Below are 72,089 nucleotides of genomic sequence, written 5' to 3' on the forward strand. Positions count from 1 at the left end.
ATCTGCTTCAGGGAATCGGCCTTCTTCTTGCTGGTCAGGAAAAAGATTGCCTTTCGCACAGCTCCGTAATCGTATCGATCACTCGTATCCCAGCAGCCAGGTCTTCAGCGAGGTTGATTTGCTGTAGATGGTTTCCTCGTCTACGCCGATCGTAGTCAGAATGCAATCCACCTTCTGCAGCGAATCATCATGGGAAAACTCTGGTTCCTTCCAGCTGGCGTAGAGGCGTTTTATTCGTCGGTAGAAGGAATCCTTATCGAGCACGATATTCGACATTTTCGGGGCCGTTGCGATTGCAAACCTAAACATTAAAGCTGTCAGAAATACTGGGTTGCCAAATAAACCATATTTTTTTTATCGCAGCTTGCTCTATGCCCGGCACTGCCGGCACAATCGGCACACCAGTGGTACACTGATAAAAATGTTGACCCAAGATTGGTGTGCGGAGTGACCTACCCCTTGTAAATACTACATAATTTAAATGAAAAACAGAAATTTCACATTTTCTTACCACTGCTCTGCATCTTATTGGCCACCTCACTTTGTCTTTTTTTTTCGGAGTTCCGGAACTCTTTCGACGATTTGGCATAAATCGCAGAATGCTTTTTTATGCAGTTAATCAATTTCGAATTAAAATCTTCGACAAATACCGAATCACTCTCACAACCATTTGGATTATTTTTTTCACTATGAACTTCGTTTTCGTTCTTGCCACTGCCGCTTGTTTTGATTATTATGGATCTGTTGAGTATACTGTGATGGGCAGCACACTGAACAGATGGCGGTAGTGTGTAAACGTCAAACACAAGGGAATTGACTATGTGCGCCACAGGTGGCAATACTACCAACTAAAACCATTTAAAATTATTGTTAAATGCGTGTTCGATGAGCAACTTTCGAGTGTTATGTCTGTTTGTCTGTGACTGAACCGAAATTCTGCATTTAGATTAGTCAAGAAATGGTAAATATTTGTTCCCATTGACGGTCAAATTTGACAGCATTTGAACGATTTACCGAGATCTTTGCCGAAGGCTCGACTGTTGGATTCTCGGCATTTTATTTTGCCGGGCTTGCCGAAAAAACATTAGTGTGTACGTTTTGTTAAGTATGTTTGCGATGCAACTTTGCTTATATGAGCGCACAGTAATGCCCAAAATATCCCTTATGTATTATGGCGCACAGGTTTTATAAAAGAAACGAATGTAGATTGATATTTCTAGGCCCAGTTAGTATTGATTGAAAAACCATGTAACCATGAGTAGCCACCATGACAGGCCTGCTCCCAACCCAACTATCGAAAGGCAATCGATAAAAGGGATGTAAATGAGGGCTGCGTAAATTTCCCGGATAATTTTCCACCATATCGCCAATGCTTCCACAAATCCTCTGTGTCGCAACAAGACGAATGCCCATGAATATTAATGTAACGAGCTTTAACATCCTGTTGCCGTCACTTATTTACCGACCTTTAGCGCCAAATTGCCATTCAAACTGCGTCAATAAATCTTACCAGTGTAATACAATCACATCATCTTGGCCGGGTTTAGAGCTTGGAGCTTGGATGGGATTGTGAACCTGGAGCACCGGAAACCTGCCAATAGGGAAATTAGAATAGATGAAATAATACAGAATCCATTACAACCTACTGCATATGTCTCTGAAATGCACTTTGTACTCACAAACCAAGCGAACGGAAATGACTCGAAGCAACGCCATCACCGAGGCGTCCGAAGCGGACGTCAGTAGGAGGCGGACGATCTCAGCAATAATATGTATGTATGTATGTATGTATGTATGGATATGAACGAGCAGTGATGTTGAGAAAATATGACAGCACTCGCATTATGGCTTGCTTGGATCCAAGCATGGCACTGTTTTACCTCTTTAGATTGGTGCTTCCTTATAAGAACAATTTCTTCTCGCTCACGGTGAGTGCATCCTGTTTCCTCTTTTCGGGCAAATTTAAATTCCTACCTCGAGGAACGCGATGGAACGAGTGCATTAGGATGATGTTGCCTGAATGAACATAACGACAAATTTCAGAGGAGTGGCGCGCGTTCTTCCATTTTGCAGTTGCAAATAACAATTCAAGTGCACTGAAAATAGCCCGATTGCTTCGGTGGAGAGGTTTGTTTCACGGAAGGAGCGGACCGGAAATAATTGTTGGTAATAAAAACAAATCAAGAAGTCTTATTTAGCTGGCAGTGCCTTCCGGGAAGGGTCTTGATTTGCTATGTTCCATTTTAATACGGAGGGGTATATTAATTAAGCCTGGAATCCGTTCATCTCAGTAGGTGTTTGATGGATCTGGGATGATGTTTTTTTCAATCTCATGCAATCGAAGCTAACTTCAAAAAAACTTTTATTCATTTTAATCCAGCCAGTACGAGCATCCGGGAATTGATTAGGTTAGATAACGCCTAATCATTTTTCTTGTCAACATTGCTGTTTGCAGCATATCTGAGATATCAGGCCAACTGCGTTACAACTGTGAAATGATTTGAGCTCCAATCTAATCTAATCTAACACCAACACAGCTAGTTCATGAAAGCGTCCTGGAAAGTGATAGATTACCCCCATCCTTTTTCTTGTCTATTTGGTATATTTTATACATCAGAGATGCGCAAATTATATCAAAACGACCAGGCCTACTGTGCAGCATTTAAGGGGCAAGATGATTCAAAAACATCGGGCCTGTTTAAATAAAAATTTAAAAACGATGCTTCAGAATCCAATGAATGGATGAAACGTGCACAGCAAAAAAATAATTTTGATATCACGTCAAAGTGGATGCACTACAATCATGTCGAAAATATGGTGTAATATTACTTGCTAAAAAGGACAAAATTATCATTAATACAATGCATGAACTGACATTACGCTGCTTTTACTGCATTTGTTTATTTATGTGTTCATAAAAATTACATGAAATTTTCGACATGATTGTAGTGCATCCACTTTGATGTGATATCAAAATTATTTTTTTGCTGTGTGGACATCTCGTACCGTACGTTCCGTTGTATTGTTATCTATAAATGATTGGTCGTTGGAAGCATCTAATCTAAAAAAGTTAAATCATGCTCCATTTTCCTCGAGTGGTTGGGACATGAGCACTAACTCTTGTCTTAGCCCTATATGTCTTATGGTTATAGCAACAATCAATACGAAACTATCGATTTTAAATTAGCTCTCTACTTGACTAGCCTATTGGTCCCAAGTAAATCGATTAACGTACCCCATTCTAGTAAACATTCTAGTACTACACAATGTTTTGATTTGCTATGAAAGTTTGACAGATAAATGAGGGGTTAGTGGATTTTCCTATGTTCCGAGGGGTGATTCGATTAGCTTGGGACCAAAAGTTGAACACGTTTCTTCGCGACCTTCTGGTCTTAGTGTTACCTCTATGGTTATAGCGCCATTACTCGCTTTCTGAAAAGAGGAAAAACAAAATAAAAAGCCGTAGGAGAAAGGAAAAGGAGGAAGGAACCCTAGTTCTATGTTCCCTTGTGTAAAAACTGAAAAAGTCTCTAATCAACCTACAGGAAAAGTTCGTTAAAACTTACAATGACTCGCGAACTTTTCCTTTTGTGTGCTTCATAAAACCTCGCAAAATTTTACAAAGCTGAACACGAACTGGTGAGAGCTAGATTTTAGTAGAGAGTAATAGAACGAAAATATATTATAAATTTAAGAGCATATCTCAGCCAGTTCCATTAACTTAGTACTGTTGAACCAAAGGAACTTCCAAGACTTTTCCGGGTTATTTCAAAACTAGTTCAAACAATCTTCAGGCAACTTTCAAGTACAAAACATCAAACGTCTAAAACCAGGCACTAGGACGACTCTCTTACCGGATGAACCAACTGGCAAATCTATCTCGGAACTTGGCCATACCCACTCGTTCCCAACCTTTGACAATAGCGCACTCGACATTTGATTTCTCATCAAAATACAGCACGAAAGCGGGATTTTAGAAATAATGTCTAAGACAAATTTGTAGAAACCGAAACAGGTGAATATACAAACAGGAACAACTCACCAAATGAACGATGGTTTGCCCGTGAAGCAAAAACTTGGAAGACTATTGCATCTCCTAGTTCTACACGAAACGAAAATCAATTATTTAATTCATGTGTTTCACTTATACATTTTTGCCAAAGCATCAGCCTTATACATTCCATAAGACAAACCACATAGGTTCTATTAGAATGCATAAATGGTATGTGTGATTGCTTATACATTTCATGTGACACATGATCTTTATTAACTTTTTGCAAGGCGTCTGCTTATTAGTTGACTTATACATTTTATGAATAATCAGCAATGGAAATTTGCCAAAAGGTATAAGGATATTTCTATCCGTGTAGCTCAACACTTCAAACCATTCCATCGGATCTTCAAAGAAACTCTTGTACAATCCGCCTCCAATCCCATCAGAATCATCGAGCCAACTTGCCAATCGCCTAATGACAGTTATGACGGAAAGAATCCTGATAAAAAAAACACTTTGAAATGCATTTTACCCGATCACTTGCACTTGCTTTGCACTAAAGTTCTTTTCTAGAACTAGGTATGTTATCGAGTGGCACATTGTTTCGGGCTAAAACGCGATGAAAATGTCAATGACAGAAAAAGTTAAGCCTTCAATTTGACACCCGTAAATTGTTCATGTCCTAACAGAAGCAGAGCACTTCGATCGGATGTGAAATGATTTGAGTTCAAATAAAAAATATTCAATCAACGATGCATTTCGTAACTCTACAGAGGTGAAAGGATACTTGGACACACCCACCGTACTAAACGCTCCGAGCCCCAAGGTAATGATTGGATTCACTCAGTCTATTGGTACTACTCCTAGACTGATTAAAATTATCATCAATTTCCTCATTTTCCGGCACATTTTTGAGGTTTTCCACAAGAAAACATGAGGTAAATATACTCATCGCTGAGTTCCTGCACTTTTGGCGATTATGAGTGAACTAAACTCAAATTTGGGTTGTTCTCATTCGCCGTGTATATTTGATTCTGTGCCGTGATTCTTTCCAAGCAGTCTTGCACGTTAATGCTCACTTCAATGTTGCAGCTAAATGCAAATACGCTGTCCTTTAATTAAAATGCATTCTTTATAATTATTTTTTTCAAGGAATGCATTTCTCCACTGCACTCACGATGATTCATTGGCCTGAGTAAATATATTAAAAAATAAAGGATGCTAATAGTATTTAGATGGCTTTATGCTCAATTTGATAAAGTGGCAGGAATGCTTTCCGGTGTGGCAGATTCTTTGATAGCGCGCTGCTGCACTTATTTTTAATTTTCTTTTCGATGCGGAAGCCATTTTACTGAAAGCACTTAAATTGAAACCACCGGATCGACACTGCAGCGACCTTGTTTTGCGTGGTTACCTACAACGATGCAGCGTGGAAATCGAGCTTGCTGTTAAATGCTACTTGAAAAATGCAAGGAAACAGAATTCTTCGGTGTAACCGACAGTGTCTGATTATATCATTTTGCCGTCACACGCTAGGAGTAGCGTTTCAACCCAGTGTAGATGAATTAATTCGTTGAATCGCATTCGATTTGAACATCCTCGCAGTGAAGTACGAACGAAACGATCAAATGATTTCATTATACATCTACTGCTATTTGATTATCCAATACAAAATTGTCAAAATCAGAAGCCATCGTCAAAAGCAAAATAATAAAATTCATTTTAGGCAAAATTATTATTTTGAATATTAATATAACGCATAAACAATAACCATAAGATGCGCCTCCCAACTAACAATTTTCGCAATGTAAACGCTTTACTCATTTCATTTATACAGCCTCAAGCTGTGTTCAAATGTTATACGATATGAGGAAACCTTTACTCAACCTCTATACAAGCAAATCTGGCGAACTTAGTCAGCTACTTCTAGCTGTTGTGACGGTTGGAACAAGCTCTTATTGCATATCTATTTACGGTTCTATACAGCTGTTATCCTGCTGTTTAGTTGTGTGTGAACTTGAAAGGCGCTTACTCAACCTTTACCCGATTATGCAATAATCACTACACAGCTTTCTCTTGAAGTCGAATTAAATATTATCTACGCTTTTTTTGTTGGAGGAATTGATTAAGTTTATTTTGCTGCGAGCATCAAATTATTCGAAATTAGTTATAAGCACACCACCAAATTATTTACCCTGCACCGGAAAACTGGAATCAAACTCGAGACGACCGTATTGGCAAACCTTGACACTACCATCTTCGCTACGCCAACACGTTGAACTGACGTAAACAAATCAACATGACTTTCTACAATAATACCGTTGAGTAGATGCATTATCATAGTGCCCATGAATCACTTTTCTCGACTAGTTACTTCAGCTTTGTAAAGAAGCAGAGTAAAAGCTGTAAAACTGCATACGTCTAAAAATAAACCAAGTTGACTGTAAAAATGCTTCCAAAGTAGCGCTAACACAGTTTATTAGCTGAGTACAGGTTGTTTAGATGTTGAAAAAGCACTTTTGATGTTTATGTTATTCAGCAAGAGTGGTTGGTTGTATAAAAGCCATCAAATGATTAATATAATCACTTTGCTAGCTTTGTTTTGCAGCTACCAGTTGAAAGTTTATTAGTGTGTGTGTAGAAGTGACATTAGCGTTTATTGGCTGATATTATTCAGTGCGACTGACAAATTGAATAATGGTTGTGAGAAAGTTGAGAAAACGCTATCCAAAACTACTTTGCTAGCTTCTGCTTGTAGCTGTATCTGCAGCAGTTGGCTTATAAAGCTGAAAATGTTAGTTGGGCTAACCACGAATTCGAGATATCATCCCAACTTTATGTGGTATGGTTGCACCATCTAAGATATCGTCAGTATATGGTACCCGTTTATAGGGGTTGTCGACGCCAGAGCCTAAAACCACCGACGAACCGACGGGACACCTTATACAAGCTACTTTCAAATTCGTGCCTTACAGGAACCCACGTATAATAATGCCTTGGTTTGCGTCTCACCTCGAATTGTGGACAATCGAAATGCTCCTGTGGCATGTCGGTTCGTCGGTGCTAAAACCTCGATATTATCATCAATTCAGCATGAGGCAATAATCTTCCATTAATCTGTGTATAAAAACCAAAACAACGCGTTCTACAGCGCTATATTTGTGTACTATGAAAATAATCATGCAAGATGAACGTGCACGGATACAAATCCCCTTATACCTTTTGGCAAATTTCTATTGCTGATTTATCATAAAATGTATAAGTCAACTAATAAGCAGACACCAGAAGATCATGTGTCAAATGGAATGTATAAATGGTCACACCAAAACACCATTTATGCATTCTATTCTTATAGGACCTATGAGGTTTGTCTTATGGAATGTATAAGCACCGACGAAGTATAAGCAACAATCAATACGAAACTAACGATTTTAAATTGGCTCACTACTTGACTAATCTATTGGTCCCAAGCAAACGATTAACGTATCCCATTCTAGTCGAAATTCTAGTACTACACAATGTTTGTTTTGATTCAAGGTTGCAAAGACTCATTTCAGCTAAAATAATGTTTTTCGGAATAATAAAACCAAAAGATGGTATGATGGCATGTTTTACTTGTAACTTACAAGAAGAGGTTACAAAGTATGCGTTGGAAACATAAAACCTGTAAATTTTGCTTTCTATGAGTCACAATCAGCGATTTGCTGATCGCTGAGTGAGTGAGTGAGTGAGTGAGTGAGTGAGTTTGTGAAAAATCGCTGACTGTGACTCTCATGAAGTGAAATAAACAGGTTTAATATGTCAAACACATTCTTTGCAACCTCTTCTTGTATCCTACCAATTCAAAATTTGATCATGGCATCTAATTATTTCATAATTTAGAAAAACATTGTTTTAGCTGAAATGAGTCTTTGCAACCTTGTTTTGATTCGCTATGAAAGTTTGACAGATAAAATGAGGGGTTAGTGGATTTTCCTATGTTTCGAGGGGTAAATCGATTAGCTTGGGACCGAAGATAGTACCAGAGCTGAGCTAAAAAAATGAGCTCGTTTCTTAGGGACCTTCTGGTCTTAGAGTTACCTCTATGGTATAAGTATAAAGGTAACTCTAAGACTAGAAGGTCCCGAAGAAACGTGCTCAACTTTTTGGCTCAGTTCTGGTACTCTCTTTGGTCCCAAGCTAATCGATTCACTCCTCGAAACATAGGAAAATCCACGAACCCCTCTGATCGCGCACGGACAGAACTTTTCCTACGTTGTGTTTACGGATGTATGTATGTATGTATGTAAGGTAGCCACCACCCCTTCGAAGATCTTGTCTTGTATGCAGCTCCACTTAATAGCAAGATCAATTTGAGCTACCGATCTGAATTCACAATATCGCTGTATGAAGGGCCAAAAACGGTGGGGTGGACCCGTAAGCAGAGACACTTACGTGAAATCCACGGGAATTTAAGAATCTCCTTCCAACGATACGATCCAACAAATCGAATAACGCAATTCGCAATACTTATTAAGCTTCCTACAGGATGGTTTGTTAAGAAGGGCGCGTCAATCTCACTGAAACTGTTGGAGTAGAATTCACACCATCACAATCGAATCGGTAGGATAAAGAAAATGATAGTGTTTATTCCCTCCTAGACTCCGGTTGTCATACCACTCCAATCGTCCAGTTTCAGGTCAAATGATACCCTGATGCTCCCTCCCAACCCAGTATTTATTTATATATATAGTAAACATATGTAATGGAGAAATGAAATATATCAGAACATTAAAATACGTAATAATGAAAATACATTTATATGGATAAAAAAACTGGTATTCCGCAATGAAAATAATAATTATTTTACATACAATATGATGCAGCTCTATGTCTCCTCAGCTCCCAATAAGGAAGATGTAACCCTGAAATTTCCAACAAAAGACACAGAAAAGGAGATTTTGTTAGTAAGTTGGGTTCGTTGGATCAGGATTCACCTTGATAAGTGATGCGACCATGGTTTTAAATGAATCAGTGTTATCATGCATTATACTTGGATTTGCCCGAAGCCAAAACCAAATGGTGTATCATTGGGCCTTATTACGGGTGTCACTACACGGTGATAAGAAAGTGATACTCAGAATAAGAGCCGTGATTACCGTACAAATCAAATGGGAATCACTTCACCGTGACGACAAGTGACAACTTTTCACCGTGATGTGACATCCGTAATAAGCCCCCTTATAATATAAATCTGAAGACGTTCCATCATCGAAATGCTGAAAATGAACTTAGAGCATGAGCATGAGCAAAATTGATCGCCCGCGACTGCCAACACCAAGGAGCTGAAAACCAATTCAAACAAATCAAATCAACAGACAAAACCAGGGTGAAAGCTGTAAGAGTGAATCATTACAGTATAAATCTAGTGATGTTCCGTCATCAAAGAGCTGGAAGAAAACTCAAATAATTTAAATCAATAGATCCAGTCTGAATGAAGGCTGCAAAAAGAGAATAATTATACAGCAATGACCCCATTTTGTCAGCTAGCAAAGTATGCGTATCTTAAACATTCATCTTGAAGGAGGAAGGTATGAAATTACAATTATGTGGAATTATTGAAAAATAACAGTCTGATGCGCGGAGAGATTGACAGGATCGGGTCATAACTGTAATGTGAATATTAGGAAGATTTATCATCATCAAACTATTCTTGAATTGACCTGGAAGAATGCTTGTGAATAATTGTTATACAGATAAATTAAATTGATAAACTAAATGGTTCAAACAACAACTCCAGCCTGTAAAAAAGCTGAAAATAGGGAATCTTTACAATGTGGATACCCGGCGGTCTTCTACTCAGTAAGCAAAAGCGGCAGCCACCAGGCTAGTCGATCTGCTCAATTTAAATATTGAAACCTTATTTTATGAAGTTCTTAAGAATACCAATTGAAACACAATGTAAACAAATAAAAGTTAAGAGTCTCATCCGAATCAAATGATTCCAAACGATACGCATTCATAGAAATTAAGTTTAAATAGACAAAAGTAGAAAAATGGAACAATCTCACCAAATCAGTCCAACTGAATCCCTTGCAAGCAGCTATGTCACGCTTGGTGTAGTAGCTCCGATCATAGACCCGCCCTACGGGGATCAATCCTCTGGTCGAATGTAGTCGATTGCTCCATGACGCGAACACGAAGCGACCGCTCACAAAATCATGCAACGCGTAAACAACTGAAATCAAAAACTATCACACGCGGCGCCACAAATTTCTGTACCGGGAGCACAAGCGAAGAAAAAAAAACAAACAACGCAGATAGCGACACTTCTTCTGATACCTGCAAACATGATGCATCACGTTTTCTTTTTCGATTCCAAAACTTCTCGGAAAGCGAGAAAACCACCAATCACACACGTATAACCGTCCGGGAGGCAGAGTGCCAGCGCTAATCTGGCAAAATCAGCGAACGCACGCACAAAACAGAAATAAACTTATACACAACCGTATCCGAACAGGTTCGAAGCTGAACTGTCCTACGTTGTGTTTACGGATGTATGAATAAAAGACACAGTTTGCTTGACCGTCCTGCCATGGTGGAGGTATTCGAGATACTACTCTATTTATTGATAGTGTATAGGGATACAATACAACACACAGCTGGTAGGGTAGGAACACAGGTAGTGGACGTTTGCACAAACACCCTCATTTTATCTGTCAAACTTTCATAGCGAATGAAAACAAACATTGCGTAGTACTAGAATTTCGACTAGAATGGGGTACGTTAATTGTTTGCATGGGACCAATAGGCTAGTCAATTTAAAATCGTTAGTTTCGTATTGATTGTTGGTATAAGGCTGTGGTATAAGGCATTTTTTGGCAAAAATGTATTAGTGAAACACATCAATAAAATAATTAAATTTCGTGTCGTGTGGATATTGATATTGACAACAACACGGGCGATAATAAACATCCAGCCATGAATGACACAACAAACGTTGACTTCGATACTCAGAGGGTGACCATTATATAGCCCCCTACGATTTGTGCAATCACATACACTCAAAAAAAATGACAAGTTCCATTCATGTGTTTTGGAATATAAAGACCGTTCATTGCTTGTCACCATAGAATCAACAATCAATACGAAACTAACGATTTTAAATTGGCTCACCACTTTAGTAGCCTATTGGTCCCAAGCAAACGATTAACGTACCCTATTTTAGTTGAAATTCTATTACTACACTATGTTTGTTTTGATTCGCTATGAAAGTTTGACCTAAGAGGAAGAGGTGACAATTGGCTTCTTCCTCTTTTATTTCTATCTCTATCCCTATCTTTATCTATCTCTATCTTTATCTTACGCACATGAAATCAGCCAATCTGGAGCTGGTTCACGTTTGACAGAAAAGTGGTTCATTTTCGCCCCTGTATTGTCACCTCTTCTCTTAAAGTTTGACAGATAACATCAGGGGTGTGTGGATTCATGCAGAACATGCAGGGGTGAGTGAAATAGCTTGGGACTGCTTGGGACCGTTGTTCTGGTACTGAGTGAGCCAAAATTAATAATGATTTTCTTCGGGACCCAGTGGTCTTAGAGTTACCTCTATGATAGAATCATGTGCTTTTCACACGGATGTCATGAGATTTACAAACAAAAATAATATGTTTTTGTTGCTTATGAAATCAATACTACCACACATTGATTGCTCGCCTAACTTTTCAAAAGGTCCTAAGTAACAAATGTAAACAAATCGAGTTTATAAATAAACATTGTAACATTTGTACCTAAGAACATTATGCACACACACACACATTCAGATTAATGTCAATTGAACTGAGAAAACTCTAAATTAACAAAACGTCTGAAGTCCAAATTTGCATGAACGATTTTTCACTGTTTCATAAGACGTTTGACTATTTTCATCAAGACGAACGTCTGAAGTATCAGAAAAACCAAAACAGTGCAGATCTGTACTTCGGTCTTTTGTGCTTATACGAATAAAGCGTCTAAAATGTTCAAACAAACCAAAACAATGTGATTGTGTACATCGGAATTTTCATGTCAAGCATTTTTCTACTATTTCCGCGTGGGGGGGGGGAGGGGTTGACAATTATCCGCGGCCCATACAAATTTAAAAATTTTATATGGACAATTGTTTACTCATGGGGAGAGGGGGGTCAAGAATACCTGAAAGCCTGTCTACGTAGTTAATGAACAGCCCTTAAAATAACACTGTTATCAAATAAAAAGCAGCTCACGCGACCACCAACGATCGACCAAAACAATCTGTGGACAGTGTTGCGATATACCGTTAAAAAAAAAGTTGATGCATTGTCCAATAATATGAGTATTCGTTTAACTCGTATAACTTAAATTATGCACTCATAATGCTTCAAAACAAACAAATAGTGTTGAAAACATAAATGACCTAGGTAACTGTGATTATAACAAAACGTCCTATATAACATGTCCAATGTACACCTGACAAGAGCAAAATGTCCTATGTAACATTTTTCACGTTTTGATAGAAAAAAATGTATGAAACGGGTAGATTATAATTTCAATTTCAATTTTACTATCGCATTTTACTATTAAAGGTCTTAAAAATTTCAAAAGTAGATTTGGTTTAAAATAGTATCAAAAAAGATTTTGTCAATCTTCAACCTCGTTTTTCTCGAAAAGAGTGAAATGTTAGATAGGACCTTTTGAAAAGTTAGGCGAGATTTCATGTGTTAACTTATCGAAATCAAAGAGATCCCCATATAATTCTGTGCTACTGTTTCCTACTAGTGTATGTAACGTGTATTACACATGACTTGCCCGGGATCTCACTATAAAGATGAGAAGAGTACCTAAGTGCCAGATTTACAGACATGTCTGTGAATGTACAGACTTTTATACACTCCCGATCATAAGTTTAAGGACACCCAAAAAAACATGACAAATTTGTTATGTTCATATCTCTGTCATGTTACGTCCAATTTTCGTTCTCTTTAGATCATTTGAAAGGTATTGAATGGAACTTTCCTCGTAGATAAATTGCTCAATATTATTTTCAAATTTTGTGTGCTAAAAGTTCACCCAATATTTTTCAAAATTTACTCTCTAGAATCGTGACTGATTTTCTCAGAATTGGGTTGGCCAAATTTTGAAATAAAAGTAGTAGTAGAAAACTTATACTATACCATTCATACCATTTAAATAACCTTTGGAGATCGAATATTGAACGTAAAATGAGAGATCATTGAACAAAACATATTTGCATGGCTTTTTTTTAGGGTGTCCTTAAACATATGATCGGTAGTGTATTTTTCACAGAAATTTTTTTTCGTTACAGACATTTACACACTTTTTAGTTTTTTCACATATATTTACAGACTTTTGTAATCAAGTGAAAATTTTAAAATTTATTTGGTTACACTGTTTTACATCTTTAATCAAATTACACGTGAGATGCCTTTTGAAACACGTATTAGAAATTTGTGCGTTTTCAAATCCACTACAAGAACTAGCTGTCACTGTTATAGACGGTCATATATGGCTAAGAAGAAGAGAGACAATACGGGTCGAAAACGAACCACTTTTATGTCAAACGCGAATCAGCTCGTCATTGGCCGATTTTAAGTGCGTAAGATAGAGATAGAGATAGAAATAGATAGAGATAGAGATTAAATAGTAAGAAGCCGGTTGTCTCCTCTTCCTCTTAGATATATGCCCAAGTAACCAAAAGTTCTGTAAGAGAACCAAACAAACAAATTAAAAGTGGTTTTACTCACATCGGTTTAGCTATCGTCGAGAAAAATGAGTGATAAATGTTGTATACATTTCAAAATTTCACTTTTTCGATCATGAATACGCAATTTTTCTCTAGACGAGGCTTGGCAGCACATTGGTTACCGTTTCTGCTTATTGAGTAGAAGGTCGGGAGTTCAATCCCAGGCCCGTCCCCTTCCTTGCAATTTTTCACTTTGCCTTATTATATCCTCACTAGATTTAAGTAAAAACGAATTCTGCTTTAATTAACCGATCGCATCACTTACCATAGTTGAATCCTGATCTAAAAATAAACCATTGAACTTACATACATACAAACATGCATACATACGTACATACACATATACAGAAACATTTTCCGATTCCGTTAGCCGGTATAGTATCCGTTAGCTGGTATAGCCGTCTCTCCGGGTCTCGGAACGAAATTGTGTTTTTCAAGTGATATCAAGCCTTGGTGTACGAGGAAGGCAAAAAGGTTGGTATCAGAAAATTGTGTTATATTTAGCCAAGTTTTTCTCCACCAGGTGTGTAATTATTTTGTAAAATGTAATGAATATGTTGCTTGATAGGGGAAATGGATGTAATGTCGGCCTAAATGCCCCTAATGTGGGCCCATACATAAATTCAGCAATCGACTAAATTTTCAATAGCGACCAAAAATATCCATTAGTACAATAAGGCGTTCATCTAGATAAAATTGATAAAATTTAATATTTAATATCATCTTTTTAGCGATGGGCCCAATCTTAGATCCATAGGCCAACATTAGAGCCATTTCCCCTATATCTTATTTTAAAAATGCATTTGTAAAATCGTTACAGTGTAAGTTTTTTTAATAATTACTTTAATTGTACAGGCTCAATCGAATAAACTTTACAGAGCCGAATTATCTTTTCCGTTATACATTATTACTGTCTTATATTTAAAGTTAAAGGAACTGGACCGAGTACTCGCGGTTGTCTCGAGGTTAGTTGAGATTTACAATTTTTTTGGATGGGAAAAGGGAATTACAGTGCTAGTGTTTAGCACCAATTCATCGTACTTGGCTTTGTTATATAGTACTATCCATTTTTCGATGATTTTTATTTCGATATTCCTTCCTATCAGAATCGTTTCAGCAACCCTCGTCCTGATTCATCAACACTTTTTGAGCAAGAAGTGTTTAGAATCGTATTAGGCTTATAAATTGCTCTTTTGATTGTCAATTTCTCCAAATATAGGTGGTGAAAAGTTGAATCTCTCACTAAAATGTGGAACAGGTAAAAGTAACTAACGGATTTCCACACTACATAGCATATAAGATCGACTCAAATTTAAGTTTAAATTATTCTAACTCTAGAAATCGTAGTTTACTAGTAGACTGTATAAAATTTTCCGAGCATTTCGAATATGAAAAAAAAAATCTACGATAAATTTTCTCAGTTTAGAATTGTATGTACATCGAGATGTTTTTCAGATTTGAAAACAAATTCCTGTAAAAGCTCGGAAAGTTTTACTCAGTCCATGAGTTAAATACGTTTTCAAGAATATGAGTGAACTAATTTCAACTTAGAGCGAGACTTAGAGGCGATCTCATTTGTCTTGTAATCGTAAATTATATTTTTATTAATTGGTTTTAACGATTCCCCACTTCAATTAGGTGCACGTCGTTAAAAGTAGTTTTGCTCGAACATGACATTTAAAATTTCGCATCAATTCCACATTCGGTTCATATATATCTCAAAATTCACCAGTTTACTCTACTTTAGAAAATAATAGCTTATTTTGTTGAAAATTTTCTCAGCTACAACTTTGCCAAGAACTATTTTTCGATCAAATGTAAGGAACAAAAATTATTAATGATTCAAGTCACTGGTGTCTTATGATTATGCTCAATCAACTGTCAGCAGGCAACATTGGTGTATATGGCGCGTAGAATAGAGGACAAAATCATGGCTACTATGTCAAACTGCAGAATACAGTTTTGCCCACAATACAGTTGCTTAACCTTGCCATAAGATTATCAATCTCTTAAACAATTAATAACTATTTAATTTGACGTTTGGCTGAAAAACGATTTTGCGCAAAGTTGTAGCTGATAAAAATTCCCATAAGAATAGCAATAGAATTTGTTAACAGCACAATATGTAAAAAGGCTAGAAGGCAGTGAAAAAATAGTTTTGTTTTCCTATAGTAATTTCCATATAAACTTAAAATGGTTTGTGCCAAGTAAGTCTCTTATCAAATGAGTTTAAACTTTCGGAGGCTAATCAGGACCCGATTTGAAACCGTTTGAACACTGTGGAGCGAAAATTTCAAATTTTGCATTAGTCTAATGCGTAAGGTATGGCTGATTTCATAAGTTATACATTTTAAATTAATGTGTTTGCCACATTATTTTCTTTTAGCCTTTAAAAGTTCCGAAACATGGAGAGAGCAGAGAAAAAAGCGCAGTTCTGATAGTCGCAACGTACGTGGTTCGAGTGCAGTTGGCATCCTTTTTTATCATCATATGTAATTAATTTCCCTCACTTATAGAGATTATAGTGACGTTTAACGAACGCACACTAACGGGTGAATCGGCGTGTATGTATGTATGAAATTAGACCTGTCAAAATGAGTTTGACAGTCATTTGTTATGTATTTTCCTCGGATTTTCACTACTGTGTTACCTGACTTATAACGAATATACGTTGTATACGAGTACCCCGACTCGTCTAATTTTGCATAGCATTTGCAATGTAAAATTAGAAGAACTATACGTTGTATTCGGGGTACTCGTAAACAAAGTATATTCGTTATAGGTCAGGTAACACAGTAACATGCTCTCACATATCGCACAAATACAACCGGATGTTAAAATCTCTATACACTCCACATTTTTCGCATTGAACACACACAGCTTAGTATATATCATCCTTCGTTTATGCGGTCTCCACTAACAAACTGCGATGATGCATCCCACATAATTGTAAGCAAATCTTACATCCCCCGGTTGAGTGTTCACATTTTTTGAATTCGTCGAGTTGAGTTGATTGGTATATGATATGACAATTGTCCTTCCGGCAGGTAGGCAAAACGGTGCAATTCAATTTCATCTTTCCCCCGCGCTAATAATGATTGCACTTTCTCGGTCTTCCCCACGGATGCATGGCCACTGGGAATAACTCAGTTGTATGAGAAATTTCTAAAACCTGCACTAACTCAGCGCTGAGTTCCTGCAGTTTTTAGAAATTTCTCTGTATACCTCTAACTACCAGTGACTCTCTCTGAGTTATTCTCAGTAGCCGTGTGTTGATTCACAGTTCATAATCACACCATGAATGGCGGTACTTACAACAACGGGCCTGATTGTTTGAGTCCTTCGTCCCAGCCCGTCGTCGGGGTCGGGTGGTTCTTAGTTGGCTAGTACGGATGAGGAAAACAGTCATTCTGCGAAAATGTTTTTTTTTTTTCATTTCATAAACCACAAGCGTTACGGGAACGTGAATTATGTGGGAATTGTGTAAGTGATTGCTTCCTGTGGATAATTTTTTTTCTTATGAACTCGATAACGATACAAATGTGTTGCTTATACAATCAGCAATGACGTCGAATCAAATAAATTTTTGTTCTGATGTTATCGTATTATTTTTCCTGGAAAACGGCTTCTTTATTCGAAGAAGGCCGGGTGGAGTATTCCACAAATATAAGGTTATGCACCGCCAGGGTTAACCTCAATCAGATGACAGTTCAGTGGTACTGTTTACGTGGACTTAGTCTTTTTTATGGGTAGATTTGCTCGATAATTTTTCAGACTGCAGCAGTGAGATGTAAACCACACTTCTGCAATGTCCATGAGCAACATCCTTTCACTGCGCATTTCCTCGACGATTTTTAAGTTCAAATTCGGATATTAACAAAAAATTCGAAAAAAAAAACGACTAAGTGCTTGTTAACAGTACCACTGTTCGTCGTCAGATTGAGATTAACCCCGACGGTGCAAAACCTTATAGATGTTCTCCGAGAAAAGAAAAAGAGCTATCCGAGAGGAGCGAAGAGGAGGATATTCCGAGTAAATGTTTACGGAAACAGATACAATAAGGACTGATGAAATCATGAACGGTTCCATGAAGGTCGATTTTTACTAGTTTGTAGACATAGCGAAGATGCTTAAAATAAATGTTAACTGGCAAAACAAGCTGTCATCATACAATAAGATAATTACCGATGGAAATTGGCAAGGTGTTGAATGAAAAATGCTTTAATTTATGTTGTGGAAAAATCTTATTCTGATGTAAACAAACGGTTTGGTTGACGTTTCCTCTCGAACTCACGGGGCGCACTCTACGTTGGTGGTGCCTTAGGGCTCTGAACCATTTGGCGATTTTTTTTTAACTTTTGGTTAAAATTTGACAGATGGAAAGTTATCGATTAACCCTGCTATCTGAGCATGGTTATTTCTGACAGACAAGAAGTTAAATTTTGACGACCGTGGCTCGAAAACCGGTCGATCGACAGCACGGGGATTTTCGAACATAATAAATAACTTTCGAACTGTCACTTTTAACCACGAGTTAGATTTAACTCGGCAAATAGTTCACAGCCTAAAAAGGCCTATTGCGAGACGGTGACCAAATGGAGTCCCACTCCTTTCAAATTGCTTGCGAATAATGTAGTTCCTGAAAGACAGCACGCTGACGAATATCTAAGTTAGGCCGTTCGTAATGCTGAGTTTCAAAATTGTTTCGAACTACTCGACAGTTCTAAAATTTGAAACTGTCAAAAATGAAACTGCAACACGATCAGCGCAACGCTCAGTTTTAAAAGGTGTTTGGTTTTCATCCCTACATACGTGTGCGTTTGTTTGCTTCGGTGATTTTAGCACGAATGGAGGAGGAGATTCTGGTTCAAGAACATGTTTCCTGGAACAAGATGATTACAACAACGTACTCCAATGTCAGGTAACGAGTTTGAAGCACGAGAAGAGGTCACGGACGATTCTACTGTCGAAACATGTAAAGATAGTACTATCTGAAGTGCGATTTAACGATGGATGAGATTCCGGTGGCCATCATATTCAAAGCTATGGGCACTGATTCGAATATGGAGATTAAGCAAGTGGTAAGCAACGATACGGATACGAAGAAACGGTTTTCCGCTTCGATGCTGAAAGCGGTCAATCGACTCCTATAAGAATGCACAAAAGGTATGTGTGACCGCTTATACATTTCATTTGACCCATGATCTTCATTAGCTTTTTGCCAAAAGGTATAAGGAGATTTCTATCCGTGTATTTTGGTATACTTGTGGTATAAAACCTTGTTTTGATATTATTCAGTTATCGACATATTTTGTAAAATATCAAATGAATACCTGTCTGTCTGTGAATGATGCTTGGAAGGGAAAGCCTCGAGAGCCCCGTTTCCGGAAGTAACCGAAAGGAAGTCGATCCGTGTACTTGACATTGTACATACGGACCTTTGCAGCCCCATGAAAACGGTCACCCCTAGCGGAAATAGATATGTGATGCACATAATCGACGATTACAGTAGGTTTACTGTAACGTACCTGCTGCTGCACAAGTCGGAAGCCACCCAGAACATAATTGATTATGTGCGTTGGGCAGAGACGAATTTCGGGCGCGGTCCGATGGTGGGGGGGGAGTTCGATAATAAGCGGCTTCGGAACTTTTACAAGCAGGAAGGTATAACTCCCCAGTATACCACCCCGTATTCCCCCAAGTCCAACGGCGTTGCCGAAAGAAAGAATAGGTCGATAATGGAAATGGCAACTTGTATGCTCCTCGATTCCGGTCTGCCGAAGAGATATTGGGGCGAAGCTGTTCTTACCGCAACGTATCTTCAGAACCGGTTGCCATCCAGGTCTGTGCCGAAGACTCCCTTTAAGCTGTGGTGGGGGCGAAAGCCAGATCTGGGACGCCTGAGAGTATTCGGAAGCGTGGCGTATGTGCACGTTCCTGACGTGAGGAGGAGCAAACTCGACCGGAAAGCGCAAAAGCTCAATTTTGTGGGGTACTCCATGGATCATAAGGGGTACAGGTTCGTTGATCCCGACACTGCTGAAATCACCATTAGCCGAGATGCCCGGTTTGTAGAACTCGAGATCGGAACGTCATCGGTGGATTTTCCAGTATCCGTTGAGCAAATGGAAGCTGAGGACGAGATTGTATTGCGGCCGTTTAAGGAGAAGTTTAACGATGAAGAAGCCGAGGATGATCCCAACGAGGAGGAGTACTTCGATGCATCCAAAGACGAAGGCGCTGAGTCGATTGAATATCGCAGATTGAAGAGGGCGAACAAAGGTGTGAATCCACGTCTTGACGAATATGTCGTCGGGATAGCTGCCTGCGCAGTGCAAGAGCCCTTAAACTATAAGGACGCCATGAAGAGCAAGAAGTGGCACGATGCGATGCAGGAAGAACTGGTTTCTCACCATCGAAACGGAACCTGGGAGTTGGTGCCACTGCCTAAAGGACGGAAAGTAGTCGGCTCCAAATGGGTTTTTAAGGTTAAGCGCAACGAGGAGAACAAGGTGGTCAAGTTCAAAGCCAGGGTGGTAGCACAGGGCTTCACCCAGCAGTTCGGAGTAGACTTCGATGAAGTTTTCGCTCCAGTGACGCGTCAAGCCAGCCTGCGAATGTTTCTCACTGTTGCTGCGAGCCATAAACTGGTGGTCAGGCATGTTGATGTCAAGACCGCCTACCTCAATGGCGTATTGGAAGAGGAGATCTTTATGCGGCAGCCGCCCGGTACCGTAGCCGGCGGACAGGAGGAGCTGGTGTGCCGCCTAAGGCGGAGCATTTATAGCCTTCGCCAGTCGGCCAGATGCTGGAACGCGAAGTTGAAGAGTGTCCTCACGAAGCTTGGTTTCAATTCGGCCGCTGCAGATCAGTGTTTGTATGTGAAAACGGTCAATGGGAAGAAATTGTTCTTGCTCGTCTACGTGGACGATATGTTGCTGGCTGGACCATCCAAAGAAGAAGTGGAGAAGATTATAAACAGTTTGTGTAAAGAGTTTGAATTGACTGATCTTGGCGAAGTTCGCCATTTTTTGGGACTAGAAGTGTTAAAGAGAGATGATTGTTACCAAATCCGACTGAAGAACTATATCGAACAGTTGATTGCCCGACCGGACATTGCCGTATCCACGGCGATTCTCGGAAAAAGTTTTTCTGCGCCTAGCGAAGCGGATTGGACCGCCGCCAAACGTGTGTTGAGATATTTGAAGGCTACGAAGGATTCCTATCTGCGTTTGGGCGGAAATAGTGAAGAAGGTTTAGTCGGATACTCCGACGCCGATTGGGCGGGCGACCCGCCAGCCGAAGGTCAACATCAGGGTCAGTCTTCTACTATCGTGGGGGCTTCATATCTTGGGCTAGCCGCCGCCAGCACTATCTACAATCGACAATGGAGGCGGAGTATGTTGCCCTGTCGGAGGCCTGTCAGGAAACAGTGTGGTTGCAAAAGCTGCTAAACGATTTTGACGAACCACAAGGAGCACCAGCAGTGTTAAAGGAAGACAATCAAGGTTGTCTGGCGTTTGTCAAAACGCAGCGAACAAGCCGACGATCCAAACATATCTGCACAAAGGAAAAGTTTATCCAGGAGTAGTGTGAGAAAGGGGACATCGTTTTGGAGTATTGTCCCACGGAGTCGATGGTCGCCGACGTTATGACGAAGCCTCTAATCCGGAGAAGCACCGACGCTTCACCGAGCTGCTAGGAATAGAGAAGGAACTGTGAAGTGGCAAAGCGTTGAGGAGGAGTGTCGAACGATACAACAGTTACCACTTCAACCCACCTCTACTCGTCACTATATATCTTGGCCCAATCGGGGTACGAGAGAGAAGGCAACGAACATCATTATCATTCCAAAAGTAACTGCTACCGCGTTCGGTTGCATTGTATTTTGCGCTCGATCAATAAACGTAGTTAAAGTGATTTCTCGCGAGTTCCTTTATTTCCACAACAGGTCCGAATCCGTCCGCTGATATTCCACTTCGTTGCCCTGACTCTACCGTCGGTTTCGTCACTATCTTCGGTCCCAAGCTAATCGGTTCACCCCTCGAAACATAGGAAAATCAAACTTTCATAGCGAATCAAAACAAACATTGTGTAGTACTAGAATTTGGACTAGAATGCGGTACGTTAATCGATTTGCTTGGGACCAATAGGCTAGTCAAGTAGTGAGCTAATTTAAAATCGTTAGTTTCGTATTGATTGTTGGTTCCAACCTGGATCGGGTATCAAGATCGGCTCTGCTTGTTTTCTGACAAACTTCATTTTGATCGTTTGTTTTTAAAACCCACCTCAGGTTGAGGTTCGCACCGAGGGGGGGCGACACATCTAAATCTCAATTCTAGATGCTCAAAAAATATCACACTAGCGAATCAATCTTCGAAAAACCATCTTTCATTTCTCGCATCTACTTGCATCGCGCTTCATCTTTTTGCAGGATATCTTCAAAACCGACATAAATCTTCCTTCTATCTACTCAGCGTGCGTGCAGCTAGCCACAGCAAAACACAATAGTTCTGCATCGTAGATAGAGTCGTCCCCCTCGGTTCTCACTGACAAAAAGTTTACATCGTCTCTTTTGCACTTTTGCTTGATTGAAAGTTTAAATTCATTCCCTCATAATCAAATACCATAAACGAACGATACCCAAATGGTAGAACTATTCCACAAATCGTTTGGATGATACCGCAAATACGTTGTTAAGCACTTTTAAGGTTATTTTTATTAGGGTTATCGAAAATCGGAAGATCAACAACAGAGGGATTTTCGAACTTCGAAATTTAAGTGAAAATTCACCAAATGGAACACAGCCTGAATTGGTTCCGCTTGTTGATAGATTGAAACTCTATCCACCAGACTATGAATATAGCGACTATACAGACAATTGGTCGCCGCGTGTCCGCTATGTGGCTTTCCCTCTCCAATTCAATTAAATTACAAGCCATTCCGCATCCCACATGGTTCTGAAAAGAGGTAATTAGTAACAATTTTCACCGACCAGTGTTCGCTACTTCAGTGCTAGTGCCGAAATGTGTCTAACCCATGCTAGAATTTCTATGAATGAAATTCAAATAGGTACATACCTCATTTTACATTCGGAGCAACAGAAATCAGAATGGATTTAAATGCGGTGAAAATAACATTAGGGAAACTTCAAACTAGAGAGGGATTGAAAACAAACCGCCTTGACAACCTATGTCTAGGTGGTTTCTAGCAACGCTATCAATGCAATCAAGATAGGCGCTGCTCTCTCTAATAAAAAACACAAACGAAGTGACAGACGGAGCGGCTCGAAATTTGATTTGACGCACTTACATTTACAATTTTCGAGTGTACCTCACGACAACACTATCTACTCATATGTACTAGATTAAACTAGGGGGTACCGCCTGTTATCTCTTTTTCTCTAACGAAAATTGAAAGGGAGAGCCTGTTGTCAAACAGCATGTCATTATATCGCTTCTTTTGTATAATGAAAGACCATACGCCAAAATGATTAGGGATGAACACATCGGGTTAACATTTGCTTACAAGTAAACGATGTTGAGCTGTCAATGACTCGCGCTTGTTGCAACTGTTGCTACAGATTTCTTCAGTCCGTGCTAGAAGCCTAAGTCACAGTCATTCGCAACCGAGAAGACATAGACATCGTTGTTAGACGCCAAACAGAACCCGGCCATACTCGGTATGCTGGTATACATTCACTCCTCCGTAGCGGAACTGGAAGGATCCACCCAAGCTGCCGGATATCAGTTTTGTCTGCTCCAGCTTCTTCTTATTATTCTGCAGAACCAGACAGTGCGAGTACTGGTCGTGTTTGCCAAACCAACCGGTGGAATACTAATCAGAAAGCCGATTTCTTAGGCACGTTGCATTTGTCGCAGTAGATCGTCACTTGCCGCTGCACTTTCATGGAGCGGATTACAATCGCCGTGGCAGTAGTTTCGTCGTACAGATCGATCACTGGATCGATATCAACCCGATAGGTATGGCCGGCATGCTTCGCGTAGTGACGCTCGCTCATGTCACGGGGAATCCTTTCCGAACAGGCGGCGCATTGAAACTTCTGTAAGAATCGATCCTGACATAGGATTTGATGTCACGCTTTTGTCTCTTGCTGCCTCGACTGCTCAGCCTCTTCTTATTCATCATTCAAAACATTTTCCGGTACGGGTGCGGGTAGTGGATGTCCCTGTCGAATTGGTTGATTAGACGAGATCATCGTCATCGACAAGTACCAGTTATCAAACTTTCCAGTTATCATGCAGATGGAGCTTTCAACGAAGTAATCTCTTCCACCTATGCAGCACAAGCTCGGTTAACAAGCTGCGGCAAGTTTTTACGTCGATGCAAATGGGAAATTGGAATTCAATCTGAAATTGAAAACCAACCCTAATAAAATTGTTATGGTTATTTTGCTTAACGACGTGTTTGGGGTATCATCCAAACCATTTGTTGAATAGTTTTATTATTTGGGTTTTCGTTCATGTATGGTAGTTTTTTATTAGGGAAACAGTAAAAAAAGTTGTTGAATATTACAGCAGATAAGCTGCACATAACATATACACATTAATCCAGTCAGTAATGTTTTACTGGGTTTTTGAATTGCGGACTGTTCGAAAAAAGTTTAAAACGCTGCAGGAAATTCAAAAATATGAAACTTTTTCTGAACTTGTACAGATAAAGTTCTGTTAATCTAATTTCTTTTTTTTTCCTTTGATTTGTTTTTCGTCGATCTGGTTTTCCGTACTGAGCACCAATGCTACCGATGCCAGCACTGATAAAAATCCCCTTATACCTTTTGGCAAATTTCCATTGCTGATTATTCATAAAATGTATAAGGCTACCACCTACCAATTTGTTCCGAACGGCCGGAAGACCAAGCTGAGGCATGGGATGCTCACTATGCCCCACTTGTTCACTATGCCCCTCTTACACCTACCATAAAATCACAACGAAAATCATGATATATGAGAAATGTACAATAAAAAAGGGGGCTTGTTAAGCTAAGCATCTTAACAATAAAAATATTGATTGTTGTCGAACAAATTTGATCTCATCAAATTAATTTTCATTGATAATTGTATCGTTAAAAACGAAATTTATTATTTCTCCTATCCAATAATTTAATAATAAATTTGTAATGTGCCCAAAATTCAACCGTAAAATTCATTGTAATTTCGTTATTTTATTATAATTTTTTTTTTTGCGGCCATCCTCGGTATGCATTCGTTACTCCGTAGCGGAACCGGAAGCTCTCGACGAGGGCGATCTAAAGGGAAGAATTTACTCCGAAATCATGCCGAGATCCATCGAATCAAAGAGGCGATCGACGTGCTGGAGGTGAGAATGAAGGAGGATCGGATGAAACTGATTTTTTTTTTAATTTATTACGGCTAGAGATGCTGTATGTCAAGCGTTTGAGCATGATTGCGGTACGATGCACTATTCTGGACTGGTCTACTATACGTGGCAAAACTAGTCATTATACCTGCTACGTGTACCTTGTTACCTGAAGACGAGGAGGGAATCTTCGGATTCATGGAGGAGGACATCAGAAATGAGGAAGCTCGTATGCGAGGACAAAAGTGTTACATCTGCAAGGGTTGATGCATATATTATGTCACGCTCTAGGGGGGGGGGGGGGTCTAAGATTTTGTGACAAGCAATGCATTAGGTATAGGAAAAACTTCACGATAGGGGGGGGAGGTAAATTTCTCTTCGATTTAGCGTGACATAATCAATGCATGGGCCCCAAGGAACGGTATGCGAACGTTTTGTTTTGCACGAAGAAGTGCTTCCGTTCATTTCAGACGCTTTGTGGGATGCAGAATGAGTGCCTGTCGCATTACGTGGATACGTTCCAGTCGTGGTGCGATAAGCACGTAGCGCTGGTGGGTAAGGTGAAATAATCCGGGACCGAAGCCTGTGGGATTTGCTACGATGAGATGGGACCGTACAGGAAACTGGAATCGATTCGTGCTGTCAGAATGTCTGGTTCCATCGGAGCTGCATGGCACAGTTTGCCCAATCGGCGGGGTACTTTTTCAAGTGCCCTTTGTGCAACAACAAGGACGACTTTAGTCAGCAGATGCAGCAGCGTGGCATTTATATTCCACTGCCACGAGGAACTTCCGTCGAAAACTTCGAGGAACTTCCGTCGAAAAATTGCTTCGAGCCAAACCGGTCGTATCAAATCGTTGACTTCTTCGGACAATGAAGACGAAGCATCCTCCGCCGGATCGTCGACCGTGTTCGATTTCAACTATCGTGTGAATTTAACCAAAAAAGCAGTGCCGAAAATCGATGGTAGAATTGCAGTCGATCTAAGAGTTCATCCGTTCCGACACGGACACGCTAACGAATGCCTCGGTGGGACATGAGATCGTGCGTCCCAAGACGCCTGCCAGAAATCTTTTGAAAAACTGTTCAAATTGTAGCTTTTCGGGTCGAAAACCGTCCCACGAAAACGGTCCACCAGCGAGTCTGATCCGGAGTACGTTACAGCGAAGAAAATTAGGTTGATTTAATTTTAATGGTGACCTTCCTTAGACGGTGAATTTTCCAGCACTAGTCAGTTCTTTCCCACGGCGCAGTGGATTACTGCCAACGGTGCCACCTCAAGTGGGAATGCGATTCGAAACCGGGTTGACGTTGATGCTCAAAAGTGAGAAAATGTTCCGGATTTCACTACCCACATTAAGCGAATGTCAGCTGGTATTGGCGTTGACGGCACTGTCGAAAAATTTGCTCTTCCAGCAAATGTAGACAGTTTCTTATGGGAATTTTCGATGGAGTGAAAGGATAGTACGAAGTCCGCAGTGTTTCACGCACAGTCTGACGTTTGCTTATGGATTTTCTCATAGGAGTAAAGAGCTACAGAGTCCCCGTCAACGCCAATCACGCTGCTTTCAGGTACTGAGGGAGAACCTTCCAAAACTTCTAGTGTTTGGACTGGTGGAGATTGCTAAAGTATGATCCCGATGAAAACATTTTGCGTATACGTATACGTGACGTAGTGTGCGTAAGATAAACGTCAGCAATCTCTATGACACAAAGAATGCACCTGAAACCGACGGAGTATCGCAAGTGCTGTGGTGAGGCAGAAGGAAACAAGTTAGCACTTTCATTATCACGACGTTCTTATGCATAATCTAGTGTGACGTAACGTTGGATCATGCGTAAGAACACCGTGAGAACGAAAGAGTTGTCAACATTCCTTCTGCCACACCTACAGTAACGCACACGGTTCCCGCGCTGATTGTTCCTTACTTTCTCACTCTAATCAAAATTTCCTTCGATGAGTGAGAAAACAGCACCACGTCAACGCGAGCGAGAACGAGGGTTGCCAGATCATTGCACACAAAACCAACTTGAATTAATTCAAAGCAAAAATACTAGCGAACCTGGCGGTGAGGGGCGGAAGGTGGACTAAAATTCTATTACAGAGAACCACATTATTTAAATTAATTTCTTCGGAGAAAGTCGTCTGTCACTTCGTTTGTGATAAAAAATATACTATAAACAAACGATTACCCAAACGATTGAACTATTCCACAAATAGTTTGGATGATACCCCGAGCACGTCGTTAAGCAAAATAATGTTATGGTTATTTGGGCTGGTTCTAAACAAGCCAGTCCGCTCCTCTCTTACTAGACCCTCTCTACTTCAAACCATCAAGCCTTGTAGTGGATCCGACCTGGCGTTGCCGACTTCGATCGAGATGAGTTCTCCACACCGATCAACACTAAAGTAAAGCCCTACAGTAAAAGTATGGACGTCTGTCAAAAGTTGTTCCAATCGAACCGTCAAAATGCACCGCTTTGCTCGATTGGAACAGCTTTTTTTCAGTTTTGTGGTTACAGTATACTTTTACTGTAGGGCTAAAGCCCTCTAGATAAAGTATGGACGACTGTCACCACAAAACTGAAAAAAGCTGCTCCAATCGAGCAAAGCGGTGCATTTTGACGGTTCGATTGGAACAACTTTTGGCAGACGTCCATACTTTTACTCAGAGGACTTTAGGAATTTCCCTTTCGACATCCGACGTCGGTGGGCTGTTGGGGATTTTATTTTAAATTATTCCACCGATTGCTCCACACGGGTAAAAGGATGCCCAACATGGGAAAAGTCTAATTAAAATGCAACACACCGAATGGCTTCCGCTGGGGGAACAAACAAGGATTTCCTTTCACCCAGCGAGAAGCCACCGGAAATGCCGACAGGAATTTTAATCCGAAAGATGGGAAACTGTACGATAAACAAATATGCATGCGGTAGGATTTATTTAGCCAATTTTTTGGACTTAATTCAATTTGCATGCATTTTTGAAGGGTTGTTTGGTATTTAATCGCACCGAAATTCCGATTCCAATTTAATTTTCCACCGCAAAAGTTATGCGGAATGTTATTGAATGTCTGATTCCGGCTGAAAATGAGTTTGACAACCTAACCGCAACTTTTATTTTTTTAATCATAGACAGGTGCATGAAGCGTGTGATTTATGAAACCTCATCTTAGCTGGTTTCAATTGAAATCGAGCTTTTTCGGTTTGAAAATAGTCATAGGCTTAGTTAACAAGTATGGTTTCCCATCACCCCGACGAATGATGAACGCAATCCCCGGAAGCAGAAATAACAAATTACACGAGGAATTGGAAACGTGCTCGGAATGCGAGCTGATGGAATGTCCGATGAAGATGATGCGATTGATGAAGATTATGAATTATTTGCATAGATTTGTGGAACAGCAGCAATGCCAATTACCGATGAACATTTCAATAGATCTTATTTGTAAAGGTCGATTCTCTCTTCCGATAATAACTTGGCTACATAAACGTTTCCTGTCGTGTTTTGCGTATTGAATGCTAGTCATCAAACTGATTGTCAAAATATTGTGAAATGTTAACATTAGAAATACCGGGATTAAAAAAAATTACGCGGAATGCCAGGTTAAAGAATTGGCAAACTAAAGTTAGCCCCAGATCACGCTTGATTTTCGCAGACAAAAATCAACAAGCAAACAACTGCGGTTGATTTTGCAAGCTGTGATATCGCAGCTCGGAATATCAAGCTAACAAAACTCACCAGCTGCAAATCTCACCAAATTGTGGTGAGATTGAGTTTAATGATTTTTGCTTTAGACCCGAACGCAACTGAAGCTTCTATAACGGCTGGCAGCAGTCCTTTCGTGTCTGACATCGGTGAAGAGTAAAAAGAGATAGTAAACTATACTTTCTCGTTCTAAGAAAACGATGTGCAACGGAATCATTTTTGTGTCGAGTCAGCTCTCAGCTTGATTTTTGCACGTTGTGAATAGTCTCGCAATATCAAAGGAGCTTGTAAAATCAATATCAAGCATGATCTTTTGTTCCAATATCACATGTGATATTGAGAGCTTATGAGCGCGGAAAAATATCATTTGATTGATGATTTTGCCAACACTGGTAAGCCGCCTTGAATTATAGAAGAACTATGAAAGTGATGATGATTAAAAAGTTGGAAGGGTTGTATACTAGATACGACCGCAGGGTTGGCGTTGGATAACGTCTGTTATGTGTTGTACTTAATTGTGTATATTATATTTTAGGAATATTCCTTAATAACTCTTTTGCGAAAGTTTGGTGGCCCTGAAAAGGGCCGTTTTGTTGGGCTGATGTTGTTGACAATGATGGAACGGGCGACCTTGTTGGACGCTTATATAGTAGAACAGAAAATATCAGAGGTGTCAGATACTCGCATACGTACGTTAAACTCTTTCTTGGTAATGTTGTGGCTCTGAAAAGGGCCATTTTTCCAACGCGCTCGGCGTAGTTGCCCTTGCGGAGCAGACGGTGAATACGACCGACTGAGAACTGCAGCAGCTGGGCATTCCATGACGGCGGCCCAGTATACCGGAGCACTGGCACCAACGCACTCGGCGTAGTTGCCCTTTCGCCCCCAGGCTCTGGTGCCGCTGCTCTGCTGCTCTGCTGCTGGGTCGACGATCGAATAGACAATGATAGAACGGGCGACCTTGTTGGACGCTTATATAGTAGAACAGAAAATATCAGGGGTGTCAGATACTCGCATCTGATGTCTCGGTTGGAGAAAGTATAAGAATATAAAAAAAATCAATCGATTTTCACCATCTTTAGACAATGGTTTACTTTTAACCATTTTTCAATAGTTTACAGAATCAAATCAATAGTTTTGAAACATTCAGCAAATTGCTAAAAATATTTCCAATCGATTGATGCCATTATCTCGTAAATCTATCGAGAGACGGTTAAGTTATTATCGTTCAAAATCTTTTAATTTTTCGTAACGCATCCAAAATGACTGTTTTCAATTTTGTACCCCCGTATGTTGCCGAAAGACGTTATCCAACTTCAAAAAAATCACGGTGACGCTTACGAAGGCAACCTTAATATGCTATTATTTTGCAAGCGAAGCATTTTTTTATAAATCTCGTTGCTGGTACGATGGCAGAAAGGTTGATATCTATGTACACTACTAAAATTTTGCAAATAAATTAAATTGTATACATAGAGTAGCCCTAGAATTTTCTACAAACGTAGCAACCAAATTTTATTAAAATAATTTGATCGCAAAATCAATGCATTTTAAAAAAATTTAAATCATCATCACTTTCATAGTTCTTGGTTCTTCTATTGTCCACGGGGGTCAACTCATTTTATCTGTCAAATTTTCATAGCGAATCAAAACAAATATTGTATAGTACACATTCTAGTACTGTACAATATTTGTTTTGATTCGCTATGACTATGACTAGAATGGGGTACATTAATCGTTTGCTTGGGACCAATAGGCTAGTCAAGTAGTGAGCCAATTTAAAAATCGTTAGTTTCCACCGGTTGATAAAACCAAAACGTTCTAGTACATTTAGTGTTACCATGTGGTACACTGAAAAATTAAAATAGCAGGATCGTCACCAAAGTTTACGAGCCGCTCCGTCTGTCACTTTGCTTGTGCTATAAGCTATAACCAGTGGTTCCAAATAGTTACTTGTAGGCTCCTCCACATGTTTCCTCATCCCAATTGGCCCTTCTGCCTGTGAGAACCTAAGACCAATTTGCAAATTCCATTAAAATATTGGACAGCCTTACTGGTGGCCGAAACTACTAGCTGTCATTGTGATGCGCAGAGCCAACCGGTCGAAACTAACGATTTTAAATTGGATCACTACTTGACTAGCCTATTAGTCCCAAGCAAACGATTAACGTACCCCATTCTAGTCAACATTCTACAACTACACAATATTTGTTGGGTTAGTGGATTTTCCTTTGTTTCGAGGGGTGAATCGATTAGCTTGGGACCGAAGAGAGTACCAGAGCTGAGCCAAAAAGTTGAGCACTTTTCTTCTGGACCTTCTGGTCTTAGAGTTACCTCTATGGCCAAACTGTCCTTTCAAAAAGCACCCGTTACGCATTTCACCTTTGACGTTTATTGACAGCGGTTTGAGCCCGGACTCCAACCGGTTTAGTATTAATCGACGTCCTGGTCGGAATGGTTGCCAACTGTTAAGGGCCACCCACATTAGATCCGTTTGCGTTGCGTTGACGTAAATTTGAGAATTAGATTTAGCTGTCACTTTGCCGCAACGCGTCCGATCCGGATCTAATGTGCGTGGGCCTTTACGAAGTCTCGTTTACAAACAAAAAAAAATTTAATAGATGATCGATACCCAACTGAGCTGATTAAAAACTGAATAAGCAATTTTTTAGCTGAAGAAGGATATTTTTGTCTGAATAAGCTCTAATTCAACTGTCAATGTTTGTTGGATAGTAACCGTGGCTTTTTTCTTGCGGTGACCACTAAAGAGAGTGGAAATGCGTGTCGGTTAGAAAATTAATTGTAAGCCCGACGATAGTGAAGTGCTTCTTGTGAGTGTGTAGGAAGCCTAGAACACGTTAAAAGTAGGCTGTGTTTGGTGAACAGTGTTAAAATGGGATTATCGTCCGAACGTTTAAGCCGTTCATACAAGGTACGAAAAGTGCGAACTTGTAAGAAACGGTCCCCCCTCCCTTCGGGATCGAATCCTGGAGGATATTTCTTCACAGAAAAGGACAGAATTCCGAAAGTTCCACCCACCGAAGCACGTTGGTGTTTAGAAGAACTCTGCGGCCATCCCGGACGCCATCTTGGAGTGGATCTCCACAAAGGAGATTGTCGAGCGCCGCTCGGCCATTTTCAACAAGCCATCATACCACATGCCCAGATTCAACCATTGGTAGCAACGAAGACGGTGTCTTGGAACCAGGCTAGGCTCCCCTGCGGTCAGACGAGACGCCCTCTGCCAGCTGGTGTCAAACTGTTGCCGCTAATCCCACGGTATGCATCCCCCGTTCACCACCACTGCTTGAACCGATCCCGGATCGGCCGGACAACTGCAAGTTGCCCTGGGAAGGCCCACCCATCGTTTCGTCCGCCATCGTCTATGCATCGTCATCAAAAACAAGCGCAAGTACACCCGAATGTCTCTCTTAAAACTCTCTCTAGAGCCCATTGTTTCAAGCATCAAGAATGTAAACCTATTTGTCGGCTACTATTACTTCAGGAAGCACTCCCTAAGTTCCTTTTTTCTTTGTTCTCGATTCTCGTGCCCAAAAAGGGGTGTACAAGCCTCGCTCTTTTTGGTCCGCATGTAGAATCGCTACTTTGGATCATCTCCACCTAGTTTCTAAAAATTGATTAGTTGCTATTCGTTCAGGAATTGTCCACCGACAATTGTGTGGCTCCTGCCAAGGTAACTGACCCCATGCTCTGCGAATATCCTTCCTAAGAGAATTCCCTTCGGAGCAGCCTTGTTTTGATTCACTTTGACAGATAAAAGGTGGGGTTCGTGGATTTTCCTATGTTTCGAGGGGTGCATCGATTAGCTTAGGACCCAAGATAGTACCAGAGCTGTAAGCCTCTCGCGTGCCGCTAGCACGCCTCTAGTGTTGGGAATCGAAAATCTTTGACAGTGGTTTGCTTACACTTCTATAGAGAACAACTGGTGCAAGTTTGATCAAAGTAGTCGATCGCGTTCAGAAATAACGTCAAATGGAACTGGAAAGAAGAAAAAATATTGTGCACAAACACCTGGAAAATCCGGAGTGGTCCAGTTACAAGCTGTTTAGAGTGCTGAAGATGCCAAAAACAACAGTTTGTCGAGTGCTCAAAACCTACAAGGAAACCCTGAGTGTGGAAAGGAATCAGTGGACCTACGAAAAAACTGGAACCAGGATCGTCAGCTGCGTAGCAAGGTGTTGAGGTGCGTTAAAGTAAACTCCGGTCTTTCGATTTAGGATGTGACCAGACGGTACAACGCCAACTTTCATCCTTGCCAGGGAAGGATACAAGTCATACAAAGCCAGTAAACATCCGAACCGGCACATGAAACAGAATTCCGTGGCTAAAAGCGTGTAAGACTCTTGTACGACCGTGTTTTGACGGAACACAAGAGTTGCATTTTGATCGATGACGAAACATACGTCAGACTCAATTTTAAGTAGCTTCCCGGTCAAAAGTTTCACATCGCGACTGGACGTGGGGATGTGCCGGAAAGATTCAAGTTCGTGTTTGCCGACAATTTTGCGAAGAAGGCCATGATTTGGCAAGCAATTTGCAGTTGTGGCCTGAAAACGGAACCATTCGTCACATCCTCGACGATGACAGCCCAAGTTTACATCGAGGAATGCCTGAAAAAGCGTGTATTGCCGTTAGTTCATCCGGAAGCATAGGGGCAAAGTTATCTTTTGGTCTGATTTGGCCAGCTGCCACTACTCCAAGGTGGTTCTGGAGTGGCATGCTGCCAACATGATCGATTTGGTCCCCAAGCTAATGAATCCTTCGAAATGCCTGGTATTTCGATCAATCGAAAAATACTGGGCAATTTCAAAGCAGCGACTTCGACGAAGCAATGGTGGGCAAAATGGAAGAAATGCGCTGATTCCGTGTACTTTTCCACTGTGCGGGCCCTGATGGGCTTCATCAAGGGGAAGGTTCAAGATTTCGTTCGAACTGGAGAAATTTAACCATCTAATGCTGTAACTTTGAAGTTTTAATAAAAGTACTGTAAAGCAACCATTAATGAACTTTTAAACTTATTGAATAATGAATTACAGGTCTTCTTGTGGGTACCAATTTACTTTTAGTCAGCCTTTATTGAGTTCTGCATTGTGCCGTCACGAATGAACTCACTGACATTTCAGTGGTACTGTTTACAAGCATTAAGATTTTGCTTTTGTTTCGAGATGCGTTTGCGGCTTATTTAAATTTGAAAATTCCCGAGGAAGTGCACGGTGAAAGGATGTTGCTTGTTAAAATCACAGAGTTGTGGCTTCACATCCACAGCAATCTAAACTGCATGTAAACAGTACCATTGGACTGTCAAAAAAATTCAACCGACTGACGTTAACCACTGACGGTGCAGAACCTTATTATATCTATTGTATATTTGAACAAGCACCATTCGAGCATGGCAATCGCCACCGGAACAAAATTTCTGTGAAATCACAAATGGCGCAATGTTGGAATTTGAAAGCTTGTATGCCTATCGGTTAAATTATGCAGCGCATTGGTCAGATGGTATCGCATCACTCGCTCTTTTCAAAACCATACATGTACCGCCAATGAACAATGGTACCAACATTGCTACCAAATGCATAGAATCGCAAGCAACGAATTCCATTCACGAATTTCACCCCATGAACAAGGTGATTGTTATTGGGCTCGGACGAATGTCACATACCAACCGGAAAACGACGGCGCTCCGAACCATGATTAACAGTATACTAGTTATTCTAATTAGGTTGCTGCACATGTGTCGAAATGCGAACGGAAATGTTCCACATTATTTCCCTTCCTCCACCACATGCTACATATTGTGGCCTTGACTCTAGGATTTAGGGCGCCTTGCATGATTCAGTTAACTCCAAATTAGGTCCTGATCATCCTTTTTAAATTTTAGCTCATATATGAGCATTTCCTGGCCAAATAGCAAAAAAATTATTTCTGACCCGACCTTCACCGATTGGCGAGAAAGTTTGCATAATTATTTGCTACAATCAATCACTCGCATTTGAGCTTAACTTTGGCCATTTTGAACCTTGCCAAAAAAAATCAAAATGGCGAACCCAATATTTTTCAACGAATCATAACTCGAAGCGTCATTTTCGTTCGAAATGTCGCCTGTATTAAAATCCTAAATAAAAAAAAAGATATATAATGAGTAGTTGAATGTGCATGTCGCCAGGACGGTATATCATTTTCATTTTGATTACTCGAACTGGCTCAACTCTAAGTAAATTTTTCAATTCATCTTTGATCTGATCCAGGCATTCTACTTCCGTCACATCTCCCCTTTTAAGGGGAAGCTTGCCGGCCCGAAAATAAAAAAATATTTTCGGTACATTTTTATTTCTTTAAAAATATTGGGAAAAATATCAAAAATCAAAGAAAATCAGTTTGTTCCTTAGATTTTTGTCAAAAATTACATGTAAATTTTTTTCTATCTCATCATGAAAAAAAAATTGGACTCTCAGCAAAACCGAAAAGTCGATGTTTTGTGGTTTTTTGAGTCCAACTTTATGCCATAATGACTTATAAAAAATGTTTTTTCACGTGTATTTTCTTTGAAAAATTAAAAAATATGTGATTTTCTTTAAATTTTGATATTTTTTTCCAATATTTTTAGAAAAATCAAAACTTAATTATTTTTTTCGGAGCGGTGAGCTTCCCCTTAAGCATACTAGTAATATTCAAAGTTTCTATCTCGATTAGTGTGGACTACACGTCCGCTCCTGGTACGTAACAGATTAGCCAGTGGTGCATTACTCGACTCATTCAATTGCTGGTCCTCAATGTCATCTTCTGTTGGCTGAAACACTGGTGTTACTTCTGGATCGTCATCTGTGTGGTTGTATACTATGGGTAGCAATCTGCACGGCAACGCTTCACGATTGTGTTCGCCGATGTCATCACTGGATGTTTTCTTATGCTTTATATCTCGAACATTCCTACGACCAACTCTACCGTCTGCTAGACGCACGATGTACGATCTTGGTTGCTCTAATCTTTCATTTACCTTCCCTCCTTTCCAGTGGCGTGACTTGATATCCTTCACCATTACCGCTTGTCCTTCCCGGTATTCCGGTGCCTTGACCGTTCCTCTGTCTGCATTCTCCTATTTCTGTTGCCGTCTCTGTTTCAACATTTCCGCAACTTTGTCAATCACCTGCGGCTTGAGGACACATTCCATTGCTGGAACGGTAGAACGTAGAATACGCTTCATTAATCGTTGGTTTGTTGATTGTAAATCTTCATCTCTTGGTGTATTTCTGAGCATTAGAAGAGCCAATTGAACATCTGAACCATCCTCCGCGCATCGCTTAAGCAGATTTTTGGCAGTTTGCACGAATCTTTCTGCAAGGCCATTGCTCCTGGGAAAATGAGGGCTAGACGTAATGTGATCGAATGACCACTCTTTGCTGAAGTTTACAAAGTCATGAGCTGAATATTGAGGCCCATTGTCAGTGTACAGGCCTCGTGGTATTCCATGTGTTGCAAACCACCGCTTCAAGTGTTCTATAACAACCTTGGCTGTTGGTTCTTTCAATTTGACAAAATCAAAAAATCCGGAATAACTATCTGCTATCAACAGATACTCGTTTCCATCGAAATGAAACAGATCCGAAGAAACAATTTCGAACGGTAGGGTAGGAATTTCATTGTTCATCAGCTTATGTTTTACATTAGATCTTTGGTACTTTTCACAGACTGCACAATCCTCCACCATTTTTGCTATTTCTGTAGTCATTCCAATCCAAAACAGTGTTTGTTTCGCACGACGTGTGCACTAGGGTGTTTCATTTTGAAAAAAGTGATGAATTTTTGATAGGCCACCCTCCAGTTCGATTCATAGCCCCAAAATATGAACCTGTGCAAAAAATGGTAAAGATTGATGAAGGTTTAGAGGTCGCGCCAATGATTTGGATTTTGTATGGAGATTTTGGTGAATTAGTATGGGAAATTATTGATTTTCGTTTACATTGCTCTAACTTTGGTTGTAGTTGTCCAAACGTTGAAAAAAAAAAATATGTGGTTGTCATGACAATGATCAACAAGCCTGTTGTTGTTGCGATGAAATTGGCGTTGTTGCCTTGTACATATTCATCTGTCAATTTACCCTATTTTGCCATTTTTTCACATTTTTATAATTCTTGATACGCTGCAAAACTGAGCGTAGCAACTGTAGGCTTTTTGTTTATTGCCATAGCAATAACATACTAAATTTTTTCGACATTTGGACAAGTAGAAGCAAAGTTATAGCGATATAAGCGATTTTTTAAATTCTTCCATAGTAATTCCCATACAAATTTCAAATCATTGGCGCGACCTCTAAACCTTCATCAATCTTTACCAATTTTTGCACAGGTTCATATTTTGAGGCTATGAATCGAACTGGAGGGTGGCCCATCAGAAATTCATCACTTTTTTCAGAATGAAGCACCCTAGTGTGCACCCTTGGATTCCTGTGTGTCCTGCATGTATCACTTTGCGCATTTTACTTCTCAGACTTTTCGGTATTATAATTTGATGTGATCGATAAACACATCCCTCATATACTGCCATCTCGTCCCGAAAAGTCCAATACTTTCGAAAAATGTCTGGAAGCAATCGTTTTTCATTCGGCCAACCATTCATAATAACTTCGATCAATTTGACTATCTCTTGATCCTTCGAACCAACAGTAACGATTTCCTGTCTAGCTGACTTTGATATTTGTAGAACAATGTGTACTTCTAGTTCATCTGACTTTTCCCTCGAGACCACGTTGTCCACATCCCTGCTGAGGATGTCTGGTAGAGGAATATCTATCCCTTTTTTGTATTTAATATTTTAATAGGGCCATACTGAGTGACATCAAGAAGGATCCGTTTTAATCGTGGTGGAGCTCTATCTAGTGACTTCTTGAAGATCGATTCCAAAGGCTTGTGGTCAGTCTCGATCTCCAATTCTTTCCCATATATATATAGTCGTGAAACCTGTTACACGCAAACCGAATGGCTGCAGCCTCCTTCTCAATTTGTGGATAGTTTTCTTGAGCTTTTGTCAACGATTTTGACGCATAGGCCACCGGTCTACCATTTTGAAGAAGGACTGTTCCGAAAGCTTTCGAGCTAGCATCAACAGACAATGTAACTTTTGCGTTCACATCATAGTATGCAAGAACCGGGGGATTCAACATCAGTTGTTTTCTTTTTGTAAAGGCTTGCTCCTGATGGTGATCCCAGAACCATTCTGTGTCTTTCACTAATAGTTTCCTTAGTGGCTCTGTAATTGATGACAAATTTTCAATAAATTTTCCCAAATACGTAACAGATCCTAGAATCCGCTGTAATTGAAGCTTATTCGTAGGACGTTTTAGCCTTTTACAGCCTCTAGCTTTTCAGGATCCGCTTTAAGTCCTTCTTGTGTAATCAAATGGCCCAGGAATTTCACTGTAGACTTGTTGAAGACGCATTTGTCCTTATTCAACTGCAGACCAGCTTCATTTAGTCTTCCCAATACCACTTTGGTAATCTCGCTCAATTTTATTTCCGATGGAGCATGAATAAGGATATCGTCCATCGAACTTTCGACCCCGTCTAGCCCTTCCAACAATGTGGTCATCAACTTTTGAAACACTTCAGGAGCGGAGGCCAACCCAAAGAGCAACCTTTTACAGGTAAATCTCCCCCACGGTGTGCCGAAAGCTAAATATTTCATCGTGCGCGTAGACATAGGAATTTGCCAAAAACCTTTTTTCATATCCAAGATCGTGAAACGTTTGGAATTACAAATGCGAGCTGAAATTTCCTTTAAGGTCGAAAGCGGATGCACACGGCGGAGCAGGTTCTTATTTACTTGGGATGGATCGATACAAATTCGCAGCTTACCTTTTTGTCTCACTATTACCAATGCGTTGAGAACGGGTGTTGGGTCGATGATCGGTTCGATGACTCCCATGTTCTGCATCGAATCCAGTTCTTCTTTAACTGCCGCTCGAAGCGAGTGTGGAATCCTCCTTGGTGGCTCATACCGAAATGTTGGGTTTTCCACCAAATCAATATCGTAGACGAATCCTTTTACACAACCGAGGCCACTGATGTTCTCTGGTTCCCGTAAGGGAGCGTGGGTCCGAACCCCACTTCTGACACCATGTGATATTCAGACATCTGTACAGGACGAGTCTTGGGTACAGAATGATTTATTTGACGTTCTCTGTTGATCGTGTATGTATGTGTGTCAATTGTAAAGCCAAGGTGTTTATAAAGGTGATCTGGAATACACGTCAAACAAATGTTATACTACTTCCGTCACAGTTACCACAATACGGGGGACCTTTTCCCTTCTTATCATTGAGCCGGGAAATTTAATTCGAATTTTACCTGCATGATGGACCATTCCCATCATCAGTGAGCAATGTTTCTCCAAATCGGCTTAAAAGGAATAAGAATGAAACAAGGTTGAAAATTTGTTAGTCACTGAGAAGTGCTGTAAAAATTTGTTGTATCCTTATGTTAACACTTTATGCAACAAATAGAAAATATATCCGCGCGACAAAAAAGCTCGATGTGGACTGGGGAATACGCAATAAGAAAGCCTACAGTTCCTTGGCAGTCATTTGACGTTTATCGATGGAAAGTGATGTTGAAAAATGAAACATTACATTTAGCTGAAGGCAACCGAAATTTCCCGTATCATCCAATCATGTCAGCTGTGCTTGTTTGTTCAGCACAAACGATCAACATTCGCTTACAAACAGGTTCTTGGAATCGTTTGTGCGAAATAGGTACTGCTTCAAACACCGAGAACATTTGCCTTACAACGGTAGCCATTTGAAGCCTGCCATAATAAGCTTCCTTTTCGCAGAATAGCATTAACATTTGGCTGCCACATTTGCCGTGCTGTGCAACTCTGGCTGGCTTCTCGGTCCTACATATGAGCCAGGGATCAAACCCAGCGAATGAGAACGACCCAAATTTGAGTTTAGTTTACTCATAATTCACATAAAGTGCAGGAACTCAGCGATGAGTAAATTTGCCTCATGTTTATCAAGGTTTTTCCAGGTTTGTCCAGGAAAAACTTCGTGAATATGAGAAAAGTAAAGATTGGATTCACTCAGTCTATTGGTACCACTCCTAGACTGAGTTAAATTTTCCTCAATTTTCCTCATTTTCCGGCAGATTGTTGAGGTTTTCCACAGGAAAGCATTAACTAAGCAAATTTACTCATCGTTGAGCTCCTGCACTTTTGCCGATCATGAGTAAACTATACTCAAATTTGGGTCGTTCTCATTCGCCGTGTAGAGAGAGAGAGAGAGAGAAAATGCAATTTCGGTCCAAATGCACTTCACTGACTGCAGGTTCGCTTCGAAGTGCACTTAGAACGAGGGATTAAAGCACTCTTTCCCTCGCGGTGCCACATGACGAAGATTAATGCGTTTCCATCACGCTCCCGGTTTTTCACTTCAAAGCTGCATTCCGAAGCCAGCTATCTCAGCTGATGGATACTTTAACCTAGCTTAAATTGAAAACCCCCGATGCCATATTAAATTAGAATTTAATGCTGAATTTGAAATCGAGCCATTCCGGTCCAAAATCACCCAAAGGTGCTATAACTCATCGGTTTTGCTCCCCGAGGAGGAAGAGGAGTCAAATTTACAATCGAGTTCGAGTCGAGCTGGGCAGGGCCAGGGCAGTGTCAACCGATTCCATAAATATCATTATTATGCAAATTCAGTTCGCCAACCTGCGCTGTGCTGTGCTGTGAAAATTTTACGGTACTTCATCTATTAGGGCCGTCGGATTGGTCTGAGGGTGTTCAATTTTTGGCGCAATGGCGGTAAGGCTCTAGGGGTGTTTGGGGGGATGGCGAATTGATGAATTGCGAACGTTTCTGGACCGTGAATAACTGATGCTCCGGAAAAAAAAGTTTATCATCCCCATGTAGGTGAATAATTCCCAGCGGAGACTCACGTTTTGTTTGTGCGGACTAATCTCGATTATGGTACAATTTAAATTATGCGCTCTCATTCGGAGTTTGAAGTAGGATGGATCATGGATGGAAACATCAGAAAACATCATCTTACAATGAACCTATTCCAAAACACTCTAATTACTTACATCCAGCTTTGAAATATATTGCAGCTCACCGCAGATCGTATCTCCAAATTAAAAAGAGGACTAAAAGCCACAATCAAGCGATAAACGAACGCAATAAGATCTGGGTCAAGAAACTTTTCGCAATCATGGCAACCAAGCGCGGTTTAAAGTTTCAGACAAGACTCCTGCCTCAGCTCATTTGCAAGAAATCTTCGCAACATAAATGAGGCAAACAGTGCGGTATAGACCTTTTTGACGTTTAATCGTCTTTCTCTATCCAGCACACAGGGATGAACGGTTGGTTTGTTTTCCCACTAATCTGTTTCTCTCTTGCTCACACTCCTTCAGTTTAAATGGTGCATTAGTGTGCGCCGTTTAAACGTCAAAAAGCTCGAGGGGGGCGACTCTATTTATCTTTGATGCAGGAAAAATTGTGTTTTGCTGTGGTTAGCTACGCGCACGCTGAGTAGATAGAAAGAAGATTGATATCGGTTATGAAGATTTCCTGCAAAAAGATGATGCGCGATGCAAGTAGATGTGAGAAATGAACGAATATTTTTCGAAGTTTGATTCGCTAGTGTGAGATTTGTTGAGCATCTAGAATTGAGATTTAGATGTGTCTCGCCCCTCGAAAAAGCTCTATACCCATTAGGGTGGTTCAAATTTTTGATTTTGCACCACCCCGCTCAACCGATCTTAAATCAGGTCCTGCTCATTCTCCCAAAATTTAAGCCCATACACTATATTTAAGAAAGTTGTGACTAGGAGAGTACATTCAAGTCTTATTTTACACGGTTATTACGGCGATTTTTAGAACAACGCGTGTTTTTAAAACACGGATTTTTTTAAATAACATGGTTTTATAATAAACCGATTCTGAAATCTGTGTTAGGGAAAGCGCTTTTCGCAGGCAATCGATGATAATTTTAATTATCATAGCAACATATGAACATTCGTGCAATTTTCAGTGGTGACCCTTTGAAAATTGATAGTCTTAATTTTAACAGATTCGTAGAGAAATTTCCTATCGATTGGCGTATTAAGAATTAAAATCCATCTGGATCAAAATCAGACCACTTTCATGCCGCGACCAACTTTGGTTTTTGAAATTGCAAAATACATGGTATGTTAGATTTAAACTTATGGGAACTGACATCCGATTGCTGACCTTGACAAATGTCCAGAAAATACTCTTTAACTAATTTATGGTGGTCCTGAAAAGGACCGTTTTGTCGTGATGGTTGAGTAATGCTGAGCTATTAGGGTGCGAGTTAGGGTGTTCAACACAGATGAGGCTGGCGAGCTGTACGTTGTTTGACACGATTGTGACGCGCTTGGCATAGATGGCCCACAGTGCCTCCTGTTCTATTATCTTTTGTCTGGGGACTTCTTTTTGTCCCTCTCCAGGCTTTATCCTGGAATTCAGGGTCGTTAAACCTGCTCCAGAGAGGAATTGGGCGGAAATACTTCAAAAAAAAAACCGTTCAAGGTGAATAACAAGAGTGATAGAGGAAATAGGGAATGCGTGTTTTAAATAATGGACTAAAAACTGAGTAGGCTTAATTTAATTTAGTGTATTCATTGTGTTTTTTTAAGTTCATGATTTTTGGAATTTTAATTTGGAAGGAAAGGGATCTAGGGTTAGGGAGGGGATTAATCGTCACCTGGCACCGTACCCATTCGTGGGTGATGTATTGGACGGCTGGCAGACATCGGTTGATTCGTCCGACGTGTCCTCCTTGGCTCGCTGGGTTTTCTAGCGGCACACATCACTTCACCGATGGCATCGATTAGCCTCTGGAGGGCTTCCGGGACAATGCGATACACCGGACATGCAGTCCTACCGGCACTTCACCGAAAGCATTGGTTAACTTCTTGAAGGCTTCATGCTCCTAGCGGTACACAGGACACAGTCTTCCCGGCACTTCACCGATGGCTGGATTAGCTTCTTCCAACGGCGCACCAGACTCAAAAACTGTCCGTTCACTGGCTTAGCTTAGCTTAGCTTAGCTTAGCTTAGCTTAGTCTGACTGCACGTATCGATAGTTGCACTCCGTGATTGATCTGAACCAGTGAAATTGTACAAAGAATCAACTGAATGGGGCTTGGGAGTAACCTGCCATTCTCAGTGTACATGTTCCAGTGACTCCTACCTTTAAAGATCAATAACGTCACCGGCCACGTCCTTGCAATCAGGTGGGAGAGGGAAGGAATGTTAGTGTGTGACTTTTGTTGTTTTGGGACCGTGTTTACCTCTGCATCCCACAAAAGTCACAGGAAGGAGGTTTTGTTAGTGGGTTAGGTTCGTTGGATCAGGATTCACCTTGATAAGTGATGCGATCTTTTGTTTTGTGTAGTTATTTATAAGTGTTTTCGATTTATGCTCTAAACAGCCGGCTGTCTAGAGATGTAGATCATTATTAGATGTGTGTATACCGATTTAAACCAACAATAAGGATACTGTTGGGGCCCCTCACAAAGTGTGATGATGGTTTATTTTATTTTATCAATGACCAAAATAATTAATTATAAGTGGTTTGAACCGATTTAAACCAACAGCAAGGATGCTGTTGGGGCCACTCACAAAGTGTGATGGTGGTTTACTTGATTGAATATAAAATAATTATTAGAACCGATTTGACCCGATTTAGACCAACGGCAAGGATACTGTTGGGGCCACTCACAAAGTGTGATGGTGGTTTATTTAGTTCGGAAGAAAATGAATATGTATACTTCTTTTTTTTTTATATATAATAGAACGAATTTGTACTGATTCAAACCAAAAGCAAGGGTTCTATTGGGGCAACTCACGAAGTGCGATGGTGGTTTATACTATAAGGGCATAAAACAGAATCAAGAGCCATTTCGGTTTCCATAGCTTCCTAGACACTCGGCCGCAAAATAATCTTATCCAACGGAAACGTCTCGATCATCGCGCGATTTACCATATTGATTCAAATTCCGAACAGTGCGTTAAAATCATCCTTTGAAAAACACCTTTTTTACCTAAAATATTGCTGATCCGCTCAGAATGTATTTAAACTCACGACTTATCGTAATATGGACATCCTAAAAGAAAATTTTTCAAAATCCGTCCCATACAAAAATACAAGTGCTCAGAATTTGAGCGTGTTCGTAATATGAATCAGAACGGTACAAACTGTAAAAATACCATTATACAATACATACTGGTATCACGTATGCCCCATTCACATTCACTCATGAATTTTGGGTTCATTCACACTCTTAGTCATAGAATAAAATTCACGTAAAGTTTCGAAGTGGTTCCGAGAATAAAGATATCACAGCTCTTCACTTTAACCCGTAACGGTTCTCCCTTGAGGGGAAAAGCATTCCTACACTGTGCGCCGGCCGGCACTCACGCCGGTATGAAAGAAGCAACTAGAGCAAGTTTACTCTCTCACACCATCGCAAAACACGCCCGACCAGGACAGCGCACAGTGCAGTTAGATGAGCTCTTCTACCACTACCACGAAACACAATTTCGGCGCTCACACTTTCCCACTCCAGCAAAGATTGACCGTTTCTAATAAGAATTTCCAGTTGGGAGAAAGGATAGTAAAAATCAAGCACACCAACAAAACAAAACATCACACACTCATAACGAATTTTGTATCTGCCTAATTCACAATATCACAGTATTAGCTACTCGAGAATTTTTGACAATATTTTAGTTTGAAACATGATACTTAGCTGATTCCTTTGCGATTATGTATTTAGTCCAAATACTCCGGGCAGACAACATTCCTCACAGCCAGAGCATAAGCTTCGTCTCACGGTAGAAGTGGCATCAGGAGATATTTTGCTGTCAATACACACACTCACACCCGTTATTATACTGCGATCCACGTATCCGAAGTATAGACAAAAAAAAATATGGCTGACTCAAACTTTCCCTTTCCAGAGCAACATAAATTAGGACTCCTGTCCATATTTAGACACCGTTTTCACTAAAACTCGTTGACCTGTACTGTATTTCACTTAATGCTAACACTTCCATCAAATTAAAATATTTAACACCGGCTTAAACTCACGAAATAGTTTCTTAATATCAGTCCTACAAAAAACAACGACCGAACGCAGGGCCAGTGAGGCCAGATCTCAAAAACTGTCCGTTCACTGGCGGATAAAAACTATATTTTAGAAAACTCGAACTTTTACTCGTGAAATTCGTTCACCTAATAGAGATTGATTCCCCGGTGACAAGCAGTTTTATCGGCTTTACTGCCGATCGTGGGTGTGGTGTGGCGTGTGGTAGAGACGCTCAATGACGTTTCTTGTTGTGGTCAACTGTGACCGATGTGCGGTATACACGCTATTTCGAGGCTACTCATTTTTGAGTCAAAAACCACTCAGTCCAGTCAAAAGGGAAGTTACCCAAAAATGAGTAAACATACTTTTACTCAAATCTGAGTAAACGTGCCTATGGAGAAAACTGAGTAACGTTTACTCAGATGATGATATTTGTCAACTGGGTAAACGTTACCCATTTCTACAGAAGCGAATGAATGCGCCATTAATGCCTTATATATAAATAATTTCATTTAGGAATAATATAAAAAAGAATACGAGAACGATAATTCTGTATTTATTGATACCGCAACACCAAATCATTTCGTAATAAAAAAGAGAAATCAGAAAATACATATAATCAAATTGCTTCTGCCTGAATGGCCTCCATCAAATTTGAACAGACATCGTTCACACATTTTCGTGAACTGTTTTTTTTTTTTTTTTATCTAGTTCGTTTATTTGGGAGGCTCAATCGCGTTAGCTTTACGGAGCCGATAATTCATTGTTCACTGTGTGTAACAAAATTCACTTAATTCTATGTCTAGTAGGAGTTGGGCCGATTACTCGCGGCTTACTCGAGGTTAGAAGGGTACATTTTCGAAGGATAGGATCAGGGGAGGAGCTTGGGGTAGGGTTTCGTTGTCTCAACAGAGCGTTGTCGCCAGTATGAACGGTAGTGCTGTTCTAGCTTCGTCCGGAGTTCGACCGGCTATGGTGGGTGACCAGTGGGCGACGATGAGACTCATCGAGACGGGGGGACAAGACAAACAAAAACTAATAAAGAGAGACAAAAGACAAAAGGAATTAAATTCTTATACTAGACATTTGAAGAAAAACATAAACGGACTGCATATAGCAGAGATCACGGGTTGCCAACACGTCTCTGATAGGAACATAGGGTTGTCTTCCTTGGGCCTCGAGGGTATTCAAAAGTCGCTCTCTGGCGGCGTCATTATCCGTACATTGCCAAACTGCGTGTTCGATGTCATCGTAACCGTTTCCACACCGACAGATGTTGCTGTCCACGAGGTTTATTCTATTGAGATGAGCATCTAGCGAGTAGTGGTTGGACATAAGTCTACTCATCACGCGAATGAAGTCACGACTTAAGCCCAAGCCTTTAAACCACGCTCTCGAAGAAACATTAGGAATAATTGAATGTAACCACCGTCCAAGATTTCCAGTGTCCCAATCGGTTTGCCAACTCGAAAAGGTACTCTGACGCACTAAATGATAAAATTCATCGTGTGAAATTTGCCTGTCATACAATTCGCCTTCCTGCGCGCCCACCTTTGCGAGAGAGTCCGCCTTCTCATTGCCTGGGATTGAGCAATGTGAGGGGACCCATACAAAGGTAATCATATATGATCTTTCGACCAGCACACACATCTGCTTCCTTACCTTTGAAAGGAAATAAGATGAGTGCCTACCTTGTTTCATCGACCGAATAGCCTCAATCGAACTGAGACTATCCGAGAAGATGAAGTAATGGTCTGTGGGCAAATTGGAAATCATCCCCAATGCGAAGTTGATTGCTGCCAGCTCAGCAACAAAAACGGAACAAGGTTCCTGAAGTTTGCGGAAGGCGCTAGAGTTTTCATTGAAGACACCGAAGCCAGTGGATCCATTGAGACGGGACCCGTCTGTAAAATATCTTTTCATGCAATTGACTTGTTGGTACTTTTCAGTAAAAATACGTGGGATAATAATAGGTCGAAGTTGATCGGGAATCCCATGAGTTGCTTGTTTCATGGTCAGATCATATTCAATTGAGGAACTGTGATTGGTGAAGTGAACACGGTCTGGAGTATAACAAGGAAGACACATATCTGATGATATGTAATGGTGGTAGATTCTCATAAATCGAGATTGTGTGTTCAGCCCAAGAATTTCTTCAAAATTTTCAATTATAAGTGTGTTTGTCACTCCGCATTTGATTAGTATTCTGAGAGAGAGCTCCCAGAAACGGTTCTGGAGGGGTGTTACTCCTGCCAGAACCTCGAGACTCATGTTATGCGTTGAGTGCGTACAGCCTAGAGCAATACGCAGACAACGATATTGAATTCGTTCCAATTTTATTAGGTGACTTTTTCTTGCCGAGAGAAAGCAGAAAGAGCCGTACTCTAGAACAGAGAGAATAGTTGTTTTATAAAGCGTTGTGAGGTCTCCCGGATGAGCACCCCACCATGTGCCGCAAATTGAACGGAGAAAGTTGATCCTCTGCTGACATTTTTGCTTCAAATACGTAATATGGGCATTCCAAGTGCACTTTGAATCAAACCAGACCCCAAGGTACTTGAAAGACAATGATTGAGTAATGTTTCTGCCCAAAAGATTAAGATGCATTTGGGCTGGGTACCGCTTTCGAGTAAACACTACCAGTTCAGTTTTCTGCGGCGAGAATTCGATCCCTAGATTCATAGCCCAAGAAGACAAGTTATCTAAGGAATTTTGCAATGGTCCTTGCAAGTCCACGGCATGTGGACCTCTTACGGAAACCACACCGTCATCTGCAAGTTGTCTTAGCGTGCATTGTTCTGCCAAACAGTTGTCGATATCTTTGACGTAAAAGTTATAAAGAAGAGGGCTGAGACATGAGCCTTGGGGCAGGCCCATGTAGCTAATTCTGGAAGTTGTCAGTTGTCCAAGGGAAAAGTTCATTTGCTTTTCTGACAACAAATTGTACAAGAAATTATTTAAAATTCCAGAAAGTCCACATCTGTGCAGATTGTCTGACAGAATTTCAATGGAAACTGAATCAAAAGCCCCCTTAATGTCCAAGAATACTGAAGCCAATTGCTCCTTGTGTGCAAAGGCCAGTTGAATATCTGTGGAAAGCAGCGCTAGACAATCGTTTATTCCTTTGCTCTTGCGGAACCCAAACTGTGTATTTGATAGCAATTTATTTGATTCGACCCAGTGATCGAGTCTCCGAAGGATCATTTTCTCCAACAATTTCCTAATGCACGAAAGCATAGCAATCGGACGGTATGAGTTATGGTCAGACGCTGATTTGCCAGGTTTTTTAATGGCTATTACTTTGACCTGTCTCCATTCAGGCGGTACAATGTTGTTTTCTAGCAAGGAATTGAATAAATCTAGCAAGCGTCTTTTAGCGATATCTGGGAGATTTTTCAGAAGATTGAATTTAATCATATCGCTTCCCGGTGAGGAGTTGTTCGATGAAAGAAGAGCCATAGAGAAATCCAGCATTGAGAATGGTCTATCCAGAGAGCCGCCGCTAGGAGACGCTTCTCGAAGAATATTTTGTGCTGGAACTGAGTCCGGACAGACCTTTTTAGCGAAATCGAATATCCATCGGTTGGAGTATTCTTCACTCTCATTGAAAGATGAGCGGTTACGCATGTTGCGAGCCACCCTCCACAAGGTGTTCATTGAGGTTTCTCGTGAGAGTCCCTCAACGAAATTGCGCCAATAACCGCGTTTTTTTGCTTTGATTAATTGTTTCAGCTTTGTCTCAAGCTTTGAATATTCCTCGAAGTAAGTGGAGGTTTTGTGTCTACGAAAAGCTTTGAAAGCATCAGATTTTTCTACATACAATTTTGTGCATTCTTCGTCCCAACCAGGTGTGGCTGGTCTCCTTTTAAAGGGTGCACTTGGAACTTTTCTTTTTTGTGCTTCCAGTGAGCTTTTGTAAATCAAATCGGCTAGGAATCGATATTCTTCCAATGGTGGAAGCGCATCTATTGATTCGACACCGATTGTCACCGCCGTTGCACATTTCTGCCAGTCGATGTTCCTTGTAAGATCAAATGGAACCCGAGATGGTTCTGCAGAGTGAGGGCCACACTTTATTGAAATGATGATTGGCAAATGATCGCTACCATGGGGATCATTGATAACCTTCCACTGACAATCCAATGATAGCGATCTTGAACACAAAGATAGGTCGAGTCGGCTTTCTCGAGCCGGAGGTTTTGCTATACGTGTCGCTTCACCAGTGTTCAAAATAGTCAAATTGAAATCGTCACATAAATCGTAAAAAATAGCCGCTCTATTGTCGTCATATAGATCGCCCCACCCAGTACCATGGGAGTTCATATCACCCAGAATTAATACTGGGGATGGAAGAATCGAAACTAGATTCCAGAGTTGACTACGGCTAATGGAGGTTCTTGGTGGAACGTATACTGAAGCTATGCAAAGATCTTTGTTCTTCACATTTATTTGGCAAGCAACGATTTCGACGCCGGATAGAGCAGGAAGGGAAATTTTGTAGAAAGGGTAGCACTTTTTGATCCCTAAAAGTACTCCTCCATAAGAATCGTCTCTATCCAGGCGTATAATGTTAAAATCGTGGAAGTTGAGTTCTTTATCGGAAGAAAGCCATGTTTCACAGAGAGCAAATATATCACAATCAGAATTGTGAAGTAAAAATTTGAACGAGTCTAGTTTAGGCACTAGACTACGGCAGTTCCACTGTAGCACAGTGATCATATCTTCAACCTCGTTCGACGAATTATCCATCGAAAGATATGATTGATGCAAGGAGGGGCCATGAAACAGTCAATTGCTTAAGATATGATTCTAACGTTGGAAGCAAGGCAGAAACTAAGCTTCTTAGAGGGTCTTGTATGTTGAACATGTTTAATATGAATTCCACAATGTCCGAAAAAGCTAGCAAACCTCGTTCGGACTTGGATTTCTTTTGAGAAGTTTGAGGAGCAGCTTTTTTATTTTTTTTATCTTTGTTGGGCAATGGCGGAAAATTCTTGCTGCATCCAGGGATTGGATCAACAGGAGCCTTCGGTTTTGTTTTTTCATCCCCATTACCCTGGGAATTTGGCAATCGTCTGGAGGTGACTTTAGTTTTCTTACGGCGCACTTTCGGGGAGGGGCATTTTCTTTTTGAGGAACCGTCTATTTTTGAAGGTGCGTGTACCACCGTAGAATCACCTTCATCGGATGAGTAAGAGTCCGATTCTTCAACTGACAAAACCGAAAATTGGTTTGCATCTTGGACGGCTGATGCAGCCTTCAACATTTGAGCATATGTCTGCTTGGAGCGTCCAGAGATTGAACGCTGCACTTTATCGGAGTGCTGCTTGTACATCGGGCACTCCTGCAAAGGGTGAGGATTCTCGCCACAATAAGCGCATTTTACTGATTCTTTGTGGCAAGAATCCTCTTTGTGGTTTTCACCACATTTGCCACAACGAGTTTTGTTGCCGCAATGGCTGGCCGAGTGTCCCAGCCTTTTGCAGTTGGTACAATTATATACCCTCTGTACAAACAGTCGCACCGGAAAAAAAGCACCATCAATTTTAACAAAGTTTGGGAGAACTGAACCTGCGAAAGTCACCCGGAACGAGTCTGAATGTTTATAAACTTTTTTACCGTCTAGCAAAGATGCTGAATGCAGTTGCCTTACATCCAGTATCTTCACTAGCGCGGTAGCGAATGTCGAGTTTTTAAAAGTTCCCGAGGCATGTTTCAAGTCCTCGACAGTCAGACTCGCGTCGGAGACCACGCCTTCTATCTCCACATCTCGAGAAGGGATGTAGATGTTGTACTCAACACTAAACAACTCGTGATCAGCAATTTTATTTGCCACATCATAAGTCGGTGCTTCTACACGCAGTTTGTTGAATCTTTCTTTGTGTACCAAGATTCCCGGATACTTACGCAGCAAATCTCTCGTTATGTCGAGAGTTTTCAAAGGTTTATTTTTGGGCCGAAAAAAGACAACCCATGGTCCTTTCGAAGACGGTTCATAGTATCTGGTTCGCGTAACGTAGGCATCGGAAGATGCCATAAGTGTTGCGCAAAAGCGGTGCGCAACCACTTAAGAAGGAAAAAAAATAAAACCTTCACTAATTAATTAATTTTAATTACTAGTAATTAAATTTTTTGCCCGACGTACGAACAAATCAAAAAGAAAAAAAAAATCGAAACAAAAAAAAACTTATATCTACTTGCAAAAAGTTGTCTCACTATGACCCATACTCCCCTACCAGGGGTGAGAGACAGAGTCACGCGCCACGAGGCAAAATTAAACTACAATAGGGAGGCAATGGACTTGCAAAATGTATTGTCTAATACTTATGCCGGTTGTAAACAACCTATCAGCCGTTGCAGCTAGATGGTCCGTTTGCTGCTGCTGGTGGTGATGATTGGTGTTGGTGGGTCGGCACGATGATGATAAAATGACTTGACGACCGGATGGATTACCGGGGTGGATTAAAGCTGGATGGCAACTCCAAGGGGCTCGGCCCATGGAATTCCACTTCCTCTGTTGCACACTGGTCACTTGGGGCACCCAATGGGGGGGTGAAAAAACCGCTCGGTCGGAAAAAACACCGAAAAAAATTAGATGCCGCGCGACTGAGACCGGGACGTTGTTAACCGACTGAGTGTTCAACTAGGAATGGCGTGAACTGTTTGTTAGTGTTTTATAAATCAAAATGGAAAAAACGTCTTGATACATCTGCAGTTTGCTTGGGACTTTTTGACCGAAGACATGGAAACTCTTCCAAAATAGATCTAGCGTATCGATAAAAGAGTCGCTGGTCCAAAGTACCACCTCGTTGAACACAATGTTGTAGGATCCCGATTTGAATGTGTCCGCTACACAGACGATATGCGGTTCATCGTTCGAGACTTCAATGTGATGTGTGAGGTCCTAGAAATTTTAATAATTGATTTTCGGATGAATTGAAAACAAACAAAATATTTTAATTACCTGTGTCCATTGAAAAAATGGTGCAACCAAAATTTCCTCTGGAAGCATTGAACTACTGGGAACTGGAAGATTTGTTGTCGCATTTTGCACACCTTTTCTGTGTAATTTCGCAAAAATCCGTAAAGCTCCTTTGACATGCACTAAATAATGAGAAAAAAAACAAGATCTGAACAACTGCTTCTTTAAATTATGATGTTTATTATTACCATCATCTACTTCCTTGAAAATTCCTGGTGCCAATAGAAGTCCCCTTCCCAAAATTGATGTAATCTCGAACTGCTGTGGTACCTGGGGATTTAGGCGATAAAATGCGTCATGTATCTGTAATTGAAAAGTGAACAATGTGAATTAATGTTACTACATTTTAAACCAGTATACCATTGTAGTAATTTTCAGTTTTACCATTGCGCCGTTATATGATGCCAAATGCGGAAGTGTGAGAAGCATTTCTTTTACTCTCTTTTTCTCTCTTAACAGGAGTTGGTGGATAGGGAAACATTCTTCCATTTCTAACTTAATTTCGGTAATGTTGTCTGAATTCGCAATTAGTTCTGCCAGATCTGCAGCTCGTTTTACAAGTGAAGAAGGAATAGAATGACGTACTTTGTTGATAAGATCAGGTCGACTGTACTTTTTGATTTCTTTGGGCAAACCTTTTATGATGTTACGCACTTTATGATAGATATAACCGCCGTGATCACCCTTAGAATTTCCGTTGTGCCACCAGAAAAATGCAGACTGCAAAATTAAACAACAACATAAAATGTGATTCCCTCACCCAATCAATCAACTTGAGCTATTAGTTTACCTCTTCTGGTGCATTTTCGTTCGCCCGTGTGCTTTTCAACTGAGGAAATGTTCGAATAATAATGTTTCGCCAATATCCTTTGATCATTGGAGGAAGGATAGCTGAAATAAATTAAGGAATATTAAACAGGACGTTTTACGATGTTTGGCGTGATTTGAAATGCGATAATTTACCCTTTATTGTCGTAAATCGATTTTTTGAACTGATGACGACACAAGATACTATACATCTGACGCAGATGTTTTTCACTGGGTACTTTGTTTTGATCCAGCTCATTGTAAACAACAAATCGGAACTTTGCGTCGTCGAGAAGGACAGCTCTCAGATTCTAAAATAATAAAATGAATCAAAACACCATTAAACTTGTCGTGCATGTATAGATGTAAGTACCTCTTCAGGAGTTTTTTCGATTTCAACCGGGGGTGGCTGTGCAGCACGGAGATTCACAATTGAAGCAAGTATTATCTTTCGAGGTCCTTTGGCTGTGATTCCTATATCGATTAGATCTGCGTCCTCAAACATCAGTAGAGCCCGATCGGTTACTTTGTTAGCTGAAAGCAAAATATGTATATACTTATAGCGAATTCGTTTATTATCGGGGTTGGAACCAGTTCCAACCCAGTGCGAAACCGAACTTTTTGTCAGTGCGAACCTCAACCTGAGCTAGGTTTTAAAAACAAACGAGCAAACTGACGTTTGTCAGAAAACAAGCAGACCCAATCCTGATACCCGATCCAGGTTGGAACTGAATAATAAACGAATTCGCTATTAGTGTGTTTAATGCATCAAGTTTAAAAAAGTCTTTTAGAAGCTGTTCATAAACCACGTCGACCGTTTTTTTTCTCTGCGTGAAAAAACGCACCGTGCACTTGTCGAACAACGTAGGGGTTAGAGGAGCGTAATGAGCATCACGTACTCCAGCTTCCAACCGTTCAAAACAAATTAATTGGTAGAAGGTTCAATGTCATAATGATTTTAAACCTACTGTAGGAATTACAGCTACCTACTATCAATTAATTTGTTTCGAACTACTAGCAATCCAAATCCAAAGTACAGGATGCTCACTATACCCCACCTGTTTACTATGCAATTCACATCCACAATCCACATTGACTGTTTACTATGCCTCTCTTTCCCCTACATCGTGGTTTAGGGACAGATTAAATAGTCAAAAAAATATGTTTTACATTATTGCGTGTTCACGAACACCCATGCATTTGCTATACCATTAACTAACCTGAACTATGTTTCTTTGAATTGAAGTGATTAGATGTTCACTTTTTAATCGTCGTAATATTTTAGACTAATGTATAAGCAAAGTTCATCTACTCCTGATCGTTTCCATAAACTGTAGGACTTTCTCGAACAAATCTTTAAGCTTGAAACTCTGGCTAATTCATTGCTGCGTTTTAATTCCAAGCTGTACATTAGGGTGCTTCATTCTGAAAAAAGTGATGAATTTCTGATGGGCCACCCTCCAGTTCGATTCATAGCCCCAAAATATGAACCTGTGCAAAAATTGGTAAAGATTGATGAAGGTTTAGAGGTCGCGCCAATGATTTGAAATTTGTATGGGAATTACTATGGAAGAATTTAAAAAATCGCTTATATCGCTATAACTTTGCTTCTACTTGTCCAAATGTCGAAAAAATTTAGTATGTTATTGCTATGGCAATAAACAAAAAGCCTACAGTTGCTACGCTCAGTTTTGCAGCGTATCAAGAATTATAAAAATGTGAAAAAATGGCAAAATAGGGTAAATTGACAGATGAATATGTACAAGGCAACAACGCCAATTTCATCGCAACAACAACAGGCTTGTTGATCATTGTCATGACAACCACATATTTTTTTTTTTCAACGTTTGGACAACTACAACCAAAGTTAGAGCAATGTAAACGAAAATCAATAATTTCCCATACTAATTCACCAAAATCTCCATACAAAATCCAAATCATTGGCGCGACCTCTAAACCTTCATCAATCTTTACCATTTTTTGCACAGGTTCATATTTTGGGGCTATGAATCGAACTGGAGGGTGGCCTATCAAAAATTCATCACTTTTTTCAAAATGAAACACCCTACTGTACATATCCTCACTAAATTGGGACACGATTAGCTTTTGAATTACAAATGTAAATTCTTCGCCACGGCCTACTATTAATTCTATAATACCGTATTGTTTGTTATCACACACTTCATATTTTACTATCATTCCTGGACGAAAACTAGTGCTGTCGATTATTAAATGGTTGATGATAGTGATGCTGGGAGGAAAATCAAAAAGGATTAATGAAAATTGCAAACAAGACTTCTCTATTTCTTGAGTCTTCATGACGGTGTGAACTTTTGAAGCATAATTATGCTTAATAATAGAGTGGGCTTGTTTTAGATTCATTCTGGTCGCGATGCTGTAAGTAAGATTTTTAAAATTGTTACAAGTTTTGCTTTGTCCTTTGGAAATTTTAAATTTGGCCTCAAATGCAAAACAATTGGGTAATGATCCGTTCATTAGGATAAGCTCAGGGTAATGCGATAAATGGTGTATTTTATTTATTGGATTTTTATCAGGGAAGCATACTTTGAACAACTGATGGAATTGATGAATTGCAAGCTCGAATTCGTGAATCTCTTCTAAACGAAATTTGTTAGAAAATGAGTAAAAGTTGATCTTGAGTAGAACACCTATTATTTTTACAACATTTTGATCGATAGAAATGAATGTATGAAACATGTATGGGAAAGCACGCAACAGAAGCCAACATTGTGATGCTGATTGAGGAATTGAGTTAGCTCGGGACTTGAGGATAGTTACAGAAAAATTAGCTGAAGGTTTGTTCTCTATTTCACATAAGCCATAATCAAAATCTTCAATAGTTTGATTAATTTGTTCACATGTTAGAATTTTTCGAACAGTTACCAGATTTCGCAGTATTAGCTTGATGATCATCATATTAACACCTTCACATAAGTCGTGCATAGGGTCCATAGACCTGTCCTTACCATAATTGAAATAGCCTATAGTATTCAAACAGAATTCCTCAATCAGTCCACATTGACTTTTTGTTTTGCTGAAATCACGAATTGATTGCAAATCAGTGTGAATAGATTCTGGTGTTCTATGAGGAAAACAATCTCCAAAATGTCCATCCCTGAAATCGTCACGAGAAATATAGCAAACCCTACAAAATAATTTAGATTGAGGGCCCATAATGTTAAAAATTTCGTGCAAAGCAGCAGTATCACCGACCACATTTACCAATACAGCGTGTAAATTGTAGTAAATCCCACCTATTTTTAATTGAATGCCTGTCTCTAGAGCTTTGAGATCATCAAGTAAAGGTTGTAAAACTTGAGAATAACCGTACTTTTTCAATACACTAGATTGAACAGTGAGAGTTAAATATACACGATCAAGAGTAGAGTTCACAATAGGATCAAAGTTCTGAATTTTAAAGCTTATATTTGTCAATTTCTTTTTTCCTTTTCGTGAGGCCAACGGGTTTAAATACTCAACTTCATCTGAATGGAATAATAGTCTCAGCACATATGGATAGTCTTTAAAAATATCATGACTCTTAAAAAGCGAACCATCTTTGAAACCACTTATCAATTCGTCATGTGCCGTTTCAGCTAGCACACAAGCTCTTGCTTTTGGACTTCTCATAACAAGCTCAAGGATCTTGTTAACCGGTATGTAATGTGCTACATCCTTTACATTTCTTGATTTACGTATCAATGTCGTCCGCCCATACTTCAAATGAGCTGAGCGATGCGGAACTAGTTTAGTAACCTTTCGGCTGCCAAACACGATCTCTCGGACTGTTGGTACCGAACCATTCGACTTATAGGCCAAGTAGGACAAATTGTTTTGTGGTGTTCTGACATCAGCGGACGGGTCCTCAAGTCTCAACGAATTTACAAGATCAACTAAATCTTCGTCTTTTTCATTGATATCCTTCTTTATCGTAAACTGCTTCAAATTACCCAGTACGAAACGTTGGTAAGTATTGAGAAAACTTGTCGTTGCATCCATCATAGTTGTCAGCTTGCTCTCCGGTAAACTAACGTCACAGCGTAATTTCGTTATCAGTTCAACAGCCTGATTTTTAATTTCGGTTATTTCTACGGCATCGCAGAAATACATGGGATTAACAATATCCCCGACTATGTTTTGTGCATCATCATCTAATTCTGAGGCGATGTTCAACTGAACTGAACCGGACTCCACATCCGCTGCAGCTTCTTCTTTTATCATAACCTCACCAGTCGCTGTTAGTTCTTGATGTTTTTTAATGATATGTTTCCGATAATTTGTATAAAAATAAAACACGACATGGCAATCCTCACAGGCAATGGGGATGTTATTTCTTTTACTGCACCGTATATTGTGATGCGATTTTAAATGTTTTTTGTAAATTTGTTCGTCACCAACAACAAACACTTGACAGCCCGGAATGCGGCATTGAATGCCTGAATAATTAAAAGTTGAGACTACATTCAAAATCAAGAAACATACAAAATACTTACCAACTAGCTGGTGATAGCTTTCGCCATCCAGGCTGTTACGTAGTTGCTCCATGTTTCTGCTTAACTTCTTATAACTTATTTTTGACTAACTGCATGCACAAAAGTCTTCTGTTCACTTTGAAGTTGTGCGCCATTTTGAACATTGGAAAAATTGCTATCAGAATCATTTACCCAGAATCTGGGTGGATTCCACTCATCGGATCAAAACCAGTTTACTCATTTTTTGACAACTCCATACATTATGCAAAAATGAGTGCGATCTACCCAGTCACTGAGTAGCCTCAAAATAGCGTGTAATGTTGGTGTTACAATTTTCCATAGGGCATATAGCTATAGCAGACAGTAGTTCTTGACAGTAAAACGATCCAAAACGATCAGCAACAGCAGCTCGCAGCAGAGCTAGTGCGTTAGGTATATAAAGTATAAATAAGCAGAATAGGTTTTAAGTACGAATCGCTAATGTACTTTGTTCCATGTAGGTTACTAAGGTTACCTAAACTTTGATATTCTAGAAATACATTTTTGTATATCAGTAACAGGTATTGAATAAAGAGAAGGAGTTTATTCTTATCTGTTTACTTGTTTTGATATTTGAACAATCCAAAAGCCTGCATTTTTTTTGATGGGGTTTTTCAGGAATCAAATGGTTTTGGCCCTCAGGAGGTAGAATTTCCCTCTGAGTATAAAGAAAAAGCCAGTTAATAAAATTAGTTTTCCTCAGGTGGTGATAATCTCACTGAGGTTCGCTTATCAATCCCTCAGGTGGAGAACATTTCCCACTGACTTTAAAATCCACTAACTCAATAGGTTATGGGCCCAGATGTGCCTGAAATCTACAAATTGTCCAGGTAGAGTTTTTTTTTCTATAGGACATTTGTAAGTTTCTTTTTGGTAGAACTTGATCCAGACGGAGCTTTCTGTTGGACAAATTCCAATTAGATAAAAATAATTTTGCTTGCCATTTACTGTAACAGGTGAAATGGAAAATAGGGTACGACGAGTCGTTGTCCCTCTTTTCAAAGGAGACGAGAAATCGTTTCCGTTTTGGAAAAAGAGGATGGAACAACACCTCAAGCAAGAAGGTCTCTTGCATACCCTCGAGAGAACTCCGATCGAAGAAGATTATTCTCAACCAGGAGAAAATGAAACGGCTGAACAAGAAGCCGCCCGCGAAGAGAAAATGGCCACTCGGTTGAAAGAAGACGACACTGCAGTAAACGAATTTTGGCTAGCGCTGAATGACGATGCCATGGGGCAAGTTTTTCAGTGCAAATATGCCAAAGACATAATGCTACGCCTGGTTGACTTGTATCAAAGCCGTGGCGCTGTCGCTATGTTGGGACTGCGTACTCGCCTTTATACTTTGAGGACTGAACGATTTGCATCACTAAAGCACCTATTCACAGCTCATCAAGAGCTCGTTCAGCAATTGGAGAGCATTGGAGAGGTAATACCGCATGTGGAAGTTATTAACACATTGCTCGTGGCCATCTCTGAGTGTTACAAACACGTTCTCGGTGCATTATCGGTGATCAGGAAGGAAGACCTGGAGAAGATGTCCAAGGAGCAGCTGCAGCGAATCTTTCTCGACGCGGAAGAATCAGCAAGAAAGACCGAACCCAGAGGAGGACGTGAACCAGTGGCCATGATGGGAGCGGATACTCGAGCGAATAGGACGAAGAATCAAACGACCGTTTGCTACGAATGCAACAAGGTGGGCCATAAGAAACGGAACTGCTATGTACTGCGACGACGACTGAAAATGAAGCTGATGAAGATCAACGCGAAGAACGACGACAGTGATGACATAGCTCTGTTGGCTCGGCAAGAGGGTACCTTTATGGTTCGAATCCCATTGCCTCAACCAACTGCGGAGGATATCAATCGTGATCGGCGAGTGCGTGACATGAATCTGGATGACATGCCGGTTAAGTTTCCCATCATTTTGGACTCCGGAGCCACCCGTCACATGGCGCACGACATCGAGCTATTCAACAGATTGTGGGACGCTCCTTAATTGAAGATCGGAACAGCTAAGGACAATGTCGCGATGAAGTGTACCAGAATGGGAAATATGAATTTGAGAAATAATAAACGTCAACGTTTGGAAGTGTATAACGTATTGTTTATCTCTCAAAAAAAGGGGAACATCCTTTCAGTCTCCCAAATTGAAGAAACAGGTAAGTCTGTTGTATTCGCCAAGGGCGGAGTTGAGATTAAGGATGCAAAGGGTAATGTTTTGGTGGCAGGGAGGAGAGTCAATGGACTCTATCACCTGGATCTCTATCCGGATTACGACGCAGCTGTTTACTTTGGAAAGGTAATAGAGAAACACAAACTATGGCATATGCGAATGGGACACCTGAATGGGGCTAGTCTAGCAAAGATGGTGAAACGAGATATGGTTGAGAGGTTGGACATCGAACCATCAATCATTGACAAGGGTCCAATTGTTTGCGAACAGTGCATAATTGGTAAACAATCTCGAGAACCATTTGATAAATCATTCAGGGTCAGGTCCAGTCGGCCTTTGGAGTTAATTCATTCGGATGTCTGCGGTCGTATGTCAGAGAGCACGTATGATGGGTACGAGTACTTCGTAACATTCATAGACGATTACACACATTTTGTCGTGGTGTACTTAATAAAATATAAAAGCGAAGTCACACAGAAGTTTAAAGAGTATGAGGCTCTTGTCACGGCACATTTTTCTGCTAAAATTTCAAAACTTAGGACAGATAATGGAGGAGAATACTTCGGCAGAGAGTTTCAAACTTTTTGTGCTGAAAAGGGTATTCAAATGTTGCCGACTGTTCCATACACTCCTTAACAGAACGGGGTGAGTGAAAGGATGAACAGAACCTTGATGGACAAAGTGAGGACAATGATGCATGAAGGAAATGTTCCTATGTACTTGTGGGGGTGAAGCTTTATTTACCTCAGCTTTTCTCACAAATCGTAGCATAACAAGTGCTGTGACTAATTCGAAGACTCCTTGTGAAATGTGGTTTGGGACAAAACCGGATGTGGGTCATATTAGAGTGTTTGGATGTGCTGCCTACGCACACATCAATAAACATCTTCGATCCAAGTTAGATGAGAAAAGCAGGCCTCTAACTATGTTAGGGTATTCACCTTCTGGTTATCGGTTGTGGGATAATGATGAGAAGAAAATTGTTATCTCCAGAGATGTAATATTTGATGAGTCTGTCTTTAAATTTCAAACCATTCAACCAGGTGAACCTTTGGAAACCACAAAGGAATTTTGTGTGGCTGACATTCCAGTTCCTTCAAGAGTGTTTGAACCAATGAATAATATGGAAATCCCCGGTGATATTGATGATACTGACGAAGAGGATTTCGTGGAAGCGGAGGGCGATGGGAATGATGATGATCCAGGAAATGGTGATGTTGTACCGAATGTTCAACGCCATAGTCAGAGGATAAGTCAACGCCCAACCTGGCTTCATGATTATGAAACCAGTTTTGTAGTATCGCATTTATCAGGGGAAGTTCCGCAGAAAATCGAAACTCTGAAGAAACGTGACGATTGGAATCAATGGAAACGTGCAATGGATGAAGAGTTGAAAGCTTTACACGACAATGAGACTTGAGGTCTGGTCGAAGATATCCCTAAGGGGAGGAAACCAATCAACTCTATGTGGACTTTTTCAATTAAGTTTGAAGATAACAGGTCTCGATATAAAGCCCGCCTAGTTGCTAAAGGTTGTTCGCAACGTCCGGGACTGGATTATGGTGAAACCTTTGCACCAGTGGCGAAAATGACTACAATCAGAACACTTTTTATCAATAGCCGTTCAAGAGAAATTGTTCATTCACCAAATGGATGTTAAGACGGCATTCCTCAATGGAAGATTGGATGAGGAAATTTATATGAGGTTACCATCTGATGAAGATGGAATCTCTAAAATTTGCAGATTGAATAAAAGTTTGTATGGCCATAAACAGGCTGGACGCAGCTGGAATTTGAGATTCAATGAGATAATCAAAATATTGGGTTTCAAGAATACCGGATCAGATGTTTGTCTGTATGTCTGTGAGGATAAAAACCTATACATAATATTGTATGTGGATGACATTCTCATATTCGGAAAAGACATAAACAATATAGAATGGATTAAGGCGGAATTTTTCAAGCATTTTAAAATGAAGGATTTAGGTGAGGTGAGCAACTTCCTTGGCCTAGATATCCGGCGCAATGACGAATGTTTGACAATTTCCCAGAAAGCCTACGTTGAAAAGATATTGCACCGGTTTGGCATGCAAGATTGCAAACCAATGTTTACCCCAATTGATCAGCATGCTAGGTGGTTAAAAACTGATGGACAATTGACCAATGAGCCCTATAAAGCTCTATTGGGTTGTCTCCAGTACCTGGCTTTAATGTCACGACCAGATTTATGCTACGCAGTAAATGTTTTTGCTAAATTTCAGAGTTCACCACAGGACATTCATTGGACTAGACTCAAGAGAATCCTTAGGTACCTTCAAGGAACTAAGGATTTACGGCTGGTGTATAGAAGGCAAGACGACGGCATACCACTCATGGGGTTCGCCGATGCCGACTTCGCTAATGACGAAAACGAGCGAAAATCAATCTCCGGATCTCTGTTTACCGTGTATGGGAACACGGTATCCTGGTCAACAAGGAAGCAAACAATGGTAACCCTATCATCTAACGAGGCCGAACTCATAGCACTGTGTGGAGCAGCAAAAGAGGGTGTGTGGTTGTCTAGTTTATTGAGTGAGATTGGGATTAAATCAACTCCATTCACTATAAATGAAGACAACATACCCTGCATCAGAATCGCAGAAGAACCACGAAGCCACCAGCGGACGAAGCACATAGATGTGAAATACATGTTCATCAGAGAGTTAATTCACGAGAAGAAGATAAAACTGATGCATGTGTGAACTAATGAGCAGAAAGCTGATATATTTACCAAACCACTTTGCAAACAAAAATTTAAGGAATTTGTAGATATGCTAAATTTGAAAAATTGAGGGGAAGTGTTGGTGTTGCAATTTTCCATATAGCATATAGCTATAGCAGACAGTAGTTCTTGACAGTAAAACGATCCAAAACGATCAGTAACAGCAGCTCACTGAGGTTCGCTTATCAATCCCTCAGGTGGAGAACATTTCCCACTGAGTTTAAAATCCACTAACTCAACATATAAGAGGTGAGGAGAAAGGAAACTAGTGGACTCTTTCGTACTCGCGTCTTCTAATGAAGCAACAGACGTGACGTCACGTCTGGTGTTGCATAAGAACACCGTCAGAATGAAAGAGTCCACTAGTTTCCTTTCTCCTCACCTCTTTTACCGCACATCGAACTGTGACTGCTGGTGGTAACGCATGATGGAAGTGGAAGGTTTATGTGGGGTGGGAATAGAGGAATAGGGATGTTCATAAAGGGAGGTGAATGTAAAGTTATTCAATTCTGTGTTTTAGATTTCAATATCAATTCAATAAATAAAACTAAACTACTCAGTACAAACTAAAATAAAGAATATTTACAAAATATATACAAAAACAAAATGTAACCATTTAGCAGGTTACACTCCTGGAATGGACGTTCATGTGGGCTGCAGCTCACTGCTTGCAGGCAGCTTTCGTTGTGTACTGGAGAACAATGTTCAACGCCACGTACCGAAAGCACTGCTGTTGCTGCTGCTGCTGCTGATGATGATGACGGCCGACTGGACACTACCACACACGGCGATTGAATAAGCACAGTTCAGTGAGACCGGATGGAATTTGATTTTGAAATCTGTGTTAGGGAAAGCGCTTTTTTTGCAGGAAATCGGTGATCATTTGTGTAATTTTCAATACCAACCTATGGAAAATTAATAAAGTGTTCATTTTAGCAGATTTGTAGATATATTTTGTAACCGTTTGTTACAAGATTTGTATTATTTTTAATTTCAGCATAATTTTTTAATGTACTGTCACGTTTATATAAGTTATTTGGTGTTGGTTAGTAGAATTATCAAAAGATTATGTATTAAAATATTGTCAATTTGTTAGTAGGGAATTGTTTAAACTTTAAATTGTATAACAGTAAAGTGGGATAGGTTAGAGTACAGTGGGTGCAACTATAGTCGCTATATTCATAGTCTGGCGGATAGAATTTTGATCTATCAAAAAGCTGAACCAATTCAATATATTTTAGACCAACAATTGAAAAGGTACTATCAACTTTTATAAACAAAACGTTGATTATTCTTTCCTGGCCAATCGAACGCAAATTACCGGCATCATCGGAAAGGGGATGTTTGTTTGTGTAGGCGAGCCTTGAGTCACGAGAAAAGGGTTTCCGAAGTTTTGTTCGCAATAACTGATGTGCTCTTTTCTGTTGTTGGTCGTGATTTGTTCGATTGGTTCCGCTATTTGGCAGCTCAATTGGTTCCCGAGATTCTATCGGTGGGCGTTGGCCAAATTTGGATTTTTCAGATATAATCCTAAATAGAACCTAGATTATTTAATACTCTAGTAACCTCAAGTCCGTGCTCTGTCACAATGTTTCATTGTGATTAATCAACACTCAAAGGGGTAAAATATCAAATTTGGGGTGAATTTGAAAGAAAGGGAACTTGGAGTGTAGAGCGCACTGCCCACTGGACGATTCTGAAGCCTGGCCAAGTGAGTGGGGTATGGGTTTATTTGATTGAACGTCATTTCCAATGTATATATTGATACATTCAAACCATTGGCATTTGAGGTAAGATAGAGATAGGATGCGGAGGGCCCGCTTAGGAGGAGCGTAACCCATGTTATGGCTTCTATTTATTAAATAGTTCAGATAGGCTAGAAATGACAGGTTTATAGTGAGAGAATGTACCATATTGGGAAAGCATAATTTTCATAGGGTTCAAAGCGGCTGAGCTGTTCGTTTGTAGTTTGACCTTCCTTCAAAACCAGTTTGGCTCTAGAACAATTTTAAACTTGTTCTGCATTATTCACATGTTGCAATTATTGAAAAAAGCTCGATATAAGATAGCCACAGAGAACAGACGTTGAGGCTCCAAAATTTCTCTAAAAACTTGTGTAAAGATTCCTATTCGACTTAAGCGCCACTAACGGCGACTTCCCCACTTAAAAACCCTCTTTGACAACATGATGGCGCTGGCGTTGCAAAACTTACACTAGACACTAAGTGCTGGTAGCGCTACGTGGCAATTTTCAGCAGATAATTTATCGATACTAGCGCCAAATTGGTCGAAAGTGATAAATTTATAGAGGAAATCAGGAGATGCTAGCGCTACGTAACGGCAACGTTTCCACTTAACTTTACACAAGTTTCTGACCGAACTTGGACGTCTGGTCTCTGTGAGATAGCTTAATACAATTAAATAGAAATGCCAAAAACTTATCGAGTAGTTTAGCTGTTCTGATTTCGGTACAGTTTGTTGTGATTGAGTGTCGGAGTTTGTGAGTAAGCTGGAGGATGTCTCGCTGCATACGCCCAAGACTGGACGGGCGGTAGCTGGTGGCCGTGAACGGTTTCTAGGGAAAGCACTAGATGTGACCCTCATCCCAGATGACCATGGCAATACAGGAAGTATTACAACAAAGGTAATTGCTATTAGATATTTTGAAAACAGTGACAGATAGCGGACATGAAGAACCAGTGGAGGTGCCGGGCAAAGGTGTTTATCCTAGACAAATGGTAAGTTACAAATTCGCTGTTGTCGTTGTCGTAGGCGCCATCGTAGTCGCTGTCGTAATAGCCGTCGTAGTCGTAGCATAGAGGTAACTCTAAGACTAGAAGATCCCGAAATAACGTGCTCTACTTTTTGGCTCAGCTCTGGTACTATCTTCGGTCCCAAGCTAATCGATTCACCCCTCGAAACATAGGAAAAACCAATAACCCCTCATTTTATCCGTCAAACTTTCATAGTGAATCAAAACAAACATTGCGTAGTACTAGAATTTCGACTAGAATGGGGTACGTTAATCGTTTGCTTGGGACCAATAGGCTAGTCAAGTAGTGAGCCAATTTTAAATCGTTAGTTTCGTATTGATTGTTGGTCGTAGGCAGTACCGTTAGTATATTTAAAATTAACCATCAACCGCTGAAAATATGGATTATCGCGTATTTCTGTTGTTCATTACATGCCAAGTGAAATTCGAGAACGTAATTTCATTTGAATTGCTTGTTTAACTAGGTCTTAAACAATCGTCACGTCGGTCATAGCTTGTTATGATTGCCTGAACCATGCGTAAAGAGAAAATCGAAACATTGAACATCGCGTGAAAGTGGATCTTAATGAAGGCCTAAGTACTGTTTCGTAGCTTTTAGTTTTAGGATTTCAAAGATCGTCGGTTGCAGTGGCTTGCTTACTGAGGAGAAAAACGCGGTCCCAGATCCTTTCATATTAAAAATATTAAAATATCGCTTGTTTATCGTGTATTTTGTAAAACTTTTCGTTGTCGTCGGTGCCGGGTTTGAATGGTTATAAAAAACTTGAGTAACGCTATAATGTGATATGAGGGGCTCGGTGGCCTTAAAGCAACCGGTTTTGCTTACTGAGTAGAACATCATGAGTCTAATCTCAAGCATATCCACATTCAAGATTCGTCAATCGTTTTATTTGTTAACATGACTACATGGTAATAACAGCAACTCGATGATTAAAAAGGAGCTCGTCTGCATAGTGGCAAATTTTTTTGCTTACTGAGCAGAAGACCGTGGGTTCAATCCCAACCTCCTTCGCGTTATATGATTGTTAGGACATCAATTCAGCTTATCGTTTACCAAAACGAACCCTGCTGCAAACCCAACCCTTTTACCCAATATACCAGTGATTCCTCGTGGAAGTGCAGAGGTGTTCTCGGCTTCCATCAAAGCGAGTGTCACGTCAACACATTCCTACCCCTTCCTTTCTAGACCTGTGTTCGAGCGCGGCCGGCGCTGGTATTGCCTAATTTTAGATCACCAGTATTTACACATTGAGGATGATTGCTACTCCCAAGCATCGTCTATTGGTTCTCTGTGTAATTACAGCTGGTCTGGCAATAACAGAGTAGCAACCGTGGGCGGTCAATCATGCTCATGCTCATGCTGTGAGTGGAGAATTTTCTTCTGACTCACCTGACACAGCACGGGCGTACGATAATCCCGGGGCAGTAGAGTCGTGGTTCAGCTGGGCCGCAGCATCAGTGAGGCGATGCTGAACTGAACGGTGGCTGGGACCCGCTTGATCTGATGTTGAATTCGCAACGAGGGAGCGCTGGTTTAGTGGAAGCGGTTCGGGACCATACGACGAGCCGGAAGTGCAGGAAACGTGTCCTTGTTGACAATAGGAGCACGATTATTGCGGTGGCGACCAGGTTGGTTCCTCGTGGAAGCCTGTTGTCGGATCTGGATGAAGGCCGCTCGCTTGGGACATCTCCTATCACTGCCCAGATGGTTGGAATCACAGTTCACGCACTTAGGTTCAGCTTCTTCTTCCTTCTTGCAGGCGGTAGTATTGTGAGTCCCAGCACATTTGCCACTGCGAGCATTCATGTGACAATTATTTGTACCGTGCCCAAATGCCAGACAATAAGTGCACTGTGTCACGTCACAGTGCCGAGGGCGATACTGCTCCCACTGAATCACGATGTTGAACAGCGCGCGAATCTACCGCAGAGCAGCCACACTGGTGGAGTCCTTATCAAAGTGCACCAGGTACAACTGGTCCCGGAATGCACTGGTTTCATCACGTCTCGCAACGGGAAAAATGTTGATTGGTTGCAGATGAAGGTGCTCCAATTCCGCTATAATCTCCGCAATAGGGAGATTTGGAAGACCACGGATCACCATTTTCAGTGGTTTTCTTCCAGGGACGTCGTGAGTGTAGAACTCAAACCGGTTCAGCTGAAAAAAAAGTGCCAACAGCGTTGTAGTCCGCCAGCGTCGAGCACAAGATTTTGATCCCCGTGCTGCACAGCTTGAACAGCGGATGGATTTGATTTTTAGCCAGCTCATTCCTGAGCAACGCGAGTTCCTTCGCTGTATCTGCTTCTTCGGGAGTGCCGAGAACGGATTACTCTGAAGCAAACTTTCCGTGTGGTTGCTGGCACCAGCTTGCTTGCGAGGCCTTTTCGGGGCATCTTGATCGGATGCAGTTGCATCCACACTTTGGTGACCCATCACCTTTTATTGTTTCAACGGGTGAGTGGAGACATTCAATCGTTGCTCCACTACCGCCGATTTAGCAACTGCCACAAGAGAGGCGAGAACTGACGACACGTTGCTAGCCAAAGCAAAAACTCTCGACGGAAACTATGACCAAACGACCGGCTTAAAACACCAAACTACTCGAGAGAGCGAGCGAAAAGAGAACTGATGCGTCTTCAACGAGTAGTAGTAGTAAAATTTCGTTTATTTCTGTTGATTATGATGTATAAATTGATTTTACATTTCAATTGATTAGCCTATCTGGCTCCTCATCTTTGTTCATTGGATATTCTAATTTAGTATTTGCGTATTTCATCTAGTGAACAGAATACTCATTGGGGGGTGTGTTTTGTTTTAATTGAAAAACCTTGATAACCTATCTAACTACGAGTCTAACTTAACTAACGTGCCAGATCACGTATGATCTGAAGATCTGATCTCAGACAGGTCTCTCTGAACCTTTCCAAGGAGACCGTTCGTCGCTCTTTGAGAGGCTGAAGGCCAGCCAGGCGGTGGACCTCAGAATTTCGGGTCCGTGGAGGACTGTTTAGGATCATCCTAAGGCTCTTGTTCTGGATCCTTTGGAGTTTGAGGTGATGGCACATAGAACAACTCTCCCAGATTGGCGTTTCGTACTCAATGGTGGGAGGATGATTTGCTTGTGGACGTCAAGTTTATTTTTAAGGGAAAGGGTGGACTTTCTGTTGATAAGTGCGTAGAGCGATCTAATCAAGATGTTGCACTTGGTGGATGTTTTGTCCACATGGGACTGGAATAGCAACTTGCTGTCAAGAGTGAGACCAAGGTAGACGACTTCACTCGACCAGGCGGAACAAGTATATAGTATGGTCTGTGTTTGAGCTACATTGATACAAATCTTCCAGCTTTTGAAATAGTCGTACAGAACATCCAGGCCTGATTGGAGTTTTCTCGTCAGAGCACGAATCACTCGACCCTTATGGCAGTGTCATCCGCAAACATTGACAAAATACCACCCCCCCTCGGAAGGGGAGGAATATCTGACGTGAATATGTTGAAGAGGATAGGACCAAGAAGGCTACCCTGGGGAACCCCAGCATCAGCGTTGAACGTATCAGAAGGATAATTGTTCAAGAAGACCTGGAATGATCTGCCCGACAAGTAGTTTTTGATGATTTTTACAAGGAAGATCGGGAAGTTGTATCTATGCAGCTTGTACACTAGACCATCATGCCAGACACTGTCGAACGCCTTCTCAACGTCCAACAATGCCATGGCAGATGTATTGGAAACGCACTTATTCCGCTTAATGATGTTAGTAACCCATGCGAGTTGGTGGATGGTAGAGTGGCCTTTCCTAAACCCGAATTGCTCTTTGAGAAAGATGTTATTATCATTTGAAAACACCAGCAGACGGCTGAGTATCAGTTTTTCGAATAGCTTCGAAATGGAAGACAAGAGGCTGATGGGGCGATAGCCTTTGGCACTGGTGGGGTCTCTGCCAGGCTTGTGAATTGGAATAACTTTGGCTAACTTCCAGCATGCAGGGAAGTAGCCAAGCATCAAACACTTATTGTTGACCACTGCAAGGTGCTTGAAGAAGTCAACACTCAAGTTTTTCAACTCGAGGTTGACCACTCCATCGACACCAGCGGTCATCATGTTCTTGGTTGATTTAATCGCTGCTTTTACCTCATCAGCCGATATTCTACTTTCATCAGGGACAACTAAGGGGCTGGCAGCGACTCTAGACATTGTCTCTAATACTGCAGGCTCGTGGGGACTCACCATGGCGTGGCCAAGGTTATGAGAATTCACAAAGTGTTACTCAAGAGCATTGGCCTTTTCAAATGGGGTTATTAGCAAAGATGGATCTGAATTTTGGTTAGGAGAGGAAAGGGGAGTAATGGGCCTCGGCTTATTTTTCATAATCTGTGCCATTTTCCAGAATGGCTTAGCACCATCTGGGAGAGAGTGAATTTCATTGCAAAGTCCGCAGTTCTGAGATCCACCATCCTGGCTTGGATGATTTTGTTAAAACGGTTGCAATTGGTCTTCAGGATAGGCAGACCAGTACGCCGGTACTGCCTACGAATCGTGTTGCGGAATCTAATGAGGTCTTTAGTGTGCCTGTCAAGGTCACCTGTCTGGATACTGGCACATCTAGCTCCTAGTTTTCAACGAGCTTAGGTATCTCATATTTATACCTGCTAACCCATCAAAATTCTCTAACCAATGAGATTCCGTTTACATACGGACTATCACGCTTCACGTTCACTCGATTCTACTCATTATTTATTCAACACTAACTCTATCTACTACAGTGACGTAGGACCGAGGGGGGCGACTCTATCTACGATGCAGGGAAAATTGTGTTTTGCTGTGCTTTGCTGCGCGCACGCTGAGTAGATAGAAAGAAGATTGATGACGATTCTGAAGATTTCCTGCAAAAATATTATGCGAGAAATGAAAGAAGATTGTTCAAAGATTGATTCGCTAGTGTGAGATTTGTTGAGCATCTAGAATTGAGATTTAGATGTGTTGCCCCCCTCGCGTAGGACTACGTGGTCTTATATAATAAATGTTATTTGTTAACCGCAGCAGTAGCTTGCAATTTGAGTAGGAAAAGGAATTTGAGCGGAGTTCTCTCTGTTTATATTCTTTAGTATGACTAGGATTGCCCTGAAAATAACCTTTTGATATAAATTCTAGTTGGGACATGTTCAGAAATTTAACTCTTTTGGAAAATCGTAGTGACCCTGAAAAGGGCCGATGGTAGTACAGGCTTAAAGCCTTTGAAAGATGATGATGACTGAACTTTTAATCTTATTGAATCACGAATTACAGATCTTTTTGTGCGAATCAATTTACTTTTAGTCAGCCTTTATTCGCAAACGCCTGAAGATCGTAGGCGAATGCCACCTCGACTTGTTTCGTCTAAAGGGTGATACGGTCAAAATTTGGTCAATATCAACTTGACGTATTTCTTTCAATTTTGCATTTAAAAAACCTGAACACCCCTCATTTTGAAGGTGTGTGTGTGTAGAATGTTGCTCCTATTTTGATTTTGGAATTCACTCTTCAGTTGTCAAAATGCCGTCCAAGCAAGAAGAGCAGCGTATCAAAATTTTGCTCGCGCATCGCGAAAATCCGAGCTACTCGCACGCAAAGTTGGCAAAATCGCTAAAAGTTGCCAAATCAACCGTTACAAATGTAATTAAAGTGTTTGTGGAACGTTTGGCGACAGCCAGGAAGTCTGGATCGGGGGGAAATCGAAAACCGGAAGCCGCTGAGACGACAAAGGGAGTTGCCGGTAGTTTCAAGCGAAACCCTAACCTCTCTCTCCGAGATGCCGCAAATAAGCTGGGTGTATCGTCTACAACCGTGCATCGAGCCAAAAAACGAGCCGGACTATCGACTTACAAGAAGGTAGTGACTCCAAATCGCGATGATAAACAAAATACGACGGCTAAAGCGCGATCCCGGAGGCTGTACACGACGATGCTGACGAAGTTTGACTGCGTGGTAATGGACGACGAAACCTACGTCAAAGCCGACTACAAGCAGCTTCCGGGACAGGAGTTTTATACGGCAAAAGGAAGGGGAAAGGTAGCAGATGTTTTCAAGCACATGAAACTGTCAAAGTTCGCAAAGAAATATCTGGTTTGGCAAGCCATCTGTACCTGTGGCTTGAAAAGCAGCATTTTCATAGCTTCCGGGACTGTCAACCAAGAAATTTACGTGAAAGAGTGTTTGAATAAACGTCTGCTGCCTTTCCTGAAGAAACACGGTTGTTCCGTACTGTTTTGGCCGGATTTGGCATCTTGCCATTACGGTAAAAAGGCCATGGAGTGGTACGCCGCCAACAACGTGCAGGTGGTTCCCAAGGACAAGAACCCTCCCAACACGCCAGAGCTCCGCCCAATTGAGAAATACTGGGCTATTGTCAAGCGGAACCTAAAGAAGACCAAAAAAAACTGCTAAGGGCGAGCAGCAGTTCAAGGCAAACTGGCTTTCTGCGGCGTAGAAGGTGGACAAGGTGGCTGTACAAAATCTGATGGCAGGGGTCAAGCGTAAGGCCCGGCAATTCGGATTTGGAAAAGCGGAAGCCTAACTGAATATTTTTCCTGAATTTTATACTAATTGAACTTGAAAAAGAAATTTAATTTGATTTTTTAAATAAACGATGTCACCGATTTACACGCGTTTTCCCTTGACCAAATTTTGACCGTATCACCCTTTATTAACAACTCTCTGATGACATTGTTGGGGAAGCAGCATATGCATTTACGTAGTTGGTGGATTTGTTAGTTATTTAGACGCTTTTGGACAATGCTTGGTATTTACCATTTTTTAAATAGTTTTTTTTACTGAAAATCAACAGTCGTATGCATTGCTATCAATGCGTAGGAATATTTCTGATCGATTTGTGATAAAATTATTGAAATTTATTCAGAGGCAGCTGAGTTATTAACGTTCAAAATCTTTCATTATTTCGTTACATGCGAGGTTACAAGTTCCATCTTTGGGTTTCACAAAGTGTACCCCCATATAGAAATCACAGACGTACACTGAGGCAAATAAACTTAAGAATTTTAAAAGGCTCGACTTATGAACAACATATATTCATATAATAAGCTTTACTTATGAATGATTTTCGGGTAACATGAGGTAGCTCTTA

The 72,089-nt window shown here is 40.7% G+C and overlaps 1 pseudogene; it reads right to left on the minus strand.

The window, feature by feature from the left end:
* Nucleotides 1-23,405: 23,405 nt before the first annotated feature.
* Nucleotides 23,406-53,246, minus strand: LOC135707933 (uncharacterized; annotated as a pseudogene).
* Nucleotides 53,247-72,089: the final 18,843 nt, after the last annotated feature.

The sequence above is a fragment of the Ochlerotatus camptorhynchus genome, unplaced genomic scaffold (assembly GCF_037179485.1).
Source record: "Ochlerotatus camptorhynchus isolate MF236.1 unplaced genomic scaffold, CSIRO-AGI_Acam_v1.1 ptg000323l, whole genome shotgun sequence".
NCBI classification, from domain to species: Eukaryota; Metazoa; Arthropoda; class Insecta; order Diptera; family Culicidae; genus Ochlerotatus; species Ochlerotatus camptorhynchus.